The following is a 72,089-nucleotide window of genomic DNA, read 5'->3' on the forward strand; positions in this document are numbered from 1 at the left end:
GAGGGGATTCCCTAAGAACACAAGAGTGAAAACAAGAGGAAACACTCAAATTGAGTTGATCCAATCACACATGTGCTAGATCCAAACACACAAAGAGATATACAAAGGTCCAAATCCAACAAAGGGGGGATACAAGAGGTAAATAGTTCATCTCCGTGAGGAGGCCTTGAATCCACGAAGGATCTTCCCGCGAGGGGCCTTGAATCCACTTGGGGGATCTTCTCCGGAGAGGCCTCGGTCTCTCGTGGAGAGGGTAACAAGTGAATGAGCACAACTATATCTCTCAAATGAGCTAAACAAGTGCTAACCCTAGAAAAGGGGAGGAGGAGGTGTATTTATAGTGCTAGGGGCGAAGGGGTAAGAGAGGAGAGCATACATGGGCTCTTGGCCCACAGCTGCGTAGGGGCGCCGGATGTCCGGTCGCTGTAGCTTCGCGGTGACTCCACTTGAGGCACTTCACGCTCTGCTTCTGTGTGGACTTGCCCATGCTTCGAGCATCTCCATGGTTGTCTCGTTAGTTCCTAAGCACATGTAGTGTCTTTGCATTAGGTAGTGACCATATCTCGCATGAATGGAAAGGGGAAGCATCTAGGAGCGGGTTCACCTTGTGCCCAATGGCGTATGCTTGAGGTCTCCTCGTATGTCCACTTGGGACTTGGGGAGTAGTCATAGTGTACATGGGGATGACGGTAGGATGCTTCGCATCAATTAGGTTCAACTTTAATTTGTTCGGAGGGTCTAGGTGATCTAATATTACTCTTGTTAACCACGGTTGAAACCTTAGCATGTTCCTTCATCCTAACAAGGGAAAGGTGGTTTTTCAATATAAGAAGTAGGAACAACTGGATCAACATTCTAAATGATAGTTTCATCTTTAACTATAATAGGCTCCTCAATCTTTTCTTTAACATGGGGATGATATTTAAACCACTTCTACTTAGGGAGATCAACATGAGTAGCAAATGGTTCACAAAAAGAGGCTACTATCTTAGAGTCAAGTCCATATTTAGTGTTGAACTTAAGAAAAGCTTCGGTACCCATAAAAGATTTTACACAACCGAACTCAAGTATTATACCTGACTCATTAGCTTTGTCGAGTTCCAAATCTTCAGAGTTGCGTTTAATTCTTTCCACGAGATCCCATCTGAATTCAATAGTTTTCTTCATAAAAGAGCCAGTCGAAGAAGAATCGAGCATGGTTTGATCATCATGAGAAAGGCGAGCATAAAAATGTTGTAAGATGATTTATTTTGAGAGCTCATGATTGGGGCATGTATAGATCATGTACTTAAGCTTCCCCCAAGCTTGAGTGATGCTTTCTCCTTCACAAGGCCAAAAATTATATATATAATTCCGATCATGATGGACTAGATGGATAGGATAAAACTTTTGATGAAATTCCAATTTCAACCGATTCCAATCCCATGTTACAATATCATCACATAGCCTATACCATGTCAATGCCTTTCCCTTCAAAGATAAAGGGAAGACCTTCACCTTAACTTCATCTCTAGGTAAACCGGCAAGCATAAATAATCCACAAACTTCATCCACGTAGATTAGGTGCATATCAGGATGTAATATTCCATCTCCTGCATAAGGCTTAGCTATAGTTTCTCTATCATACCTGAAGGAATCTTGTAATAAATATTTCCATTAGGTGTAGTAGGTTGAGGATCAAGTCTTTGTGCTTTTGGTCGAGGTGAAGATACCCCGAACAAACCCCTCAAAGGATGGTTTTCTATAGTAACAAGTAACAGTAAATTTCAAAACGTAATATAAATGTTTCCTTACCAAATTCCACTCACCAAAAGTGCTTCACTCCCCTGCAATGGCGCCGGGAAAGAGACTTGATGTCCCACAAGTATAGGGGATCAATCATAGTACTTTCGATAAGTAAGAGTGTTGAACCCAACGAGGCGCAAAAGGAAATGACAAGCGGTTTTTAGTAAGGTATTTTCCGCAAGAACTGGAATTATCGGTAATGAGTAGTTTGATAGCAAGATAATTTGTAACATTTAGCAATAGTAAACTAAGGTGCACCAAGGTATCCCAATCCTTTTTGTTGCAAATGACATGCCGGAACAATCTCTTATAATAAGTAAAACTTTCTTGAGGACACATGAGAATTTCATCTAGTCACTTTCATCATGTTTGTTTAATTCACGTTCGCAACTTTGATAATTTGATATGTGGGTGGACCAGTGCTTGGGTGTTGTTCTTACTTGAAAAAGCCTCCCACTTATGATTGACCCCTCTCGCAAGCATCCGGAACTACGAAAGAAGAACTAAGATAAAATCTAACCATAGCATTAAATATATGGATCCAAATCAGCCCCTTACGGAATAGCGCACAAACTAGGGTTTAAGCTTCTGTCACACTAGCAACCCATCATCTAATTACTACTCCACAATGCATTCCCTTAGGCCCAAAGATGGTGAAGTTTCATGTAGTTGACGTTCACATAACACCACTAAGGGAATCACAACATAAACATCATCGAAATATCGAACGAATACCAAATTCACATGATTACTTATGACAAGACTTCTCCCATGTCCTCAACAACAAAAGGAACTACTCACAAATAATATTCATATTCAAGATCAGAGGTGTATTGAATAGCATAATGGATCTAAACATATAATCTTCCACCAAATAAACCAACTAGCAGCAACTTCGAGATGTAATCAACACTACTAGCAACCCACATGTACCAATCTGACGTTTTGATACAAAGATTGAACACAGGAGATGAACTAGGGTTTGAGATGAGATGGTGTTGGTGAAGATATTGATGAAGATTGGTCCTCCCACGATGAGAGGGTTGTGGTGATGACGATGGCTTCGATTTACCCCTCCTGGAGGGAAGTGACCCCGGCAGAATCGCTCCACCGGAGAGTAAAAGTGCTCCTACCCAAGTTCCGCCTCGAGACGGCGGCGCTCTGCCCGAAAGTCCTCTCTAGAAGGATTGATATGGTTGACTAGAGGGGGGTGAATAGGCAACTACCAATTTTTAGCTTTCCTTAACAAATTAGATTTAGCACCAAGAAGGTTATCCAGATGTGCAACTAGGTGAGCAACCTATATGATGCTAACAACAACAACAAAGGCAAGCAAGATATTCAACACAAGTAAAGCTTGCACACAATAAAAGTAAGAAATAACCACAAGTGGAGCTGGTGGAGACGAGGATGTGTTATCGAAGTTTCTTCCCTTTGAAGGGAAGTACGTACCCGTTGGAGCGGTGTGGAGGCACAATGTTCCCAAGAAGCCACTAGGGCCACCGTATTCTCCTCATGCTCTGACACAATGCAAGATGCCATGATTCCACTAGTGGTGCCCTTGAAGGTCGCGACTGAACCTTTACAAAAAAGGTTGGGGCAATCTCCACAACTTAATTGGAGGCTCCCAACAACACCATGAAGCTTCACCACAATGGAATGTGGCTCCGAGGTGACCTCAACCGTCTAGGGTGCTCAAACTCCCAAGAGTAACAAGATCCGCAAGGGATTGGTGGGGCAATCAAATTTCTCTTGGTGGAAGTGTAGATCGAGGTCTTCTCAACCAATCCCTAGAAAAGCAACAAGTTTGATTGGCTAGGGAGAGAGATCGGGCGAAAATGAGCTTTGGAGCAACAATGGAGTTTGGGGGAGGAAGAGGTGAGTCTTCTTGAGGAAGAAGACCTGCTTTTATAGTGGGGGACACATCCAACCGTTATCCACCTCTCAGCATGCAACCAAGCAGTACTACCACTCCAGGAGCGGTACTATCATTCTAGGGGTGGTACTACCGCTCCCTACAGGATGCATGGGAGATAAGAAGAACAGAGGAAAATAGAGGAAAGGGCGATGGTAGCCGCGTTAGTAGGGGTGGTACTACTGCCTATACTACCACTGCTACAACTTCCTATTTTCTAGGGGCAAACAGGTAGCATGGTAGAGGCCCTGAGGCACTACCGTAAAACCCGACATGAAAAATCGAGGCCCCCAACCACGAGCGGCACTAGCAGCGGTACTACCGCCTACAAGTGGTACTACCACTGCCCCCCACGATACTACTGCTTGCAGCTCTCCACCACTTCTTCGGCACAAACGATGGACAACTCCAAGGACGCGAAAGGTGGCAATGGGTGCAATATGAGTGTGTACATGTTGATTCCACCCGAACCTTTCCGAAGCAGACCCCTCTTGATAGTATGGTTTTCCGTACGACTCAAGTCCACCAGAAAATAAACATAGGAAAGAAAACCGTCTTCACTTGAAACTCCATGTTGGGGATGTGTATCTGCATATGCCAGGAGGTGGCTTATCATGGAGCGCTGCCGACCGTGGGGCTTGATGGCCTCTGACTGCAAGCTGACGGCTGCTGCAGTAGAGCCTCATGGGCGGGAGTCGAAGTCACCGCCGCGGGCAACGTGTCCTTGACCCACGGTTGGCAGGTGTTCGCTTGTGCGCGGGGCCTAAGCGGGAGGTGCACCGTCCACTTCATGTACGAAGGCCTCACGACCCTCTACGTGAGGGTGTTTGGGGAATACGGCCGCCGCACGGGGTGCTGCCCCGAGGATGGCAGCAGCGGTGATTAGCTTGGCCTTGGCGACAGCCGTGATGACGACGAGGGTGAGCTTGCCCTTGGCGACGGCCGTGCCACCTCCAGCAGCGGCGACTCCCCTTCCGGTGAGAGCACCAGCAGCGGCGGCTACGACGAACCACCACGCCGTCGGGCTCGGATTGGGGAAGGCGACGGACCATCTCGCCACCGTGCTCCGGTGAAGCGGGAGGAAGGCTCAGACCGAGCTTCGGGCGTTGCTGGAGCCTGGCCTCGGGAGCTGATGTGGTTGTGTGGCCTGCTTTTGTTTTTCCTATCCTTTCTCCTACATTTGAAAAAAGTAGAGGGCCCCGCTGGGGTGTGTAATGAACTGCGGCGCTTGTGCCACTATGTTATGTTTGCTACTTTGATGTTGTGTCGTGATACTTGTGTTTCTACTAGGTGCGGTCAGGGTAACTTAGCTCGATGTGCTTGTGGTAGTCTCCCATGTCGTGAGGACGCACCTTGCCTGCTGTATCCTTCGAGGGCTTCCTTCCCGACGACTCAGGAGCCGCCGATTGAGGGAGTCCTGGATTAGGGGGTCTCCGGACAGTCGGACTATATCCTTTGGCCGGACTGTTGGACTATGAAGATACAAGATTGAAGACTTCGTCTCGTGTCCGGATGGGACTCTACTTGGCGTGGAAGGCAAGCTAGGCAATACGGATATGTATATCTCCTCCTTTGTAACCGACCTTGTGTAACCCTAGCCCCCTCCGGTGTCTATATAAACCGGAGGGTTTTAGTCCATAGGACAACATACAATCATACCATAGGCTAGCTTCTAGGGTTTAGCCTCTTCGATCTCGTGGTAGATCAACTCTTGTACTACTCATATTATCAAGAACAATCAAGCGGGACGTAGGGTATTACCTCCATCAAGAGGGCCCGAACCTGGGTAAACATCGTGTCCCCTGCCACCTGTTACCATCTGCCTTAGACGCACAGTTCGGGACCCCCTACCCGAGATCCACCGGTTTTGACACCGACATTGGTGCTTTCATTGAGAGTTCCACTGTGTCGTCATCATAAGGAAGATGGTTCGCCTCGTTGTCAAGGACAACATCACCTCTGGGGGAGCCCTGGCTGTAGGCCAAACTCTCCGACTAGGCGGCTTCGTCATGACCGCCCGCTCGGCCGCTGCGCCGACGATGACCTCTTGGGTCATCGAAAATAGCCTCCACATCGGCTCAAAATTTGCCGAGCAGATGGATCCAATGGAGCTCTCCTCTTTGAACGAGCTGTTGGATCGCATTGCCGCTCTGGGAGTCACTACGGACTACGATCGGATCGGGCTTAAACCCGACCAAAGGGAGATTAACTCTCCGCCGGTCACCCATCAGATAGCGGTGGTGCAGGAGCAATGCGGCAATTCTCCCTCTATCCTAAGGACGAACTATGTCCGGATTCCCAAGCTCTCCGAACAGGATACTCACTCACGGGAGGACATCGCCCTAACCCTAAATCCAGAATCAGGCCGCATACCAAACCCACAGGGCAACATCCCGGAGCCCGAACTTCCAAGATCGGAAACTCCCATGCCCCGGGATCACAAATTGGGTCAAGGTCTGGACTTAAATCCACCCACCCACCCAGATACAAATGATCTTTCCCACATTAGGCAAGCGCCCCAAGAGATAGTACATCACTACTGGGCCAGATTCCTCCTTGTAATGAACAAGGTCAAGGACTATCATGAGGAATATGCAATTTCGTTCTTTTGCAACAATTGCACAGACAAGGGAGTCCCCAACGCCATAAGTCGCCATGACGTAGCACACTTTGCTGAATTGGCGGCCATAGTACGGAAATACTGTGCGATGGAAAGTGCCTGGAAAACCCAAACGCAATTTTGAGATAATCCGGCTCTGACAAAACCCCCAGTCTGAACTAAAAGGGTGCACTCTCATAAGTCGCTCGACTCAATTACAAAGAAGCAAAAGCCCACTACATGGCGTGGGACCGTATTGGAGGGATGGCTCAACGGGCCCTGCAAAATCCATAGTACTGCGGATACCATATCAACACACAGCCTTAGAGCATGTTGGGTGCTAGGGAACGTAGCAATTTCAAAAAAAATTCCTACGCACACGCAAGATCATGGTGATGCATAGCAACGAGAGGGGAGAGTGATGTCTACGTACCCTCGTAGACCGAAAGCGGAAGCGTTATAACAACGCGGTTGATGTAGTCGTACGTCTTCATGGCCCGACCGATCAAGCACCGAAACTACGACACCTCCGAGTTCTAGCACACGTTCAGCTCGATGACGATCCCCGGACTCCGATCCAGCAGAATGTCGGGGAAGAGTTCCGTCAGCACGACGGTGTGGTGACGATCTTGATGTTCTACCGTCGCAGGGCTTCGCTTAAGCACCGCTACAATATTATTGAGGATTATGGTGGAGGGGGGCACCGCACACGGCTAAGAGATCAATGATCAATTGTTGTGTCTATGGGGTGCCCCCTGCCCCCGTATATAAAGGAGCAAGGGAGGGAGGCAGCCGACCTAGGAGGAGGGCACGCCAAGGGGGGAGTCCTACTCCCACTGGGAGTAGGACTCCTCCTTCCCTTGTTGGAGTAGGAGAGAAGGAAAGAGGGGGAGAGGAACAAGGAAAAGTGGGCTGCACCCCTTGTCCAATTTGGACCAGAGGGGGGGGGGGCGCCTCCTTCCTTTTGGCCTCTCCTCTATTCCCGTATGGCCCAATAAGGCCCATATACTCCCCGGCGAATTCCCGTAACTCTCCGGTACTCCGAAAAATACCCGAATCACTCGGAACCTTTCCGATGTCCGAATATAGTCGTCCAATATATCGATCTTTACGTCTCGACCATTTCGAGACTCCTCGTCATGTCCCCGATCTCATCCGGGACTCCGAACTCCTTCGGTACATCAAAACTCATAAACTCATAATATAACTGTCATCGAAACCTTAACGTGCGGACCCTACGGGTTCGAGAACAATGTAGACATGACCGAGACATGTCTCCGGTCAATAACCAATAGCGGAACCTGGATGCTCAGATTGGCTCCCACATATTCTACGAAGATCTTTATCGGTCAGACCGCATAACAACATACGTTGTTCCCTTTGTCATCGGTATGTTACTTGCCCGAGATTCGATCGTCGGTATCTCAATACCTAGTTCAATCTCGTTACCGGCAAGTCTCTTTACTCGTTCTGTAATACATCATCCCGCAACTAACTCATTAGTTGCAATGCTTGCAAGGCTTAAGTGATGTGCATTACCGAGAGGGCCCAGAGATACCTCTCCGACAATCGGAGTGACAAATCCTAATCTCGAAATACGCCAACCCAACAAGTACCTTCGGAGACACCTGTAGAGCACCTTTATAATCACCCAGTTACGTTGTGACGTTTGGTAGCACACAAAGTGTTCCTCCGGTAAACGGGAGTTGCACAATCTCATAGTCATAGGAACATGTATAAGTCATGAAGAAAGCAATAGCAACAAACTAAATGATCAAGTGCTATGCTAACGGAATGGGTCAAGTCAATCACATCATTCTCTAATGATGTGACCCCGTTAATCAAATGACAACTCATGTCTATGGCTAGGAAACTTAACCATCTTTGATTCAACGAGCTAGTCAAGTAGAGGCATACTAGTGACATACTGTTTGTCTATGTATTCACACATGTATTATGTTTCCGGTTAATACAATTCTAGCATGAATAATAAACATCTATCATGATATAAGGAAATAAATAATAACTTTATTATTGCCTCTAGGGCATATTTCCTTCATTGGGTACTCCGGCAGGTGGCCAAAAGTGGTGAGGATCTTCTCACCCAAAATACCTCAGAGCACATTCCCACGGATAACAACACAGTATTAACGGTTTTCGAGACCTTCACCTCAAATAATAGGCATAAGCGAGCACTCCGCAGCCTTGCTAAAGTCTGCCATGTGGCAGCAATAAATCCATGGAGCGAAACGTCTATCACCTACAATGCCAGTGATGAACCTAAATTCCGAACAGCCCGAGCACCAGCCGCTTTGGTCCTTAGTCCAATTGTGGACGGCTTTCGTCTCACTAAGGTGCTCATGGACGACGGCAGCGGATTAAACCTCATTTATGAGGAAACTCTCCACAAAATGGAAATAGACAGCAACCGTATTGAGAAAAGCAGTACGACCTTCCGAGGAATAATCCCTAGTCGGGAGGTCCGTTGCGCTAGGAAAATCACACTTGATGTGGTATTTGGCACTCCGGAGAATTACAGGTCCGAAGAAATTACATTCTAAGTGGCCCCGTTTAGTAGCGGATACCATGCCCTTCTAGGGCGGGAGGCATTCATGATTTTTCAAGCCATACCCCATTACGGGTACATGAAGCTCAAAATGCCCGGACCCAAGGGAATTATCACTCTAGCTAGTAATCCGGACATAGCACTCCGCGCCGAGAACAAAACAGCCGCACTAGCCCTCGAGGCATTATCCAAAGCCCTTGTGGTGGAGGAGTTAACCGCGCTGCACTCCACGGTGGACAGGGACGATGTGATACTAGACACAAGATCCAAGTCCACCTCCTTTCAACCAGCGGACGAAATAGTTAAATTCCAAGTCCATCCAACGGACCCTACAAAAACAACATCCATTGGGGCACAGTTAGACCCCGCTGTAGATGCCGCACTACGGGAGTTTCTGCGCGAGAATTGGGATATATTCGCCTGGCATCCTTCAGACATGCCAGGAATCCCACGCAGATTGGCCGAGCATAGCCTTAATATTTTAAAAGGATTCAAGCCAGTCAAGCAGACTCTTCGGCGTTTCTCTGAACCTAAGCGACAAGCCATGGGAGAGGAGCTGGCCAAGCTACTGGAAGCCGGATTCATTAAAGAAATAAAACATCCGGATTGGCTAGCAAACCTGGTGATGGTACCAAAGAAGGACAAATCCTGACGCCTATGTGTCGACTTCAAAGACCTTAATAAGGCTTGCCCAAAGGATCCCTTCTCACTCCCTCGCATCGATCAAATCTTCAATGCTATCGCAGGACACGAATCATTGTGCTTCCTCGACGCATACTCCGGTTACCACCAGATTAAGATGGCGTAGTCTGATCAAGCCGCAATGGCATTTATAACGCCATACGGACCTTTCTGCTTTAACACAATGCCCTTCGGGCTCAAATACGCCGGCGCAACATATCAGCGCATAATCCAGACATGTCTGGAAAAGCAGATCAGTAAGACTGTGCAGGCATATGTAGACGATGTGGTCATTAAAACCAGACACGTCGACTCTTTAGTAGACGACTTGAGGCTCACGTTCACCAATCTCCGAACATACGACATTAAGCTCAATCCGGAAAAATGCGTTTTCGGCGTTCCCGCCGGAAAGCTCCTAGGCTTCATCGTCTCCAGTAGAGGAATTAAAGAAAATCTGGCTAAAATCCGAGCTCTGTCACAGTTGGCTATCCCAACTGACCTCAAGCAAATCCAGAAATTGACTGGATGCGTGGCGGCTTTAAGCCGCTTTATCTCCCGATTAGGAGAAAAGGCACTTCCCCTCTATCGCCTTCTTTAGTGCACCGAACACTTCGAGTGGACGGACGCAACCACGGCTGGACTGGAAGAAATAAAAGCCATCCTGGCCACCAACCCAATCTTGGCCACGCCAACTGTCGGCGAACCATGGCTATTATATATAGCGGCAACTCACCAAGTTGTAAGCGTAGTGCTCGTCGTCGAACGAGAGATGGACGGACATAAATTCCCACTTCAAAAGCCGGTATATTATGTATCCACCGTCCTCACTCCATGCAAATCATGGTACCCACATTACCAAAAGATAGCATACGCGGTATTTATGGCATCCCGAAAATTACGACACTACTTTCAAGAGTGTTCGATTACGGTGGCCTCCAAAGTACCACTCAATGACATAATAAACAACCGCGATGCCACGGGCCGGATTGCCAAATGGGCCATCGAGCTCCTCCCGTTCGACATAACATACAAGCCACGATGAGCCATTAAGTTGCAAGTACTGGCCGATGTCGTAGCCGAATGGACAGAAGCCGAACTCCCTAAAGAGTATGGCACATACTCCAATTGGATCATGCACTTTGACGGCTCTAAAATGCTGGCTGGTCTGGGGGCTGGCGTCGTCTTGACATCCCCCACCGGAGATATGGTACAATACGTGCTCCAAATACTATATACAGACTCCAACAACGCAGCCGAAGATGAGGCCCTACTACACGGCTTCTGGATGGCAGTCTCCATGGGCATCCAATGCCTAGAGGTGCGTGGGGACTCGAACCTCGCAATATCCCAAATAAATGGAGACTTTGATGCCAAGGATCCAAAAATGGCGGCATATCGCAACGCCGTCCTCAAAATGTCAGCTCGGTTCGAGGGGCTTGAATTCCATCATGTGGCTCGGGAAAACAACCAGGCGGCGGACACCCTAGCCCGTATCGGCGCTAAACGCGACCCTGTCCCACCGAACATCTTCCTGGAAAGACTGTTTAAACCATCCGTGGTATGGGAAGGGGACACCGGCAAAAATAGTCCGGACCCGGTCACAATCCCAGATGCCGAACACTCTGACACAATCGGAGGCTCTGCCACCGAAATAACACCTTCAGCCCATGTGATAATGGCTGCCATCGTCCCGTGGACAGAACCATTCCTGGCCTACCTAACCAGACATGAACTACCCGAGGACCAAAACGAGGCCCGCTGCATAGTGCGACGATCTAAAGCCTACAAGGTCCATGAGTGAGAGCTTTATAAGAAAAGCACAACCGGAGTCCTTCAAAGGTGCATCTCCGAAGAGGAAGGGCGGAAGCTTTTGGCAGAAATTCATGCCGGACTCGGCAGCCACCATGCCGCAGCCCGGGCCCTTGTAAGAAAGGCCTTCCGTACAGGTTTTTATTGGCCGACGGCCCGGGCATATGCACAACATCTGGTATAGCATTGTGTCGGTTGCCAGATTTTTGCAAACCAAAGCCACATGCCACCTACCGCCCTCCAAACAATCCCCATTACTTGGCCCTTTGTGGTCTGGGGGCTCGATATGGTCGGACCCCTCAAAGGGGGAACCCATAAGAGAAAATACTTACTGGTCATGGTGGATAAATTCACCAAATGGATAGAAGCCAAACCTGTCAAAACGGCTGAATCCGGACCGGTGATAGACTTCATATCCGGGGTTGTACACCGTTATGGCATCCCCCACAACATCATCACTGACAACGACACGAACTTTACAGCCGACGAGGTGAAACTTTGGTGCAGCAACATGGGCATCAAGCTCGATTATGCTTATGTCTATCATCCGCAAACTAACGGCCAAGTCGAACGAGCGAATGGTCTTATCATGAGCGGCATTAAACCCAGATTAGTCAGGTCTTTAAAGGAATCAGGCACTCGTTGGGTAGAGGAGCTCGACTCCGTACTATGGGGGCTGCGGACCACTCCGAATCGCACTACCGGATACACACCGTTTTTTATGGTGTACGGCGCTGAGGCGGTGCTGCCTTGCGACATAATCCATGAGTCACGTCGAGTGCGCATGTACGAAGAAAGAGAGGCCGAGCTCGATCAGCAGGACACTTTGGATGCCCTGGAGGAGGAGCGCGACGTGGCAAAAGCTCGTTCCGCATTCTATCAACAACAGGATCAAAGGTATCAAAGCAGAGAAGTGCGGGCCAAAACATATAACATTGGCGAACTAGTTCTACGCCTGCCGGAGAAGAAAAAGAACAAGCTCAAGCCCAAATGGGGAGGTCCCTTCATTATCGACCAGGTTCTGACCGGTGGAGCGTACCGTCTGTGGGATGCATCGAATAATCGACTCGAGCCAAACCCATGGAATGCAGCCAGACTCCGAAGATTCTACGCCTAGTGCCGGACTCTATGTTCGACTCCTTACCTCCGTGAATTTTTTGCACACCTGTTTTCTCTCTCTTTCTTTCCCTCTTTTCTCTTCAAGGCCCTAAGGGGATACATTTGTGTCTTGGTTACACAATCTTGACGCGCTAACCGCGCTCAATATACCTGGGGTCTTCCTATACAGAAGCTTAATCTAATTACCTTTCCGGGCTTTATGCCCCGCACATGTGTTATTCTTCCGCATGTACCTTTTTTCGCCATTATATGCATCGATATGACTTAAGTTTTGGACAAGCTGGGTTGCCTGGCTCTTGTATTTATGCCCTACGTTCCCGTTAATTCGGCTAGGGCATAAGGGGAGGACATCTGCGATTGTTACTGCCGGGTCAGCCGGATGTGCACCTCAGACTGGGTGAAGCCGAAAGCTAGCGTTCTTAAGGGAATATTCGGTCGGTGAATAAAAGATGACTTTCATTTAAATTACTACACGCCCCCAGATGTTTTTAACCCGCGTCTCGCAGTTCGGACATGCACATTAGGGCATGCGTACCCAGGGAAAGGAACCCTTAACGGAACTATTCTCCCTGGAAGATGTTTCTTACTATCCATGTAATATAACATAGCTAGTTGGGTACTTGTCTGTTCAAGCACTTATGACCCCTACACCTGGTTTCCATGCATACCCCGGTTTTTATCTAACCGAGCGGGTATTCGGATACACTCCAGACTATCGGGTCCAGAGGTTGAAGCGAAAAGGTCCACCATAACAAATGATTTAAAATCCGGCTAGGGACATTACATATGTCACTCGAAGTACATAGTCACTAAGACTGATTAAATTCTTCTTCTATACCCTCCAATAGGCTGTCTAGCCTACAATCCTGTTGGGAATACTTTGCGGCTAATTCTACTTTATCATACACTAAACTGACGGGGATCTCTATCCCATCGGGCCCCACAGGTCCGACCTCGACCATGTGGTTTGGGTCAGCCTTGGTATATCGTGTCTTCACCATAGCCCAGGCTTCCCTCGCACCTTGTCGGCAGGCTGATATTTTACATAATCGGAAGTGCCGCTGCGCTCCCTTTAGCTTCTTGCTACCTCTTGAGCACTGCGTTGGATTTCCCCGAAGAGGAGAGGATGATGCAGCAAAGTAGCGTAAGTATTTCCCTCAAATTTTGAGAACCAAGGTATCAATCCAGTAGGAGGCCACGCACGAGTCCCTCGTACCTACACAAAAACAATAGCTCAACGCAACCAACGCGCTTAGGGGTTGTCAATCCCTTCACGATCACTTACGAAAGTGAAATCTGATAGAGATGATAAATAATATTTTTTTTGGTATTTTTGGTATAGAGATGCAAAGTAAAAAGTAAAAGCAAAGTAAAAGCAAAGCAATAATAAAGTGATGGAGATTAATATGATGAGAAAGAGACCCGGGGGCCATAGGTTTCACTATTGGCTTCTCTCAAGAGCATAAGTATTCTACGGTGGGTGAACAACTTATCGTTGAGCAATTGACAGAATTGAGCATAGTTATGAGAATATCTAGGTATGATCATGTATATAGGCATCATGTCCGAGACAAGTAGACCGAAACGATTCTGCATCTACTACTATTACTCCACTCATCGACCGCTATCCAGCATGCATCTAGAGTATTAAGTTAAAAACAGAGTAACGCCTTAAGCAAGATGACATGATGTAGAGGGATAGTTTCATGCAATATGATAAAAACCCCATCTTGTTATCCTCGATGGCAACGATACAATACGTGCCTTGCTGCCCCTTCTGTCACTGGGAAAGGACACCGCAAGATCGAACCCAAAGCTAAGCACTTCTCCCATGGCAAGAACAACCAATCTAGTAGGCCAAACCAAAATGATAATTCGAAGAGACTTGCAAAGATAACAAATCATACATAAAAGAATTCAGAGAAGATTCAAATATTATTCATAGATAGACTTGATCATAAACCCACAATTCATCGGTCTCAACAAACGCACCGCAAAAGGAAGATTACATCGAATAGATCTCCACGAGAGTGGGGGAGAACATTGTATTGAGATCGAAAAAGAGAGAAGAAGCCATCTAGCTACTAACTATGGACCCGTAGGTCTGAAGTAAACTACTCACACTTCATCAGAGAGGCTTGGATGATGATGTAGAATCCCTCCGTGATCGATGCCCCCTCCGGCGGAGCTCCGGAACAGGCCCCAAGATGGGATCTCGTGGATACAGAAAGTTGCGGTGGTGGAATTAGGTTTTTGGCTCTGTATCTGATCATTTGGGGGTACGTGGATATATATAGGAGGAAGAAGTACGTCGGTGGAACTTCGAGGGGCCCACGAGGCAGGGGGCACACCCTAGGGGGGGCGCCCTCCACCCTCGTGACCGCCTCTTGGCTTTCTTGACGGAGGGTCCAAGTTTCCTGGATCTTATCTGATGAGAAAATCATGTTTCCGAAGGTTTCATTCCGTTTGGACTCCGTTTGATATTCCTTTTCTTCGAAACCCTAAAACAGGCAAAAACAGCAATTCTGGGCTGGGCCTCCGGTTAATAGGTTAGTCCCAAAAATAATATAAAAGTGGATAATAAAGCCCAATAATGTCCAAAACAGTAGATAATATAGCATGGAGCAATAAAATATTATAGATACGTTGGAGACGTATCAAGCATCCCCAAGCTTAATTCCTACTCGTCCTCGAGTAGGTAAATGATAAAAATAGAATTTTTGGATGCGGAGTGCTACTTGGCATAATTTCAAAGTAAATCTTCTTAATTGTGGTATGAATATTCAGATTCAAAAGATTCAAGACAAAAGTTCATGTTGACATAAAAATAATAATACTTCAAGCATACTAACAAAGCAACTATGTCTTCTCAAAATAACATGGCCAAAGAAAGCTATCCCTACAAAATCATATAGTCTGGCTGTGCTCTATCTTCACCACACAAAGTATTTAAATCATGCACAACCCCGATGACAAGCCAAGCAATTGTTTCATACTTTTGACATTTTCAAAACTTTTTCAATCTTCACGCAATACATGAGCGTGAGCCATGGATATATCACTATATGTGGAATAGAGTGGTGGCTGTGGAGAAGACAAAAAGGGAGAATATAGTCTCACATCAACTAGGCGTATCAACAGGCTATGGAGATGCCCATCAATAGATATCAATGTGAGTGAGTAGGGATTGCCATGCAAGGGATGCACTAGAGCTATAGGTATATGAAAGCTCAACAAAAGAAACTAAGTGGGTGTGCATCCAACTCGCTTGCTCACGAAGACCTAGGGCATTTTGAGGAAGCCCATCATTGGAATGTACAAGCCAAGTTCTATAATGAAAAATTCCCACTAGTATATGAAAGTGACAGAATGAGAGACTCTCTATCATGAAGATCATGGTGCTACTTTGAAGCACAAGTGTGGTAAAAGGATAGTAACATTGTCCCTTCTCTCTTTTTCTCTCTTTTTTTATTTGGGCCTTCTCTTTTTTTATGGCCTCCCTTTTTTTCGTCCGGAGTCTCATCCCGAATTGTGGGGGAATCATAATCTCCATCATCCTTTCCTCACTTGGGACAATGCTCTAAGAATGATGATCATCACACTTTTTATTTTTCTTACAACTCAACAATTACAACTCGATACTTAGAACAAGATATGACTCTATATGAATGCCTCCGGCAGTGTACCGGGATATGCAATGAATCAAGAGTGACATTTATGAAAGAATTATGAACAGTGGCTTTGCCACAAATACGATGTCAACTACATGATCATGCTAGCAATATGACAATGATGGAGTGTGTCATATTGAACGGAACGGTGGAAAGTTGCATGGCAATATATCTCGGAATGGCTATGGAAATGCCATGATAGGTAGGTATGGTGGCTGTTTTGAGGAAGGTATTTGGTGGGTGTATGATACCGGCGAAAAGTGCGCGGTATTAGAGAGGCTAGCAAAGGTGGAAGGGTGAGAGTGCATATAATCCATGGACTCAACATTAGTCATAAAGAACTCATATACTTATTGCAAAAATCTAGAAGTTATCAAAGCAAAGTATTACGCGCATGCTCCTAGGGGGATAGATTGGTAGGAAAAGACCATCGCTCGTCCCCGATAGCCACTCATAAGGAAGACAATCAATAAATAAATCATGCTCCGACTTCATCACATAACGGTTCACCATACGTGCATGCTACGGGAATCACAAACTTTAACAAAAGCATTTCTCAAATTCACAACTACTCAACTAGCAGGACTCTAATATCACCATCCTCATATCTCAAAACAATCATCAAACATCAATTTCTTCTTAGTATTCAACGCACTCAAAAGAAAGTTTTAAAAATCTTGAATACCAAGCATATTATTATTAAGCAAATTACCATGCTATTAAGACACTCAAAATAATCTAAGTGAAGCATGAGAGATCAATAGTTTCTATAAAACAAATCCACCACCATGCTCTAAAAGATATAAGTGAAGCACTAGAGCAAAATTATATAACTCAAAAGATATAAGTGAAGCACATAGAGTATTCTATCAAATTCCAAAATATGTATGGCTCTCTCAAAAGGTGTGTACAGCAAGGATGATTGTGGTAGAATAAAAAGCAAAGACTCAAATCTTAAAAGACGCTCCAAGCAAAACACATATCGTGTGGTGAATAAAAATATAGCTCCAAGTAAAGTTACCGATAGAAGTAGACGAAAGAGGGGATGCCTTCCGGGGCATCCCCAAGCTTTGGCTTTTAGGTGTCCTTAGATTATCTTGGGGATGCCATGGGCATCCCCAAGCTTAGGCTCTTGCCACTCCTTGTTCCATAGTCCATCAAATCTTTACCCAAAACTTGAAAACTTCACAACACAAAACTTAAAGTAGAAAACTCGTGAGCTCTGTTAGCGAAAGAAAACAAAAGACCACTTCAAGGTACTGTAATGAACTCATTATTTATTTATATGGGTGTTATACCTACTGTATTCCAACTTCTCTATGGATTATAAACTATTTTACTAGCCATAGATTCATCAAAATAAGCAAACAACATACGAAAAACAGAATCTGTCAAAAAACAGAACAGTCTGTAGTAATCTGTAGCTAGCGCAAGATCTGGAGCACCAAAAATTCTAAAATAAATTTCTGGACGTGAGGAATTTATCCATTAATCATCTTCAAAAAGAATTAACTAAATATAACTCTTCAAATAAAAATGACAGCAGTTCTCGTGAGCGCTAAAGTTTCTGTTTTTTACAGCAAGTTCAACAAAACTTTCCCCAAGTCTTCCCAACGGTTCTACTTGGCACAAACACTAATTAAACACAAAAAACACAACAAAAACAGAGGCTAAATAATTTATTTATTAAATAACATCAACAATAAATATTGGGTTGACTCCCAACAAGCGCTTTTCTTTAAAGCCTTATAGCTAGGCATAATATTTCAATGATGCTCACATGAAAGACAAGAATTGAAGCACAAAGAGAGCATCATAAAACACGTGACAAACACATTTATGTCTAACATACTTCCTATTCATAGGCATTTAATAGGCAAACAAATTATCAAGGCAAGCAAAAACTAGCATATTCAAGGAAGCGGAAAGAAACAATAACAATCTCAACATAACGAGAGGTAATTTAGTAACATGAAAATTTCTACCACCATATTTTCCTCTATCATAATAATTATATGTAGGATCATAAGAAAATTCAACAAAATAGCTATCACATAAAATATTTTCAACACGATCCACATGCATGCAAAGTTGACACTCTTCCAAAATAGTGGGATTAACATTAACTAAAGTCATGACCTTTCCAAACCCACTTTTATCAAAAACTTCATAAGATTGAACACTCTCCAAATATGTGGGATCTAAAGTTGACATTCTTACAAACCCACTTTCAATATTATTGCAAACATTATAATCAATCTCATATTAATCATGGGGTTTAAATAAATTTTCAAGATCAAAAGAAGAATCACCCCAATCATGATCATTGCAACAAGTAGAGGACATAGCAAAACTAGCATCCCCAAGCTTAGGGTTTTGCATATCATTAGCACAATTGACATTAATAGAATTTATAATAGAATCATTGCAATCATGCTTTCTATTCAAAGACCTATCGTGAATCGCTTCATGAGGTAATTCATCACACTTTTCAGATTCACGAATTTCAAGCAAAACTTCATAAAGATAATCTAGTGCACAAAACTCACTAGCAATTGGTTTATCATAATTGGACCTCTTAAAAAGATTAGCAAGTGGATGAGGATCCATAGATCTTAGGTTCTGTGTTTAGTAATAAATAAACAACTATTCTAACCATACGAGCAAACAAGAAGCAAGCGGGCAAAAGGAGGCAAATAGAGAAAGGGAGGGAGTATAGAGAGAGAGGGCGAATAAAACAGCAAGGGTGAATTGGGGGAGAGGAAAACGAGAGGAAAATGGCAAATAATGTAATGCGGGAGATAGGGATTGTTATGGGTACTTGGTATGTTGACTTTTGCGCAGACTCCCCGGCAACGGCGCCAGAAATTCTTCTTGCTACCTCTTGAGCACTGCGTTGGATTTCCCCGAAGAGGAGAGGATGATGCAGCAAAGTAGCGTAAGTATTTCCCTTAGTTTTTGAGAACCAAGGTATCAATCCAGTAGGAGGCCACACACGAGTCCCTCGTACCTACACAAAAACAATAGCTCAACGCAACCAACGCGCTTAGGGGTTGTCAATCTCTTCACGGTCAGTTACGAAAGTAAAATCTGATAAAGATGATAAATAATAGTTTTTTTTGGTATTTTTGGTATAGAGATGCAAAGTAAAAAGTAAAATCAAAGTAAAAGCAAAGCAATAATAAAGTGATGGGGATTAATATGATGAGAAAGAGACCTGGGGGCCATAGGTTTCACCAGTGGCTTCTCTCAAGAGCATAAGTATTCTACGGTGGGTGAACAAATTACTGTTGAGCAATTGACAGAATTGAGCATAGTTATGAGAATATCTAGGTATGATCATGTATATAGGCATCATGTCCGAGACAAGTAGACCGAAAAGATTATGCATCTACTACTATTACTCCACTCATCGACTGCTATCCAGCATGCATCTAGAGTATTAAGTTAAAAACAGAGTAACGCCATAAGCAAGATGACATGATGTAGAGGGATAGTTTCATGCAATATCATAAAAACCCCATCTTGTTATCCTCGATGGCAACGATACAATATGTGCCTTGCTGCCCCTTCTGTCATTGGGAAAGGACACCACAAGATCGAACCCAAAGCTAAGCACTTCTCCCATGGGAAGAACAACCAATCTAGTAGGCCAAACCAAACTGATAATTCGAAGAGACTTGCAAAGATAACCAATCATACATAAAAGAATTCAGAGAAGATTCAAATATTATTCATAGATAGACTTGATCATAAACCCACAATTCATCGGTCTCAACAAACACACCGCAAAAAGAAGATTACATTGAATATATCTCCACGAGAGAGGGGGAGAACATTGTATTGAGATCCAAAAAGAGAGAAGAAGCCATCTAGCTACTAACTATGGACCCGTAGGTCTGAAGTAAACTACTCACACTTCATCGGAGAGGCTTGGATGATGATGTAGAAGCCCTCCGTGATCGATGCCCCCTCCGGCGGAGCTCGGAAACAGGCCCCAAGATGGGATCTCATGGATACAGAAAGTTGCGGCAGTGGAATTAGGTTTTTGGCTCCGTATCTGATCGTTTGGGGGTACAGTGATATATATAGGAGGAAGAAGTACGTCGGTGGATCTTCGAGGGGCCCACGAGGCAGGGGGCATGCCCTAGGGGGGCGCCCTCCACCCTCGTGACCGCCTCGTGGCTTTCTTGACGGAGGGTCCAAGTCTCCTGGATCTTATCTGATGAGAAAATCACATTTCCGAAGGTTTCATTCCGTTTGGACTCCGTTTGATATTCCTTTTCTTCGAAACCCTAAAATAGGCAAAAAACATCAATTCTGGGCTGGGCCTCCGGTTAATAGGTTAGTCCCAAAAATAATATAAAAATGGATAATAAAGCCCAATAATGTCCAAAACAGTAGATAATATAGCATGGAGCAATCAAAAATTATAGATACGTTGGAGACGTATCACTCCTCTATAAGCTCCCCCATGCCTCCTGGCGGGGACTCGGATGGCCACAAGGCTTGAGCAATACTCTGCATCACCTGCCGAACTTGTTCGTGCAGTTGTGAGAGCTCTGGTAGAAGATCACCCGAAGACCCGGGCATCTCCTCCGCGGGACGACCCATCAGGATACCTGCAGACATAACGCTGTTAGCAGGCTTCTCCACCGAACTCCTTTAAAAAGTTCATTCAAGCACTTACTAAAAATGCCACGCTGAAGCCGTTTATTCTCCTTCACGGAGTTCGCAAGCTGGGATCGGACATCCTTCAGTTCCACGCCCAGCCGGATATTGGCATCTTGGAGATCATTTTTCTCCTGCCTGACTCGCGTCAGCACGCGCTCGCCAGCATTTTGCTGTCGATCATCACGTGCCGTATCCGCCTCCACGGCCTCCGAATTCACTCCGGGGCCACCTGCAACATCTATTGTTTGGTGTGCATACATGCCGCATACTACTTGGTACCGATATTCTTTGCAATAGACAAAAAAAGTTACCAGGGGGACCCTTTTTGGATTCCTTCAATGCGGCAACAGCGGCTTCCAGCTGGGCCTCGCATTCGTCCAGCTCTTGAGACAGTTGGGAATTCTTCTCCGTAAGAACCTGCACAAATAATGATCCTTAAATCAGTTGCGTCAACTGTTTCAAGTCTCAGGGGCTACTGATACATATAATCGTCACATTTGCTTACCCGTATATCCCTTACATACTGGTCCGTGGCTCTGGCTAGACCATTTTGAGCAGCACGGAGGTACGATTGAAGGCATCAAATGCCTCTGGTGAGAAGCATGCGTCACGGAGTACGGCTCGGCGACGCCTATGATTCATGGCGCTCTCCACTTCTGAATTTGTAGCGGATAGTCTATCCATATCCTCTGTAGGAGGAGCATCCGGCGCCCGCCACATGTTGGCATTCGCCTCTGTGTCCGGCCCTGGAGCCCGACTGGTGGAAGCGTGATCGGCAGCCTCTCTGGATATACTCCAGCGAGCATTTTTTCTATTAAAGAAGCATGGACGTCATTGCATTTTGAGAAAGACGACAACCACGGAGCGAGGTTTTGTGTCATACCTCTGCGCCGGCGTCTCCGTCCTGACTGCCTTCCTTTTTGGCCTACCCGGCTTTGGTGCCTCTTGTTCGCGAGTTGCTGCGGGTTCGGCACGGCTTCCTGAATGCCTTCCCTATAAAACACCGTTTTGTACGATAGGTGAAGTGTCTAAAAGGGGATCTTATTTTTGCGAGTTGGGATTTTGGTTTTTCTTACGTGCGACGCAGGGAGCAGTCCGGGATAGTCGGCCATTATGGCCACCATGGCGTCATCGCAGCTCAATTGATAGAATTGCCTGTCTATCAGCTCCACGAATATGTCCAGATCCTCTTCGAGTCCGGGACCGAGGGCCCGGCCAGGGTCCTCTGGTTGTGGAGATAGGCTGTTGACCTCCCTTACAGCTTTTCGCAGTTCCTGCCATAAAATGGCAAGGTGAGTACCTACAACGAAGAATGCGGGAAGAACGGGAGTAAAGAGGTATAACTCACCCAGCTTGGAGGTTGTACATGGAGAATCCATCCCGTGGCTTGATACGGATGAACTCCTCTTCCTCTCCCTTGAACAACTTGGATAGAATTTTCCTAAAGCAGTAGCGGAGTCCGGTCCCCTACGCCCACAACGGGTGGCATCATCTTCCCTATTAAAACGCCACAGGGGGTGCCCTCGATATTGAAGTGGATGCACTCCCCGCGTTGTGCATATTGACATAACCTCGATTGTTGTCAATCCTGATTGAGCCAGCGCTTTAATCTGGTTCATCAGGTAAAGGACTTCTCCGTTGTCTTGCTCTGTGGGGCTCCGTGGGCGCCAGCTTCGGCGTTTCTTCAGAGGAGCATCGTTGAACTCAGGAAGACCCTGCCGAACAGGGTCTGGAAGGGGGACGTCCTCCATATAAAACCACTCCGAAGTCCAGTCTTCAGACGTCTTCTTCGGAGTACCGGATAGGTATCTGGTTTCGGTGATGCACCATATTTCGGCTCCACCCACTTGATAAAGTGACCCCTTCTGTGTGTAGGGCACAAGGCAAAATAACCTTTTCCACAGCTCGAAATGAGCCTCGCAACCCAGAAATAGCTCGCAAAGGGCCACATAGCCGGCGATGTGTAATATGGAAGCAGGGGTGAAATTGTGCAGTTTGAGACCGTAAAACTCTAGGAGCCCGCGGAGGAATGGATGAATTGAAAATCTGAGTCCCCTTAGTAAGTAAGGAACAAGGCACACCCGCTCCCCCTTAGAGGGGCTGGGGAAGCTCTCCGCTTGCTCCCCGCCATTATAGGTGGCGAGCCCGGCTCGGACGGGGACCATATACGCTGGAGGGAGAAATCCCTGAGTCTGCAACTCTACTAATCGACTGTGTGGGACTGAACACCTCTCCCAATCACCGAGCTTAGGGCTACGGGGGCGGGAGGAGGAGCTGCGGTGGTCGGCCATGTTGGAGTGGATTTTTTCCGAAGCGCGCTCCGATGGATTCTCGCCGTGGGAGGATGGTATGGATTGGATCTAAGAATCCCCATCCCTTTAATAGACAATTTATTTACTTGGCTAGGGGGGCGAATGTAAAAACGCCCTGGCTCCTCGTATTCGTTCGATGCGTGGAAGATAGCCCTTATTGAGCACAGAAGCCAAGAAGTCCAACATTTATGGGGCCGGACACTACTTAACAGACATTCAAGATTTGGAGAAGAACCCGCCTTGCAATGCCGAAGACAATATTGCGCGCCGGACTCAACGTCATTGAAGCCTGGTTCGGGGGCTACTGAGGGAGTCCTGGATTAGGGGGTCTCCGGACAGTCGGACTATATCCTTTAGCCGGACTGTTGGACTATGAAGATACAAGATTGAAGATTTTGTCTCATGTCTGGATGGGACTTTACTTGGTGTGGAAGGCAAGCTAGGCAATACTGATATGTATATCTCCTCCTTTGTAACCGACCTTGTGTAACCCTAGCCCCCTCCGGTGTCTATATAAACCGAAGGGTTTTAGTCCATAGGACAACGTACAATCATACCATAGGCTAGCTTCTAGGGTTTAGCCTCTTCGATCTTGTGGTAGATCAACTCTTGTACTACTCATATTATCAAGAACAATCAAGCGGGATGCAGGGTATTACCTCCATCAAGAGGGCCCGAACCTGGGTAAACATCGTGTCCCATGCCTCCTATTACCATCTGCCTTAGACGCACAGTTCGGGACCCCCTACCAGAGATCCGCCGGTTTTGACACCGACACCGATCCTTAGGAGACGTTGTATAGCTGCAGATTTTCTCTTTTTTCAGAAGGCCTCACGAGGCGCCTCGTCCTACCTCTCGTGAGCCCCCGAGCGTAGGTTGGTTGTGATTGGTACACCACATCGCGTTACCCGGAGGCACGGACTTAAGAGGGTGCGCATGCCCATGAGATCGTTCGAGAGCGTCTCATGAGGATCAAGGATGCCGGAGCTCTAGGGCAACAAGGCTTCGGTGAGGTGTGGTTGCGGGCAAGCCCAGGCTGCACACCTGCCGAGCCCCCGCGCGCGTAACGTGCAAGGAGGAGCGACGAGCAACTGCCACTCTTCCTGGGGCAAGAGGAAAGGCGAACGGACAAGAGAGAAAATTCCAACTCTAGCGAACAAAAGACGCGAGAACTCCAAATTCATTCAAGAAGTCGAAAACCAGCTACAGAAAGCAAGCAAAGAACAGCCGCGTCTGGCACCTAGACTAGTCTTCATGTCTTCCCACTAGCGCGGAGCATGGGGCCTCCACTAGGATGTGGGTGGGAGCCCCTCCCCCCCCCCCGTGAGGCCCAGGGTGACCTCAGGTGACTCCGGGGCATGTACGGCCCCAACTCATTATTACGTGAGAGTGTCACGAGAAGAGATCGACCTTCACAGACGTGGGGCCTTGCTTCATGGGTAGAACTTCCGGAGGTGCTGGATGTTCTAGGCATTCTGGATGGGGATCCCGTCCTGCGTCTCCAAGCGTGCGGCGCCAGGCCTGGAGACACGGGTGATCCTGAACGGGCCCTCCCACATGGGCGAGAGCTTATGCAGCCCTTCCCTGGAGAGCACCCGCCTCAGGACGAGATCACCCACCTCGAGCGTCCTAGAGCAGACACTGCGGCAGTGGTACCACCGCAGCGCCTGCTGGTACCTCGTAGCTTGGAGCGAGGCCTGGCGGCGGCGTTCCACCCCCAGCACGAGGTCCATCCCCCATGTGGCATCCTGGCGTGCCTCATCAAACGCCAAGACACGCGTGGAGCGATGCCTGACCTCGCGAGGGAGAACCACCTCGGCTCCTTAGATGAGGAAGAACGGAGTCTCGCCCGTCGTCTTGGTCGCAGTGGTGCGGATGGACCACGACATGGAATGGAGCTCGTCGAGCCAGCCCCTGCCGCATGCCTCAAGCTTCTTCTTGAATGTTCTTGCCTTGAGGCCCCTCAGGACTACTGCATTAGCGAGCTCGGCCTGGCCATTGTTCCTTGGGGGGTGCCATCGAGGCGTAGCATATCTGCGTTCCAAGGTTAACACAATATGTTTTGAAAAGGTTGCTGGTGAACTGCGAGCCATTGTCGGTGATGATGCGATTGGGAACCCCGAATCGGCTCACGAGGCCCTTGATGAACTTGATGGCCGAGCCGGACGGGATGGTGCGGACGGCCTCCACCTCCGCCCACTTGGTGAATTTGTCGATGGCGATGTAGAGGTAGAAGTAGCCCCCGGGCACTCGAGGAAACGGGCCTAGGATGTCCAGCCGCTAGACCACGAATGGCCATGAGAGCGGGATGGTTTGGAGGCTCTGGGCGGGCTGGTGGATCTGGTTGGCATGAAACTGACAGGCCTCGCAGGATCTTACCAGTTCGGTGGCATCATTGAGCGCCGTGGGCTAGTAGAATCCGCTGCAGAATGCCTTGCCCATGAGGGTACGCGATGAAGAGTGATGCCCATAGTCCCTGCCATCTATGTCAGCTAACAGCTCGCATCCCTGCTCCCTGGAGATGCATCATAGAGAGACATTGTTTGGCCATCTCCGATAGAGCTCACTATCCTGGATGCAATACACGGTGGCCTGGTGGGCCACATGCTCTACGTCTTCCTCTTTCTCCGGCAGGGTGCCTTGGAGCAGGTACGCCTTGAACTCCTTGGTTCAGCACCCCTCCCGAGGTTCAAGCGCGAGGAGCAGGCGGGCTCCGAGGTCGGGCCGCAAGCTGAGGCGCTTGAGAGGGGCGCTGGGGGGAGCTCTTCCTGTGGCGATGCTGGTTCTGCAGCAGGGGGAGCTGCCGATGGCTTGAAGAGCCTCTCCTCGAAGACGCCAGGCTCCCGAGGCAGGCACCGAGACACCCTCTTGGTGATGTCATCCGCCTCCTTGTTTGTGCCGTGTGGAACGTGCTGCAATTCTAGGCCCAAGAATTGTTTCTCAATTTTGCGTACCTCCTCGAGGTATGCCCCCATGTGCTCGTCCTTCGGCTTGTACGCTTTGTTGGAGAAGTTGACGAGGAGCTGGGAGTCACCCCTGATGGTGAGGCGCCTCACTCCCAATGCTGCCGCAGCCTTGAGGCCGGCGATCAGGCCTTCGTATTCCGCGATGTTGTTGGAGACCTTCTCTCCCTGCTGCAAGCAGAGCTGCACGACGTAGTAGAGCTTGTCCTGGGTGGGCGAGATGAGCACGGCTCCAGCCCCTGCGCCCTGTCGTGTGAATGCACCGTCGAAGTACATGATCCAACCATCTGGTGCCTCGCTTCCTGGTGAGAGGGAGCGGTCCTCACCCACTTCCGGGTCGGGAACGCCGGTCCATTCTGCCACAAAGTCGGCGAGGACCGCACCCTTGATGACTCTGGTGGTGCTGAACTCCAACTGGAATGCCTCTAGTTCGATGTTCCATTCGGCGACCCTCCCTACGGCGTTAGGGCTCCGGAGCACTCTCTCCAAAGGGTAAGCTGAGACGACCTTGATGGGGTGGCCTTGGAAGTAGTGGCACAGCTTTCGCGAGGCGATGAGGAGCGCGAGCAGGAGCTTTTGGGGCATGGGGTAGCGGGCCCATGCATCATGTAGCACCGTGCTGACACAGTATACTGGGTGCTCGATGAGGGTGGGGCGTTGGCGGAGTCTTACGCTTCCTGAGGCTGAGCGTCCCCAGGGGCCTTGTCATCTATCGAGGCAGACGTAGCCTCAGGAACCCCGTCCTCAGGGGTCTCGTTGTCTGGAGGTTTGACCGGGGCCTCAGGAGCGTCGTTGACCGGTAGGGCGGCCGAGGCCTCATGAGCACCGTCCTGAGACCGCGGCGCCACAACCGGGTGCGAGGTGCTTCCCCGCGAGCCCTTGATCGGGTGCTCCTCCCGAACCGCCACCAGCGCCGCGCTGGCAGAGTGAGGTGTGGCAGCCAGGTATAGCACCAAAGGTTCAAGGGGGTGCGATGCTACCATCACCGGTGGGCTGGTGAGGTACCTCTTGAGGTCTTGGAAGGCAGCGTCGGCCTCCAGAGTCCACTCGAATGGGCCTTTCTTCTTCATCAGCTTGAAGAATGGGAGGGCGTCCTCCCCCAGTTTGGAGATAAAGCGCCCGAGCGAGGTTACGCAGCCCGCCAGCTTCTGCATCTCCTTGAGGGTCTGTGGCAGGCTCATCCTTTCTATGGCCCTGACCTTCTCCGGTTTGGCCTCGATCCCTCTGTGTGACACCAGGAAGCCCAACAATTTGCCAGATGGGATGCCAAACACACATTTTTCCGGGTTGAGCCGCAGTTTCACTTGGTGCAGGCTGGCGAATGTCTCCTCTAGGTCCTCAATGAGGGTTCTAACTTCTTGAGATTTCACCACTATGTCGTCGACGTACGCCTCGGCTTTCCTATATGCATCTTATTTTGCTTAGTACGGCGGTAGCATTATAAGGCACAAGATGATGATGGCCATATCATATCACTTATATTGATTGCATGTGATGTTTATCCTTTATGCATCTTATTTTGCTTAGAACGGCGGTAGCATTATAAGATGATCTCTCACTAAAATTTCAAGGTACAAGTGTTCTCCCTGAGTATGCATCACTACGACAGTTCTTCGTGCTGAGACACCACGTGATGATCGGGTGTGATAAGCTCTACGTTCATATACAACAGGTGCAAGCCAGTTTTGCACACGCAGAATACTCGGGTTAAACTTGACGAGCCTAGCATATGCAGATATGGCCTCGGAACACTGAGACCGAAAGGTCGAGCGTGAATCATATAGTAGATATGATCAACACAGTGATGTTCACCATTGAAAACTTCTCCATCTCACATGATGATCGGATATGGTTTAGTTGATATGGATCACGTGATCATTTAGATGACTAGAGGGATGTCTATCTAGGTGGGAGTTTTTAAGTAATATGATTAATTGAACTTTAATTTATCATGAACTTAGTCTTGATAGTATTTGCATAACTATGTAGTAGATCAATAGCTCGCGATGTAGCTCCCCATGTATAAGAACAAAGTATGGACTTTGGTCTACTTGCCTGATGATCAGCAAACCATAGAGAATAAATTGGATCTTCAAGAGGAAGACGGACGCTAATAGTAGTGTTACCATCTACAAAGCTTGAATTGTCGCAAAAAATGTTTTCGACAAGTTCAAGGTGTTGACTACAATGAGATTTTTTCACTTGTATAGATGCTTAAAAGTCTGTCCGAATCATGTTAACAATTGCCGCATTTTATGAAATTCGTCAAATGGATGTCAAACATGCATTCCTTAATGGATTTATTAAAGAAGAGTTGTATATGATGCAGCTAGAACGTTTTGTCGATCCTAAAGGTGCTAACAAAGTATGCAAAGCTCCAGCGATCCATCTATGGACTGTTGCAAGCATCTCGGAGTTCGAATATATGCTTCGATGAGTTGATCAAAGCATATAGTTTTATACAGACTTGTGGTGAAGCCTGTATTTACAAGAAAGTGAGTGGGAGCACTAAACCCTTCTGATAAGTATATGTGGATGACATATTGTTGATCGGAAATGATGTAGAATTTTCTGGAAAGCATAAAGGAGTGTTTGAAAGGAGTTTTTTCAAATAAAGACCTCGGTGAAGCTGCTTACATATTGAGCATCAAGATCTATAGAGATAGATCAAGACGCTTGATAAGTTTTTTCAATAAGTACATACCTTGACAAGTTTTTGAAGTAGTTCAAAATGGAATAGTTAAAGAAGGAGTTCTTGCCTGTGTTGCAAGGTGTGAAGTTGAGTAAGACTCAAAGCCCGACCATGACAGAAGATAGAGAGAGAATGAAAGTCATTCCCTATGCCTCAACCATAGGTTCTATAAAGTATTCCATGCTATGTACCAGACCTATTGTATACCCTGCCCTGAGTTTGGCAAGGGAGTACAATAGTGATCTAGGAGTAGATCACTGGACATTGGTCAAAATTATCCTTAGAGGACTAAGGAAATATTTCTCGATTATGGAGGTGATAAAGAGTTCGCCGTAAAGAGTTATGTCGATGCAAGCTTTCACACTGATCTGGATGACTCTGAGTTTCGATCTAGATACATATTGAAAGCGGATGCAAATAGCTAGGGTAGTTCCGTGCAGAGCATTGTGGACACAGATATTTGCAAAATGCATACGGATATGAATGTGGCAAACCCGTAGACTACACTACTAGGAAAAGGGCTATAGATAAGATTGATACTAATGGCGCACCATGGAAGGAGTGCGCCACTACTATATACTAATGGCGCACCGGTTGGTGATGCGCCATTAGTGTGGAAGACACTAATGGCGCACCAGAAACAGGGTGCGCCACTAGTATTAATTTTTTTTCCATTTTTCCATACAAACTAATGGCGCATCAGGTCGAAGTGCGCCATTACTAGTTCTAACTAGTAATGGCGCACCAGGCAGACAGTGCGCCATTACTGTAAAAAAATTATTCTTTTTTTTTGCAAAACTACTAATGGCGCACTGTTTCATAGTGCGCCATTACTAGTTTAAACTAGTAATGGCGCACTATTACCCGGTGCGCCATTAGTATATATATATATTTTACTTTTTTGCAAAAATACTAATGGCGCACCACCTGCAGGTGCGCCATTAGTAACCAGGGTTACTAATGGCGCATTTGCTGGTGGTGCGCCATTAGTAACTTGGGACCCCAACAAGATATTTTGGACAGCCCCACACCTACCCAGTCACTTTCCCCACTTCATTCCCTCCACCTCCTTCTCCAAGCTTTCGGCTGCCTCCTCCTCCTCACCTCATTTCCACCATAGATTCATCAAAATTAAGTGGTGAAATTACCTTTTTTTGATAGGTAAGTAAGGGGAAAGCTATCTTCATGATGTAGATCTACTTTTTTTCTCCCTAGCTCGCTCCAACAACGTGCACATGCACTTTTTGTGGCCTAGCTAGATCTATGTATGTTTGTGGTGTTGCATGTGTTTGTGGTGTTGCATATATGTTTGTGTTTGAAGGTACCGGTATTTGAAATGCGATAGTTGCCAATATTTTGCCGGAATGTTTTGATTCATTTCCGTTTCGGCGAGAATTTTGGCACTATGCATTCTTTTTGGTCCTATTTTTAGGGAAGGTCATGCCAATTTTTTTCTTGGTTCTAAAATATCGTTTTGCTCTACCCCGCAGGCGACCATGGTCCGCACGATGACTGAAGGCATCGTGAATAGGTTTTTGAGCTCCGCGAAGGCCGAGATGCTTCAAAAGAACGAGACGGAGATAAGATGTCCATGTCGAAGATGCAAGCTGAAGAGCCTTATTGCGGACCCGGATTCCGGGCAGGTGTGGGACCACCTGCTCTTGCGTGGTTTCATGGATGGCTATCGGTGGCAAGGTGATGAAGATGAGTAGGAAGTCGTCCATGGGGGCCGGGCAAGAAATGAGGAAGGGCAACAAGACAAGTACCACCGCGGCGAGGGCGGACGAGAAGACGAAGAATCTCCAAGACATGATCACGACGGTGATGCTGTACACAGTCATCATGTAGAAGATGTCGTACATGATGATGAGGAAGATCAAGACGAAGGGCATGATCATGAAGATGAAGATGCCGGAGCAAACGACGATGGAGGCTGGGTGCAGGACCCTCATATTCAAGAGCTGCTTCTCAAGCAGACGGATAACGCAAGAGCTGCCGCCCGAGAGAAAGCCAAGCTGGATCAACTGGAGATAGACGCGGTTACTCCATTGTATGAAGGATGCAGGCCCGAGGATACCCGCCTGAAAGTAACGCTCATGGCTCTGGAGATGAAGGTAAAACACAAAATGACCGACGCATGCTTCGACGAGAACATGTCATTCTGGCACGAACGTCTTCCCAAGGGGAACAAGTGCCCGACCAGTTTCAAGGAGGCGAAGAAAATCGTGTGTCCTCTGGATTTACCGCACGTGAAATACCATGTGTGCATGAACAATTGTATCATTTATTGGGACGAGCACGCGGAGTCTACCATATGTCTGGTGTGCGGCGTCACTCGATACAAGAAGAGGAAGAAAGCTCCTCGAAAATCGGTGTGGTACTTTCCGATCACTCCTCATCTGCAGCGATATTTCACGGACCCTAAGTAGCAAAGCTCCTGCGTTGGCACGCGGATAGGGAGGAGAAGAAGCGGGAAGATGACGGAAATGATCCGGAGATAAATAAAAAAGACAAGATGCTGAGTCACCCTAAGGATGCGAGCCAGTGGCAAGCGTTGAACTTCGAATACCCAGAATTTGGGAAGGATCCAAGGAACATCGTGCTGGGCGCGAGCACCGATGGAGTCAATCCGTTTGGCAGCCAGAGAAGCACACATAGCACCTGGCCTGTTTTTGTGTGGATGTACAACCTTCCCCCCTGGTTGTGCATGAAGAGGAAGTACATTCACATGAGTATGCTAATTGAAGGGCCGAAACAACCAGGGAACGACATCAATCTGTATCTGGGGCTACTGAAGGAGGAGCTAGAAACACTGTGGAAAATGCCAGCCAATACATGGGACGCCGCAGAGAAAGAATATTTCCCTATGAGAGCCGCACTGCTCACGACGGTGCACGACTATCTCGGTTATAGATATCTCGCGGGGAGGTAGTCCACGGATTTTCTGGATGCGTAAGGTGCATGGATGACACAACGTATCGCCAGCTAGATAGAGATCCCGGGTCTCTGAAAACCGTGTTCATGGAACATCGAAGGTGGCTTCGCGACGATGACCCGTGGAGGAAACGCAAGGATCTGTTCGATGGTGAAACCGAACCCCGAAAACGCCCATGTACGAGGAGCAGCGAGGAAATAGACGAGTTGTTGAAAAATTGGAAAGACTGCCCACTGCCGGGAAAGAAGCAAAAGGCGCCAGAGCCGGGAAAGAAGTGAAAGGTGCCTGTGGGGACCCCGACTCATAAGTCGTGGTCACCGAATGCATGTGTACAGTGATCCCAGAGATCAATGCTCACTGAACACACAGAAGCTGAATAACAAGAGTCTTACATCCATACATACCGTATTACACAAGTAGGACCATTATGGTCAAGTCTTGAGTATAACATCGCAGCGGAAATCCGTCGATAACTTGGACCCATGCCATCTGCCTTAACCCTACAGGCATTCTGACTGGGAAGTGTCCTAGCTCGCATGTTCGTCACCGAGGTACTCTTCTTCATATCATGTTCTTTCATGCCTGGCCAATAAAATAACCAGTGGCAAGCCAATGAGTACTTTGAATGTACTCGCAAGCAACCCAAGGGTGATAACAGAATAATTATGCAAGGCACTACTGCTAATTTGGCATTTTTGCGGAAAGCTAGTTTTTCTCATGCAAGTATGATCAACATTTATCAAGGATATGAATGCGTCTGCAACAAGTATCAGGAGGTTACAGACATCAACATCGGGATAGAGTTGTGAACAACTCATACTCAAGCTCATCGTGACTTCCTCCGAATCACGTCAACAGATTTACCAAACCGTGTTGTTTGTCAGAAACATATGGACGTAGTCTAAGCAGCACCACCCAACTGTCCTTGACCATGGACACGGCTATTCGAATAGTTTTACACTCTGCAGAGGTTGCACACTTTACCCACAAGATCCGGGGAACTTTCGTGTCATCCACGACCCGCGGTACCTCAAGTACCCGGGGTAAGCACCCGATCACTATCTTTCCCTAGACGACACTAACAAGGAGTCCACTCGTTGTTCCGTATCCTCTCGATATACATCATACGAGACTCACTCGAGATCGTAACATCCGAGAGGGGACACAACGGTGTATCCGGTGCCCTGTGAAAACAGTCATGGCCGCCCTACCTGGCACGACCCCGTCCCGAGAGAGCGCACCAACAACTCTCTCGTCACTAGTAATGTGGGCTCCAAGCTAGTATCGGCCTAGGTAATCAATAATGCCCTTTCCCATATAAGGGTAGAGTGGTTGCGCATGTAAGGTTGGGACAGTCGACAAATCTTAAATCTAATCCGTCTTTATAAACAACACTTTTATCGAGCCTCGGTACACTACTTCTCCACCAAGTAGTGACCTAGTTCATCATCATCTCCCAGGGGCATTAGTGGCACCCACTAGGCTATTTCCAAGTATGTCAAACCACACTTGTTTCTTTCCATGCATAACCCTGACCCACTTTGTGTAGCCATTAACTATAGCATATTTCTACAACCCACCAACACAACTCTAAGCAAGGGTAGAGCCATGAAAAATGCAAGTATCAATGGAGTATGCAATGGAGACAAGCCTAAAAAGGTTGCCATTCAAGGTATATCATGCACTCGGTGAAGCAACGAAAATGCCATCATGATGTAAAATGGTTCATCATGGTTAAAGGGCTGCTTGCCTGTTTTAACAAAGTCTTCGAGGTCTTCAAATATCTCTGGTCCAACTCTGAGCATTTCGTCTACTTCGTCAACTATCGTTGAAAGCAACCATAATAAGCAACACAACAAGGCAGAAATAAAAGTGCTCCAAAAATATTGATTTGACTTTTCTAGGACATCTCTGGTTATATGAAAATTAACCAGAGTGGTTTCATTGGAATTGGGTCAGTGGATATTTCTAAACATTTGGATATGATGGAATCAAGGGGTTTATGGATTTGCAAGAGGGGTATAGAAATATTATTTTGAAAAATGAGCAAGGATACCCATTTAACAAGGCATGATTTTAGAAGCATCTAGGAGTTGGTTTCACTGGATTTGGAGTTCAAATGATTTCTCTATGAATTGCAAAGTTGGCTATATATGAAGGAATAGACCACTATTTGAGGTGATACAGAAAGTATTAGTAAAAATGTTCAAAAACTAAGTTTTGAACTTATAGACATCTAGGATTTTGAATCATGGAATTTGGATCAAAAATGGGCTCTCTGTGATTTTCTAAAGTTTATCACAGAAATGGAAAAAGTGAAGGGAAATGTGCTAGAAAAATGTGCAAAAAGCACCATGTGATAGGGCATGATTTTAGGAACTACTAGAAATTTGAATCATCCAATTTGGAGTTAATTTGAACTATGTATGGATTTTACAAATTGTTCAGAAAAGAAAAGGGAAAAGGGCTCTCTGCTTGCTGGGCCAGAACAGCCGCAGGGCAGCGGCCCAGCCAGCGACGCGGCCCAGCGCACTGGTGCACGCACGCGCGCCAGGTTTAAACCTGACGGGCGGGGCCTAGGCGTCAGCGAGAGAGAGGGGGGCGATGGAGGGGAGAGGCTGACAGGCGGGGCCCGCCTGTCAGCCCTAACCCCGAGTCCAGGCGGCTGGCGAGCTCACCGGTGACGATGCAGGGCACGGCGAGGTCGGGCGAGGGCACGGCTAGGCTCAGCGTCGTGTCGCCATTCGGGTGGAGGTGGTGGACGTCACCGGAGTTGTCTGGCTTGCCGGCGACGAGGTCTCGCGGGAGAGGCTTCGGGTGGTGGTCGTTCCGGTCGACTCCGGCTGCAAACGAGGCGGGGGAGAGAGGGGAAATGATCATTGGGAGGAGGCGGTTTCAGATCGGGGCAGAGGAGGAGTGGGGAAGGCCTGTACCTCGCGGACTCCGACGAGCCGAAGTTGCGGAGCTCGAGCTCGATCTCGAGCTCGGGCGGCTCTGGAGAGGAACTGGGGGTGCAGGGGGAGGGTTTGGTGGTGTAGAGAGCTAGTGGTGAGGAGAGAAGGGCTCGGGGAGGCCTTTAAATAGGCGGGCGGCGAGGTCCCGTAGACCCGTGCGCCGGCGAGCTCACGCTCGTCGCTGCAGGGCTCGGGAGGAGCTGGCGCCGTGTCTGGGGTGTTCCTGGGCGTGGACTACACCGAGGGGAGCTAAGGGAGAGAGCGGGGAGAGGTCAGAGACGCGCGCGTGTGAGCCGCTCCATTGGCGCGCTCGGGCGGCCTCTGTTCGCTAGCGCGGAGGCGCAGGGAGGAGGAGAGAGGAGGGGGCCGACCGTGTAGCGTGCTGCGGACGCCGAGGCGCATCGGCAGGCGCGCGGGGGAGGCCCGAGGTGGCCGGAGGTGGTTGGACGGGGGCGGCTACAGTGCGGGAGTGCACTGTAGTGCGCTCCAGAGCGCCCAAATGGCCGGCATGGCCATTCTTTATGCATGGTGAGCGCGTCTTTTGGTCTCTAGCAGGTCTAGGAGTGAGTAAAGAAATGGAGTGGTGCATTGGATGCCATGGATGGCCACTGGAGTGAGGAGGGAGGAAGAAGAAGTGTGCAAATGGGCTGTCCAGAGGGAGAAAGTAGGGTTTTACCCATCCAATAATGGAGTTGTGGACTTGCCATTGTTACTTGAGGTGAAAGGGGACTAGGAGGGGCTGTGGTAAAAAGTTGAGCTTAAGGAGAATAGTTTTAGTGGTCAAAATGGGGATTTTTGGAAAGGGGCAGAAGGTGTTTGATAAGGGTTTTGGCAAGCAAATGATTTCCAATTGCCATGATACTCCACAGGGTGAAATTACACATATAATTAGGGCCTTCCACCAATTTGGAGCTTATTTGGGCAAAGTTGCCAATGCAACTTTTGTAAACCCTAGAAATGAGCAAAAATGGACTTGTGTAGATCCAGTTGAGCATAACACTTCTCCTTGATGCACTACTTGGTGTATTGGCCTCATTTGATCATATGAACATGTCCACAAAAGTTGAGATCAAAAGGAGAAAGTTGCCAATGTAGAGTTGTTCAAATTTGGTTCTGAACAGGAAGGGTTTTGGGGCACTTTGAGCAATGTAACATTCTATCCAACTTGTGCCATTTGGTCTAGATGAATAATTAGACCATTTGAGCATGTTCACAAGGTTTGAGAACATTTGGACATGTTTGGCAATGTAAAGTTGCTCAAACTTCAAAATGGACAGAAATGGTTTTGGGGAGATTTCATGGGGTTATACTATTCTCCATGACATGATACTTGGCAAGATCATCAAACATGTCATATGTGACATGCTAGAATTTTCTTGGAATTGTTGGGGAATATTTCCTGTAGAAATATTTCAAATCCTTGAAATGAGAAGAAATGGTTTTGGGAGGTTTTGTCCAATATTTTGAACATGACCATGTGTTGAAACTCTTATATATGGACAATATATGTCCATTGAGTTTCCCTGATTTTTGTCAAATATTTTTGAAACAATAAAATAAAATTTCCCTATTAAAGACCATTTCTGGACTTAAGAAAAAGCTTTTAAATAAAATAGGAAAATAACTTTTAAAATTATATTTTTGTGGTTTATGGGAGTCCTATATCTAATAGGGTTCAAATATACCTTTTGAAAGATTTTTCACACCCCAAATCAAGTACTTGCAGTGCAAACCTCAATTCAGGGGTTTTGGAAAACTAATTTTTGAAAATACTTTTTTGGCCAAATTATTTTTGTAAGAAAATACTATATTGCTCTATACACATGGCATGATCATTGGTTCAAGAGTTTGGAGCAAGGAGATGTAGTATAGGAGTTGGAGGATTTATTTGATTTTTAGAGCACTTGCAAACAACAGACAAGGTCCAAACAAGGCACGGTACAAAAAACTCAAAAGTTTTTGTCAAACCACATTTTATCATGATTGTTAGCTTAAGTGTTGTGGCATGAAAATCAGGGTGTGACAGCGCCAGAGCCGCTGCTGAAGGTATGGAAAACGAGGTCTGTTTTCTGGGACTTGCCGTACTGGTAGATCCACCGTGTGCCTCACAGCCTTGATGTCATGCATATCACGAAGAACGTGTGCGAGAGTCTGCTTGGTACCCTGCTCAACATGCCAGAGAGGACCAAAGATGGGCCGAAAGCAAGGGCAGACTTGAAATCAATGGGCATCAGGCAGGAGCTTCACGCTAATGATGATGATGATGATGATGATGAGGCGAAGCAGGACACAGAAAGTCGTCGCAAAGGCAAAAAGGCCAAGAAGACCGGAAATGACTACCTTCCGCGTGCTTCACTCTAAGTCAGGAGGAGATCGAGTAGTTTTTCACCTGCCTCCTAGGAGTAAAACTTCCTTACGGTTACGCGGGGAAGATAAGCAGATACCTAGACCCAGCGAAGCAGAAGTTCAGCGGGTTGAAGTCTCACGACTGTCACGTGCTGATGACGCAGATACTTCCAGTTGCAATCCTTGGGATCATGGACACGCACGTCCGTGAAACGCTATTTGGCCTATGCAACTTTTTCGACGTCATCTCTCGGAAGTCGATTGGCGTGAGGCAACTCAGAAGGCTACAGGAAGAGATCATGGTGATACTATGCGAGCTTGAGATGTACTTCCCGCCCGCATTCTTCGACGTTATGGTGCATCTGCTGGTCCATATCGTGGAGGATATCATCCAACTCGGGCCGACGTTCCTGCACAGCATGATGCCGTTCGAAAGGATGAATGGTGTCATCAAAGGATACGTTCGCAACATGTCACGTCCAGAGGGAAGTATAGCCAGGGGCTTTCTGACCGAAGAGTGCATCTCCTACTGCACGAATTATCTAGGCATCGAGAAACCTGTTGGTCTGCCCGTCAACAGGCACCTCGGCAGGCTCGCTGGATGGGGTCACCGTGAGGGTCGCCGTGAAATGCATGTCGACTTCGAGGGTCGACTCGCCGACTTTGAAAGAGCAAACCTAGTCGCGCTACAACACATAGACGTGGTCGATCCTTGGGTGGTAGAGCACTAAACCTTTATTGAGAAGATGTACAATGACCGAGGCCAATAGAGGACGGACGGATATATACTCAAAGAGCACAACTCATGTTTCACGCGTTGGGTCAAGCAGAAGCTTCTGTCGTACCCTTTACATGAGGATTCTTCCGTGGAAGAACAACTCATATTCGCCTTGTCACAGGGCGCCGAGCACAACCTGATGACCTATGAGGTGTACGATATCAACGGCTACACATTCTACACCGAGGACAAGGACATGAAGAGCGATGGTTATTAGAACTCCGAGGTAACGATGGAATCCTACACCGGTAATGACAAGGACAGATACTACGGAAGGATCAAGGAGATCTGGGAGCTGAGCTACGCTGGAGAGAAGGTCCCGATGTTCCGTGTCAGATGGGCCAAGAGCGTCCGAAAAGAAGACCGGTATTTCACCACCATGGTTATACCTGAAGCCAAATCCAAGACCGCAGGCGCAAACTTCACCGCGAAAAATGAGCCATGGGTACTGGCTTCCCAAGTGGACCAATGCTTCTTCATTACCGACCCGTCAAAGCCCAGTCGTGTTGTCATGAGGAGAGGCAAAAGGAAGATCATCGGAATGGATGGAGTAGCCAATGAGCAAGACTTCGACAAGTACGGCGACCCGAAGATCGAACATGACGACGACGATGAAGTAGCAGCACACACCACAAGAAGAAGCAGGACCACCCTACCTAAAGGACGTCCGTTTCATAGAAGAACTCCATTTGCGAAAAAGAAGGGCAAGAAGATTGTGAACAGATAGCTAGCTAAGATCGATTGTATTTAAACCGTAGTCTTCATTTCTTGATTGTATTTCGTGGGCACTTTTTGATATCATGAATATTTTTAAATTTCACGGGCACTTTTTGAATTCATGAGGACACTCGATCTCGATCCCCCTCCACCGCCGCCAACGAGTAACAAATTTGAACATATTTTTTAAAAAATTATTACTGTTTTTATAAAAAAATATTACTGTTATGATTTAAACAAGTTTCAACATATTTAAACACAAATAAATATCAAACAGCATTTAAAATGCAAAAAAAATATTGCAGAGCCTGAGAATCAAACCCAGGACCTCCTGGTGTGTGTGTTGCGTGTTGACCAGTCGGGCTAGTGGGCGGGTTCTGGTGTGGATAGGGTTAGGATGTAGATAGGGCTAGTGGGCCATTAGAATAGTCGTACTTATGGCGCACCGAGGGGAGGTGCGCCATTAGAACCCTCCCCCACTCCACCTACTACCCTCGCCAGACACTTCGTCCTTCCTATCCCTCCACCGCGCCGCTCCCTCCCTCGTCCCTCCCTCCACCGCGCCGCCGCCGCTTCCCCGACCCATGGTGCCGCAGCCGCCCACGCGCCCCCACCGTATCCCTCTCCCCTTCCTCCCCCTCGAGCGCCGCCTCCCCCTACCTGCGCTGCCTCCCGACCCACGACGCCGACGCTGCGCCTCCTCATCGCGCACGGGGCGCTCTTCCTCGCGCTCTCCTCACCAACCACGACGCTGGCCACCTGCTCCGTCGTCTCCGGCAGAGGTTACTCCACCTAGCTGCAACACTCGTGCGCTTGGCGGCTAGGGTTTGCCTCCAGCCCCTCCCCTCCCCCATCAACGAGAGGAGCATCCGGTGCCCCCGCCCTCGAGTTCGTCGACGATGCCGTCCTCCAGCCGCTGCCGCGGCAGCCGCCGTCCTCCCGCCCAGGTACCTCTCCTCCTTCCTCCTTCCTTCCTCTCCTGTGTTCCTAGGTTCCTAGGTTCAGATTTGTGCACTGTAGATGATGTTCCACTGTGAACTTACTGATGATGACAGATTTGTGAACTTACTAATGATGACAGGAGATTTGTGCACAAACTACAGTGCACAAATCTCCATGATGGATTAGGTAATGTTCCACTGTGTAGTAAGTTCCATAGATTGTATAATACTAACACTAGTTTTAATATTACTGTAGCAGAGGTGATTGGGGGTTGTTGGGATAATGTCAAAATTAGGAGGAGGTTGGGTGATTTGGCTGAGCAGCAGTTGCAATATCTCTGTGAGGACGTGGTTCAAAGTTAGGAGAGAGATAAGTGCGTGTGGACTTTAACTACATGTGGTGAATTTACCATTAGATCAATGTACCTGATGAAAAAGCTTTGCAAGTTAGATGTCATTTTAGAAAATTATGGTTTATTAAAGAACCTCTTAAGATTACAGTTATCTTGTGGTTGATGTTTAAGAATAGTATATTATTGACTAAGTTATTACTCAAGTCTCTCACTGGTTGGAACACAGGGCTGGTTTGCAGAAGCGTGGGGGGCCTAATCAGATTTGTGAACTATAGTTTGTGAACTACACAGTGGAACATTACCTAATCAGATTTGTGAACTTACTGATGATGACAGGAGATTTGTGCACTGTAGTTTGTTAATCTGGACAGCTTAGTAGCTAATGCATTCAGTTAACCAAAGTTTAGTTCTTGTGTAGTGTAGTTCCCTCCTCAAATTACTTGCAAGCATATTGTAACTATTTTCACTCTGTCCTGAAGGTTTTTTACTACACAATCTATGGTGACCCACACTCTATTGGTTCACACTCATTGAGTTCGCTCGTGAAGGTATTATATGTTCACATGGTACATTTATGTTTTTCAGCATCTAATTAATGGTTTGATACATGATACATTTCATGCACAGGTGCTAGAGCTGCGCTTAACTTGCTAAAATTATCCCCTTGTTCTTACTGGTTATATAAATTCATGGATTGTCTTATGTTTTCTGTCAGGGTATTGTTCAGGAAGCTTGCTTGAGTTTGTGTCCTTTAATTTGTAAATCTGCAGTTCCAGCCACGTTTAGGATAAATTGTTGTATATACTGTCATAAAGTTCAGCAAGAACAGGGCATCAACAGTGCTACTCTAGTATCTAGTTGGGGAGGGACAAATGGACAGGGACAACAAACTATTAGTCTTAGGATTGACACTCCTCATATGAGATGAGAGGATTTTTTTAAATTGCTTCTTGCAGTTTTGAAATTTCAGTTTATTCGGTTACTAAAAATTCAGTTAATTCAGTTAGGCACACAAATTTCAGAACTTTTGTTTGCTGTAACATATTGATGTGCTTTGTAAAACTTGTTCATGTACTGAACTACTAATGTCTTGTGATGCTCTGAATTACTTGTGATGCCTCTGAATTACTTGTGATCACATTGAGAAAGAGATGCAAAGATGATGATCAAAGATGGGCTGCTGTAGAACTGTTCTTCATCTTTACAGTGCTATTGTATAGAAATATGCTGAATTTTCTGCTCTGGTTGTTGCTCAAAGAAATTTAGCAAAAAAATGGGGTCCTGGGAGGCGCCGCTGCTGCTTGAGGCCCTTGAGAGGCCCTTCGTGTCGTGATGATTTTGCAGGTACCCCGAGAGGCCCTTGAGTTTGCCGGAATGTCGATTAACTTCCGTTCCGGCAAATTCGGGTACTCCATATGTCCTATTTTCAGCAAAGGTCATGCTAAAAATTTTCGTGAATTTTAGCTTGACTTTGCTAAAAATTGGACATATGAGGTACTTGCTACTAATGCATGGGCCGGGGTATCTTAGTACTTAATTAAGTAGGATCAACTGCCCCTTTATTCTTGCTGCATTAAACCATAGGTGGCAATAGAGCCAGGTGATTAGGCCCAACTTAGAAATTCTCCTCAGCATCGATAAACCCTAGATGATAAACCCAACATAGGCAGCAATAGAGCCAACTGATTAGTGCCAAGTGACTAGGCCCAACCTAGGGTGCCTCGGCATCGATAAACCCTAAATGATGAAAACTTAGCATTTAGGGTGCCTCGGCGTCAACAAACCCTAAATGATGAGACCATGATCTTGTTCCTTGACAATAACCAACTTTTTGACCAAACTTTTTTCCTATTTAGAGCGAAACATGGCCCACAACGATGAGGCCGGTGGTTCGGGCGGCAAGCAATTCTGGGAGCTGTCCCAGGAGATGGAGGAACAACCTCACCGCTATGAGGACACCGCGGAAGACACCGATCCTGATTACACAACCCCTAGTGGCGTCGGGAATGACACCACTGATGGTGCCGCCGAGGATGCCACCACTGATGATGGCGGCGCACACACAAATGGCAGCCAACCGAAGAAGCAAAGGAAGGACTGGCAACCGAATGCGCTCCGCACCCTCAAGGAGGAATTCACTCAAGCGGACTCCGACGGGAATCCAACGGAGCCCAAACATATAGGCAAGGGGTACTCGGTTCAGCTCGGGAGCATTCTCCGGAGCACCGTCTCGATCAACACCGAGAACCTTAGGCATAAGGATCGAGGGAATTTGCACAACCTCCTCTTCACGAAGCTGCACGAACGATACAAGTTCCCCGCCGAATTTGAAAACACACGCCTCTCAGGGAATAAAGTGAATAGTGCGGCCCTCATGAAGATGAGCACGACCCTGTCTACTTGGAAAAGCGCGGTGAAGAGAATGATTGATAAAGGTGATAGTTATGAGAAGATCAAGGCGAAATATCCTTTGATGAGCGAAGATGAGTACAAGGAGTTCAAGATCAAGTGCGAGAGCAGTGCAACCTCCGAATCAAATCAGTGGGGGAAAGAAATGCAGGAGTTGAACTTAGGGGAACACAAACTCGGTCCCGGCGGTTACAGAGTGGCGGAGCCTATATGGGACAAGGAGGACGCGGAGCGTGCCGAGCAAGGCCTACCGCCCCGCTTCGAGAAATACAGCGGTGACAAGCAGACCAGGAACTATGCCAGGGCCCGGTACAAGGAGGACCCGATAACAAAGGAGCTTACCACAGATCCGAAGACCAGGGCGCTTGAGCTTCTTCTGGTAAGGAATACACCCCCGCATAATTAGCTCCATATGGTTGCACTCTAATTAATCCCCAATATTTCTAAATGGTTCACGTTCCTTTCGCAGGACACTGAAAGCAGTAGCGCGGGGTCATCTAAGAGCTCCCCTTTTGAAACCCCTTTAAATAGGGCGTTGAACATAATGAAAAACAAGGATAAGCTCACTAAGCCGACGTCAGCTGGTCGTGTGGTCGGCAAAGGCTTGTCCACAAATGGGGGCCATACTATATCGCTGGTTTGCGGAAGGAGAAAAAGACCAGCTCGGAAAGCCAGACGCGCGAGGTTGAAGAACTCAAGGCACAAGTGGCGCGGATTCCGGACCTTGTCCAAGAGCAAGTGCAACAACAACTTGGAACAACGCTCAACGCCATGGTGCCTACGTTGATTCATGGGCTGACGACGTGGATTGCGGGCGGCCAACAGGGGCCTCCCCTGGTTCCCAGCTTCACGGCCAGCAACTCGCACAACGCGCAGGCGGCGCCATTGGTGTCTCCGGCGGCGGCGCCATTGGTGTCTCCGGCGGAGGCGGTATTCGTGTCTCCGGCGCCGGCACGGGCATTGGAGCTTAATGCACCCGGGTGTACGCCGACCGGCACCTCGCCAACAAGCGCCCCCTCCGTCAGTTGCACGCCCGCCGTCGGCGGTGCCTCGACATTAGCCGAGCTCGACGGCATCACGGTAACTAAGCCTCTCGGCCGATGACTTCATCTCCTTGCCTTTGACTGGGCATCCCTGACGCCCTGTACATGTTTTTGCAGGGCACCGCCGACGTTCCTTGCACTCTTCTGCACTTCGTGGGCGCCGAGTTGGTCGATGTCGCCAAGGGCAGAATCGTTCAACCGGGCAACCCCATGTTCCACGGTAATCCGATGCCACCCACAATGTATAGGGTTGAAGTGGTTCGGGTGCTGCCAGGCTGCGACGAGCTGTTACCTCCGATTCGACCCGCTGGGGCCGACGAAGAAGATGAGATGACCCTCAGCGCTTGCGTAAACTGGCCCCTGCTTTGGCCGAAGAGCCAGATTCGTTTGGGGGCGGGGGACACCACCCCACAGACAAGACCGCCAGTCGTGCCGGCGCCAAGCCATGGCAAGAACGCCGCAACGCTACTGGACCTGCCGGACATCCCTATGGCACAGGATCCAGACAGCCCTATGGCATAGGATCCGGGCGGCGACGACAACGACGATGGTACATTTACCAACGTTGATAAGTAATTTGCCGAACATGGGTACGCTGACGAGTTCTGCGGGCCTCTTTCTCAAGAACCCAACCAAGACCACCGCGATCTAGCTAGTACGGCGGAGAATTCCAATTGCAACAGGTGTCGTCTGGCGTTCAGTTCTCAGGACACGCCTCCAGCTCCCGCCTTCACCGAGCCTCAGATAGCTGAGGTGCGAAATATTATCAGCCCCAACACGCTCAAGAAGGCGGTCTGTTAGCAGAACTCGGTCCCATTACAGGAGATCAAGAAGAAGGGACGGAAACGAAAGACTAACAGGGGCGCCGGTGCGAGCCAGCCGGCATCGAGTTCGATCCGTGCTCAGGACGGGCCACCTTCACCTAAGGATATCTCGAGGAGGGTGCATGTGGCGGGTAGGGCGATGCTACTGCCAAATATGCTGAATGCTGCAACCGGTGCTATGCGGAGTCTGCACGATAGTGTTCTTTCTTTGGAGAAGCAACGTCTCAGAGAGAAGGATGTGGCATACCCGGTTTTCGTGGCCAAGGTGCCAGAGGGCAAGGGCTTTGTGGATGGCGACATCGGGGGTATGATCGTCCTGTGGTTCGATAACATCTTTGCTATGTTTAACCTTCATCCGTTGCACTACACCTTCGTTCGACTGTTTTCGCTGAGTATGGAGATGCGGATCATTAGAGACAAGACCCCGGACATCGTGATAGTCGACCCCTTCTACATGCGCTGGGGACCGCCAAGTTGCGAGTTCACACCTCGAAGGCGTCATTCTGGCAAACCCAGATAAGGATAACTTCCTTGTGGCTTACTTTCCCGAGTAAGTCATCCCTTAACCGCCCCGTAACATATGATTTCTTAGATTTCGATCGTTCTTTTTTTTTCTAACATTCCGTGTTCTGTGCAGTGACACACATTGCACACTCATCCTCTTAAGCCCGAAATATTCCATGGCCACGTATTTCGACCCGAACCGTAACTACAACATAGACTACACAAATGTCAAGAAAGTTCTTGATGATGTTCTCCCCGGCTACACCAAATCTGGAGGCACCTTCACCAGGGCAGTTCATAAGTACGACAAGCACATGTTCTCACACAATACGAAGTTCTGCTGCGTCAAGCAGCCGCCTGGCGGTCAGAAGGATGCCTACTACGCCCTCCATCACATGCGGGCGATCGTAAGGGACCATCATCAACTTCTGCTACCAGATAATCTCAAAGATTGGGCCGCGAGCTTGTTGGCAGTCCAGGACGCGGACCTCAGACAAGAATTCTTTCGCATCCAGTCGGAGTTTGCGGACATCATCCATCAAGATGTCCTTCATACCTCCGGGCAGTTCTTCCTCAGATATCAACCGTCCAACAGTGAGATAGATGAAACGCTACAAATGCAGGGTGACAACGACCGCGATTTCATGACCATCATGACAGACGGCGGCTTCATCCACGTTCCTGTCCGATGAGTCGAGTCAAAAGTAGTGATGTGTAGTTCTGAAACATTGATTGGCTCATGTTGTAATTATACTTTAATGAATTTGTATGTCTCTTTGGTTTGGACAGTCGTTCAACTTAGATGTAATCGGTGCTATTTATTAGTAGGACCATGAATCGTGCTATTAATGTCTTGCTTTTCTCTTCCGATCCTTTTGTTGCATACTTACATATTGCTTATGTATTGTCTGTTGTTTGGCTTGTGCATAGAGATGCCGTCGTATGTCATGTACAAGGGTAAGGTTCCCGGAGTCTACGACGACTGGGAGGAGTGTCGGAGACAGGTTCACCGTTTCATCAGTAACAGTTACAAAGGGTACACCACTAGGGCGGAGGCCGAATGTAGATACACCCGCTATCTAGCGGGAGAGAGGAGGGAGCGTTGGAGGAACCGGATGAAGACCAGTTTGATCGCGATGATGCTCATCGTGATGACCACAGCTCTCTTCTATGTGATGGTAGTTTAGATGATCGATGTCGACTTGTAATGTGAAGGCAAACTCGATACTCGCGGTCTTGAGACTTGTAATGTTTTATCTTTGTTCGGTCTTTTAAATTCGGAGACTAATATGATGAATTGTATTCGGAGACTAATCTTCTATTGTATTCGATGAATCTGATGTTGTTGTGTGCTGCTGTCTATATTCTGTCCAATAATATATTTTGTAACCTGTGCAAAAATCAGAAAAGCAAAAAAAATAAAACCTAATATTCATACTAATGGCGCACCACACAAGACACTAATGGCGCACTGTGATCATCACTCTAATGGCGCATTAACTGTTGGTGCGCCATTAGAATGCCAAAGCACATGGGTACATATGGCCCCCTGGGAGGCATTCTAATGGCGCACTGCAGGCTATACTAATGGCGCACTACGTGGTGCGCCATTAGAACACCAAATACTAATGGCGCACCAGTGGTGCGCCATTAGAATTTAATTCTAATGGCGAGAATTTAATTCTAATGGCAAGATGCCAGTGGCGCACCGGTAGTGCGCCATTAGAAGGCAAATTCGGTGCGCCACTAGCATGCCTTTTCCAAGTAGTGCTAAAACTTATCTCACAAGAAAAACATGATCCTAGATTGTTGACTCTAGTAAACCCTTTGAGTGTTGGTCACATGGCAATGTAAACTATAGAGTGTTGAATCACATGACGATGTGAACTATTGGAGCTAAATCACAAGGCGATGTGAGCTAGATTATTGACTCTAGAGCAAGTGGGAGACTGAAGGAAATATGCCCTAGAGGCAATAATAAAGTCGTTATTTATATTTCCTTATATCATAATAAATGTTTATTATTCATGCTAGAATTGTATTAACCGGAAACTTGATACATGTGTGAATGATATGTCTCCAATGTACCTATAATTTTTTATTGTCCCATGCTATTATATTATCAACCTTGGATGTTTTATATGCATTTATATGCTATTTTATATCATTTTTGGGACTAACCTATTAACCTAGAGCCCAGTGCTAGTTTCTGTTTTTCAATGTTTTTGAGTATCGCAGAAAAGGAAAACCAAATGGAGTCCAATTGACCTGAAATTTCACGGAGATCATTTTTGGACCAGAAGAAGTCCACGGAGTACCAGAGATGGGCCAGAAGAATCCTGATGCCACCACGAGGGTGGGGGCGCGCCCTACCCCCTTGGGCGCGCCCCCCTACCTCGTGGCTGCCTCGGGGACCCCCCTAACTTGTTCCTGACTCCAACACCTCTTATATAACCCCAAACTTCCAGAAAGAAACCTAGATCGGGAGTTCCACCGCCGCAAGCCTCTATAGCCACCGAAAACCAATCTAGACCCATTCCGGCACCCTGTCGAAGGGGGGAATCCCTATCCGGTGGCCATCTTCATCATCCCGGCGCTCTCCATGACGAGGAGGGAGTAGTTCTCCCTCGGGGCTGAGGGTATGTACCAGTAGCTATGTGTTTGATCTTTCTCTCTCGTGTTCTTGATTCGGCACGATCTTGATGTATCGCGAGCTTTGCTATTATAGTTGGATCTTATGATGTTTCTCCCCCTCTACTCTCTTGTAATGGATTGAGTTTTCCCTTTGAAGTTATCTTATCGGATTGAGTCTTTAAGGATTTGAGAACACTTGATGTATGTCTTGCATGTGCTTATCTGTGGTGATAATGGGATATTCACGTGACCCACTTGATGTATGTTTTGGTGATCAACTTGCGAGTTCCGTGACCTCGTGAACTTATGCATAGGGGTTGCCACACGTTTTCGTCTTGACTCTCCGGTAGAAACTATGGGGCACTCTTTGAAGTTCTTTGTGTTGGTTGAATAGATGAATCTGAGATTGTGTGATGCATATCGTATAATCATACCCACGGATACTTGAGGTGACATTGGAGTATCTAGGTGACATTAGGGTTTTGGTTGATTTGTGTCTTAAGGTGTTATTCTAGTACGAACTCTAGGATAGATCGAACGGAAAGAATAGCTTCGTGTTATTTTACTACGGACTCTTGAATAGATCGATTAGAAAGAATAACTTTGAGGTGGTTTCGTACCCTACAATAATCTCTTCATTTTTTCTCCGCTATTAGTGACTTTGGAGTGACTCTTTATTGCATGTTGAGGGATTGTTATATGATCCAATTATGTTATTATTGTTGAGAGAACTTCCACTAGTGAAAGTATGAACCCTAGGCTTTGTTTCAATGCATTGCAATACCGTTCACGCTCACTTTTACCACTTGCTACCTTACTGTTTTTATATTTTCAGATTACAAAAACCTTTATCTACCATCCATATTGCACTTGTATCACCATCTCTTCGCCGAACTAGTGCACCTATACAAGTTACCATTGTATCGGGTGTGTTGGGGACACAAGAGACTATTTGTTATTTGGTTGCAGGGTTGTTTGAGAGAGACCATCTTCATCCTACATCTTGCACAGATTGATAAACCTTAGGTCATCCACTTGAGGGAAATTTGCTACTGTCCTACAAACCTCTGCACTTGGAGGCCCAACAACGTCTACAAGAAGAAGGTTGTGTCATAGACATCAAGCTCTTTTCTGGTGCCGTTGCTGGGGAGGTTAGCGCTTGAAGGTATATCTTTAGATCGTGCAATCGAATCTTTTAGTTTCTTGTTTTATCACTAGTTTAGTTTATAAAAGAAAACTACAAAAAATGGATTTGAGGGTGCCTCATATGCTTCATCTTTTTAATATCTTTCATGAAAATAAGGATTCCGATAATTGTGCTCAATTGCTAGAGGAAGAATGCATTAAAATGTTTGGCACTAAATCTTTGAATGATAAGCCTGATTGCAATGTTGTTAGTACGAACTCCTTGAATATCCATAGTACTAATGATGATTGGACTAGTCATGATGAAAATATCTCATATAAGCATGTCAATTTTTGTGGAGTGCATAGAGTTCGCAAGTACACACCAAATAGGGAAGATAGATTTTGCAATAGGCATAAGTATTTAGAAACTAAATGGTTGCAAGAGAGGCTAGATGCTTGTGCTGAAGATTTAAAATTTCTTTGCCATCCTTGTGAACTTTGCAATGAACATGATCATTTGAATATCCAATGCAAATTGTTTCATGATCGAATCGTGTCCAAAAATTGTGATGACTTGATTTCCCTTGCACATCATAATGAACTTAGTTTGCTTTTGGGTTATGAAGAAATGAAACGTATAACTAAGGATATTCCAGAATTTGCCCTTGATAAAGTTCTTGATTTTGATCTAGAGGAAATTTATATGTATTTTGCAGTGAATTGCATCGAAAATCCTTATATTGCCAATTACATAAAGTCAAGAAAATAATTAGAAGATGAATAGAATACTGATGAAAGGGAAGAGATTCCCCAATATCCTCCTATTTTTTCTTATTATGAATCAGGTAACGAGGAAGAGCCTTCTATCCAACCAATCTCATTAATAAGGAGCTCCAAAAAGAGTTTTAAACCCACACATGATGCGAAGAAGCAAAAGAAAATACGTAGAAGCAAAGGTAAAAAGGTGTCCCTCCCAAATGATGCTGCTCCTATCACTCATTGTGATGATGATAATGGCTATACTATTGGTGCTATCCATACTTGTGACGCCCCGAGACCGATGTGCCAGGTGTCTTCCAGTTATTCGCTGTTGTTGCCTTGTCTTTTCTTGCGTGTTGCATCTTGCCATGTCATCATCCGCATTGCATCTGCATGTTCTCAAAACTTGCATTCATCCGGGTCTCCTAGTTCTTTCCATTGTCTGTTCTGAGCCCAGACACACTTGCACGCGCCCGCGGCATGTCCGAAATATTATTTTATAAGTGGCCAGAAAATGTTCTCGGAATGGGTTGAAAGTTGGCATGCGGTGTTGTTATGTTGTTAGTAGGCCGTCTGCCAAGTTTCATCGCATTCGGAGTCCGTTTGATGCCCCAACGGATATATATAGCGACATTATAGTCGGTTAAATCGTTGGATGATTTCGGTCTCCGAAAATTATCGTCGGGTTTTCCCTCTCTTTCCTCCCTAGATCGTCTACACAGTCCACTACCTACCGCCAGGCCCAACCTAACCTCTCTCGTCAGCCCGCGGCTCTCCTTGCGCGCGCGTCTGAAAGCTGTCCCGGACCCGACCCGGGCAGTCGTAACCGTTGGATTTGGATCATCCCCTAACATCCCTAAAACATCTCTGTTTTCTTATTTGGACTCCCTAGCCTATTTATTCCCGATCGTTCGGTTTAAATCGGATGATCCAAACCCTTCCCTTTATCTATATATAGATCAACCTCATACCTCATACCTAATCTAGCCTAATCCTAAAACCTAGGAGGTTTGTCCCTCCCCGCCGCCACTCTCCCCATCGGGATCCAAAACCAGCCAACTAGCGCATCCTCCAGGTCTCCTTCTTCATCGGGATCATTCCCGATCCAACCCACCTATCACCAACCAGATCTCACTCAATCCCTTTACCCTGCCACGCCGGAGCGCTCTGCCTCGCGCGCACGATCCAAGGAGAGGAGATCCTCCTCGCTCTCTCAAAGCCCATGTCTCCTCTCGATCCAGAGAAGAGGAGCTTCTTCTGGAGCCCTCCCGTACGCTTCCTCTGCTCGGCCCCGCCGTTGTCCCGTGCGTCACTTGACAGCTCGCCGGAGACGAGCACCACCACTAGGCCGTTGCCCTGTCCCTGCTTCCCGTGCTCCCTCCTTTCTCTTCTCTCCCGTCCTCACTCCTCACTGTCAACTCCCTCTCAACTCTCTCCACAGGGACCCGCCATGGAGGACCCCGTCGCCCCGCCAAGTACCTTGCCAGAGCACCGCGACGACCCTCGCGCCTTGTCGCCATGGATCCGCCTGCTCCAAGACCTCGCCTCCGCCCAGAACCAACCTGGCGCCGCCGCCTTCCCTTGCCTCGCCATCGCCAATTCCCTATCGCCACCCCTCCTTCCCCTGCTTCGAGCGGGACAGGACGACGCGCCCCTGCTCCTCGTCTGGACGCTCCAGCGACCTACAAGCCAGCCACGCGCCACCGCCCGAGGACCCCGCGCCATGGCCTCGAACTCTGCCGCCTTGCGTCGCCCTGTGCCATCAAGTGTCACCCCTGTCTGGATCCATCAGGCCCCGCCATCCCCGGCCTCCCCGCGGTCCACCTCGCCTCGCCGTCCCCGTCGTCAAGTCTGCCGCTGCATCCTCTGCTTCCCCTGCTCACGGCGACCTCGCGTACCTGCATCGATGGGGGTCAACACTCCCGAGCGCGTTGACCGCGCCCTTGCCCAGCCGCCTCTGTGACACCACTCCATGCGTGGGCCAGCTAGCCATGCCAGGCCCAGCTCGCGCCGGCCCAATGGCCACACTGGGTGAGGCCACAACCAAGCGCCCCTCCTCTTGTTTTTTTCCTCTGTTGGGCTTCCTGTCCAGTTTCGGCCCAGAGTCTATTTTTTAGGCTCTGCGATTTAGTATTTATTCCAGAGAATGCAGTTTTACAGAAAAGACCCTAGCCTTCATGCATATAATTACTCATGAATCGTGCATCGAAATTAAACAAACTTTATATGAAACATGCTTAGGATTTTGTGTAGATTAATAATATCCAACTTTCATCCATGTTTAAAATGTTTAAATTGTTGTTTGCATTAATTTGCTTAAATGCCATGCCAAAATGATTTATTTCATAACTAATTAACCGTGGCTCCATTTTAAATAAACTTTATGTGTAAATGGGGTGGAAAATGCATAGATTAACATAGTGGCAGTACGTTGCATGTTTAACAACTCTAAAATTGTGTATAGGGCAAAAAAAATACCAAAACCATAAATTGCTTATGGGGATTTTCCGGAATTGTTGTTTGATGTTTCCGGCCCCATTTAAATTGCTTAGATAGTGTAGTTTACTTGTGCTTCACCTCTTGCCATGTTAAGAACATTTAAACTTGTTGGGTGCTTAAACAAGAGCGAACTAAATAATTGATGTGGTGTTTCATCAATATGCAACTCGTTGCATATTGAGCCCCACTTAACTTGTAGTATTGTTTGTGCACTTTGCCATGCCATGAATCATTAAAATGGACATGCATCATACTTGATTGTGCATCATGCCATGTTTATGCTTGTGTGTTTACCATGTTGTTTGCTCCTTGTCCGGTGTTACTTCTTCTCGGTAATTCCGGTAACATTGCGTTTGTGAGGACCCGTTCGACTACGTCCATTTGTCTTCTTCTTGGACTCGTTCTTATTCCTTGTAGGATCTCAGGCAAGATGACCATACCCTCGAAATCACTTCTATCTTTGCTTGCTAGTTGTTCGTTCTATCACTATGTCACGCTACCTACCACTTGTTATATCATGCCTCCCATATTGCCATGTCAAGCCTCTAACCCACTTTTCCTAGCAAACCGTTGTTTGGCTAAGTTACCATTTTTGCTCAGCCCTTCTTATAACGTTGCTAGTTGCAGGTGAAGCTGAAGTTTGTTCCATGTTGGAACATGGTTATGTTGGGATATCACCATACCTCTTATTTTAATTAATGCATCTATATACTTGGTAAAGGGTGGAAGGCTCGGCCTTATGCCTGGTGTTTTGTTCCACTCTTGCCACCCTAGTTTCCGTCATACTGGTGTTATGTTCCTTGATTTTGCGTTCCTTACGCGGTTGGGTGTTATGGAAACCCCTTGACAGTTCGCTTTGAATAAAACCCCTCCAGCAAGGCCCAACCTTGGTTTTACATTTGCCGAACAACCTAAGCCGTTTTCCCTTGGGTTTCTAGAGCCCGAGGGTGATCTTTATTTTAACCCCCCCCCCCCGGGCCAGTGCTCCTCTGAGTGTTGGTCCAAAACAGAGCCACTTGCAGCGCCACCTCGGGGAAACTTGAGGGCTGGTTTTAGTTGTACGTAGTGTTCATCTGGTGTGCCCTGAGAACGAGATATGTGCAGCTCCTATCGGGATTTGTCGGCACATCCGAGTGGTCTTGCGGGTCTTGTTTTACCATTGTCGAAATGTCTTGTAACCGGGATTTCGAGACTGATCGGGTCTTCCCGGGAGAAGGAATATCCTTCGTTGACCATGAGAGCTTGTGATGGGCTAAGTAGGGACACCCCTGCAGGGTATAAACTTTCGAGAGTCGTGCCCGCGGTTATGTGGAAGATGGGAATTTCTTAATGTCTGGTTGTAGATAACTTGAAACTTGACTTAATTAAAATGCATCAACCATGTGCGTAGCCGTGATGGTCTCTTTTCGGCGGAGTCCGGGAAGTGAACATGGTCTTGTGTTATGTATGAACATAAGTAGTTTCAGGATCACTTCTTGATCACTTCTAGCTTCTCGATCGTTGCGTTGCTTCTCTTCTCGCTCTTATTTGTGTATGTTAGCCACCATATATGCTTAGTGCTTGCTGCAGCTCCACCTCATTACCCTATCCAACCCATAAGCTTAAATAGTCTTGATCTCACGGGTGTGAGATTGCTGAGTCCTCGTGACTCACATATACTTCCAAACAGTTGCAGGTGCCGATGATACCAGTGCAGGTGACGCAACCGAGCTCAAGTGGGAGCTCGATGAAGATCTTGATCGTTGTTATGTGTCTTTTCCGGTTGATCAGTAGTGGTGCCCAGTTGGGACGATCGGGGATCTAGCATTTGGGGTTGTCTTCCTTTATTTTGGTTCCGCAGTCGGACCTTGATTGTATTCTGATTTATGTTTATTTAACTTGTTATTTGTGTGAAGTGGTGATTGTAAGCCAACTCTTTATCCCATTCTTATTCAATACATGGGATTGTGTGAAGATTACCCCACTTGCAACTAAACCACCATGCGGTTATGCCTCTAAGTCGTGCCTCGACACGTGGGAGATATAGCCGCATCGTGGGTGTTACAAGTTGGTAATCAGAGCCATCCCCGACTTAGGAGCCCCCTGCTTGATCGAATCGCTAACATTGTTGAGTCTAGAACAAAATGTTTTGAGTCTTAGGATTATATATATCGGAGAGGAGGATTCTTTTTACTCCTCAGTCCCTTCGTCGCTCTGGTGAGGCCTCCTGACGTAGAAGTTTGACTCTCCTCTCCTCAAATTTCATGAAAAAAACTTAGGATCACGCGAGTATCTTGGAATCATTTCGATATTCTTGTGACGAGAACATTGTTCTTGGTGCCTTGCTACCTCTTGAGCACTGCGTTGGTTTTCCCCGAAGAGGAAGGGATGATGCAGCAAAGTAGCGTAAGTATTTCCATTAGTTTTTGAGAACCAAGGTATCAATCCAGTAGGAGGCTACGCGCGAGTCCCTTGTACCTGCACAGAACAAATAAATCCTCACAACCAACGCGGTAAGGGGTTGTCAATCCCTACATGGCCACTTACGAGAGTGAGATCTGATAGATGATAAGATAATATTTTTGGTATTTTTATGATAAAGATGCAAAGTAAAATAAAAGCAAAGGAAATAACTAAGTATTGGAAGATTAATATGATGAAGATAGACCCCGGGGCCATAGGTTTCACTAGTGGCTTCTCTCAAGAGCATAAGTATTCTATGGTGGGTGAATGAATTACTGTTGAGCAATTGACATAATTGAGCATAGTTATGAGAATATCTAGGTATGATCATGTATATAGGCATCACGTCCGAGACAAGTAGACCGACTCCTGCCTGCATCTACTACTATTACTCCACTCGTCGACCGCTATCCAACATGCATCTAGAGTATTAAGTTAATGAAAACATAGTAACGCCTTAAGAAATATGACATGATGTAGAGGGATAAACTCATGCAATATGATAAAAACCCCATATTGTTATCCTCGATGGCAACAATACAATACGTGCCTTGCTGCCCCTACTGTCACTTGGAAAGGACACCGCAAGCTTGAACGCAAAGCTAAGCACTTCTCCCATTGCAAGAAAGATCAATCTAGTAGGCCAAACCAAACTCATAATTCGAAGAGACTTGCAAAGATAACCAATCATACACAAAAGAATTCAGAGAAGATTCAAATATTATTCACAGATAGACTAGATCATAAACCCACAATTCATTGGTCTCAACAAACACACCGCAAAAAGAAGATTACATCGAATAGATATCCACAAGAGAGGGGGAGAACATTGTATTGAGATCCAAAAAGAGAGAAGAAGCCATCTAGCTAATAACTATGGCCCCTTGGTCTGAGGTAAACTACTCACACTTCATCGGAGGGGCTATGGTGATGATGTAGAAGCCCTCCGTGATCAATGCCCCCTCCGGCGGAGCTCCGGAACAGGCCCCAAGATGGGATCTCGTCAATATAGAAAGTTGCGGCGGTCACTACAAAAAAAGACACATCTGTGACATTTTGGGCCGAACGAAATTTTTTTTTGTCATACATATGACACTTCTATGATGATAATTGTGACAAAACCCGGTATCATCATAGATGTGGTGGGCTCCTACTTCTATGACAAAAAATCATGACAGAAAATGGGCTTTTCGTCCTGGGTGGGCCGGAGACGCAGCTGCATGACATTCTTTGGGCCGTCCATGACAGAAAAAACCATGGTAGAAGCGAGGGGAGGAAAATTTCGGGGATTTCCTGGTTACGGTGGTAGGTCGGGGGCCGAGCGATGCGCGTTTCTCTCGTACACTTACGCGCGTGTGTGCGAGGCATTGGCTCTAACTGAACCCGAGCGAGGCGTTGGGCTCTAACTGAACCCGAGTGATTGCACTACAGGCTACGCATTACTGAACCTGAGCGATCGATCGATGGCTGTTAATTGAACCCGATCGAGAAATTCCTTCGCTACTGCTGCTAACCGAAGCCGATCGATTGGATGAACAGTGAGCGTTGCGGGGAAGGGGGGTGGATCAACAGTGAGCGGTGGCATTGCCTCTGGATGAACAGGACCCCGTGGTGTGGAGGGCTGGATGAAGAGTAGACGGTTGGGGGTGCCCGTGGAGGGGTGGTTGAACAGTAGCCGGTGTAGTAGTGCGCGGTGGAGGCTAGATGAACAGGAGCCCGTGGAGGCTGGAGGAGGTCGACGGTAGCTCGTGGAGGCTGGAGGAGGTCGACGGTGGAGATGAACAGTATCCCGTGGAGCCCCGTTTTGCGGTACGCACACCCCTCCCGATGAACAGGACCCCTGTTTTGACCGTAGGAGGTCCGTTTCGTCCGTTTTGCGGTACGCCACACCCCTCCCGATCAACAGGACCCTCGTTTCGACCGTAGGAGGTCCGTTTCGTCCGTTTTGCGGTACGCCACACCCCTCCCGATCAACAGGAACCCTGTTTTGACCATAGGAGGTCTGTTTCCTCCGTTTTGCGATACGCCACACCCCTCCTGATCAACAGGACCCCGTTCCAAACGTAGGAGGTCCGTTTCCTCCGTTTTGCGGTACGCCATGCCTCGTTTCCATCGCCTGTTCCATCCAAGCCCTCCCGATGAACACGACCACGCATTCTGTTCCGATCCAGCCGGTTGGCTCCCGCGCGTTCTGTTGCCTCCCGATGAATATGACGCATTCCGTTGCCTCCCCATGAACATGACGCATTCCATTGCCTCCCCATGAACATGACGCATTCCATTGCCTCACCATGAACACGACGACGATGCTATTTCTCCGTTCTGACACAGCCATGTACACGAGCCCTGGCCGTACGTATGCGCGAGTAGGCATCCGAGACCCCGCCCATATGTACACATACATGGCCGTATTTTCTTTCTTGCACCCTGGCCGTTGTACGTATGTGTACATGCTACGTGCGCGCCTCTACTACGACATGTGCACGCCTCTACTATGACACGTGCGCGCCTCTACATCAACCAGTATGTACGTACACGTTCGCGACCAGAATGACAACGCTACGTACGCTTCGACCAGGTGGGTCCCGACTGTCAGGCACTTCCTTGCGTGCGAAGATGTAGCAGGTGGGTCCCAGCAGTCAAGGGGGCGAATAGTTTTTTTTGCCAGGACGCACTTCCTTGCGTGCGAAGGTGTAGCTGGTGGGTCCCAGCAGTCAGGGGGGCGAATCATTTTTTTGCCTGGACGCACTTTGTTGCGTGCGAAGATGAAGCTGGTGGGTCCCAGCAATCAGGGGGAAACGTTTTTTCTGCAAAATACAGTGTCCCTTCCGATGGGTCCCAACTGTCAGGTGGAGGAATCATTATTTTCCATGTAACAAGGAGGCACTTCCTTGCTGCGGCCGTGGACCCAGCTGTCAACCTCTCCACGTACAGCCTAGGAAGGGGATGACGCGGAGCTGGGGAAGACGCGGCAGTGGAAGCCCGCGCGGAGAGGAGTACGAGGGTTCATTGGTTCGGCTGCGGTGTGAGGCCGCCGTCACCGCACGGCCTGGCCAGCAGTGGGAATAGTAGGGGGCGGTGAGGCCTCCGCAGCAACACAGCCGGCCACGGGAGGCAGCAGCATGCGACACGACTGGCGCTGCTTTGGGCGGCTGGAGCAAGAAGACCAGAGGTTGAAGAAGCACTACGGCCGTTGGATGGACATCGTACGGTCACTGGAGCTAGAATCGTTCATATTGACTAAGTTGACAAAGCCCTCCATCCCCGTCAACTTAGTTGGCCCACAAGTCATCCTCCCACTATTGTGGGTCCCAGCTAGCAGGGGGTATTCATTTTTTTGTGCGTAATAAGGAGGCACTTCCTTGCATGCGAAGATATAGCTGGTGGGTCCGACATGTCAGCGGGGGGAACATTTTTTTCACGAAATACAGAGGCCCTTCCGGTGGGTCCCAGCTGTCAGGTGGAGGAATCATTATTTTGCACGTACAGTCCACGTCCGATGGATGTCGTTCATTAACCACGTTGACCAGGCAGCGCTGAGAGCACCATGGCGGTGGACGACGGCGAGGCCTAGGAAGGGAACGACACGGAGCCGGGGAAGACTCGGCAATGGTTGCCCATGCGGTGGGGAGTACGAGGGTTTACTGGTCCGGCTGCCATTGTCGGAAAATAACAGGAGGTGTGGGTGAGTAGAGGAATGGCCTGGCCAGCAATGAAGTAGGGTGGGGCGGCCTGTGCGGCAGCACAGCCGGCCACGGGAGGCGGGAGCAGGCAGTCCCACTGGAGCTGATTTGGGCGGCTGGAGCAAGAAGATCAGATATTGAAGAAGCAGCACGGCAGTTGGATTAACATCCAACGGTCACTGCTCCTAGAATCGTTTGTGGACTAAGTTGACAAAGCCAAAGTACACGTCAACCTAGTAGACCCACAAGTTAGCCTCCAAATCTGTCCCAAACAGCATACAGCCCGAAATTTCTAGCCAGATTCAATTTAATTTTAAATCTAAATATACCTTAATTTAAATTCAATGAAATTTTAGCCGCACAAAAACAATGGAATTTAAAATATCAAAATCCGAAAGAAACAGTATTTTGGAACTAATTGCATGTTTGCTGTATTTTTTCATTTTACAGCCCATTTATTATTACTTATAGCCCATTTCTTATTACTTATAGCCCATTTTCTAGGCAAAATGCATCCCTCCTCGTCTTGAAAGATTTCCAGCCCAGCAGGGCGTAGAAAAGCAAGTAGGCCTACGTTGGTTATTCTGCAAAAAACAAAATAGCTGGCTAGCCATTTTTAGAAAGGAAAAAAACAAACTGGGCTGGTCATGTGCTAAACATATGAAATAAAAGCCTGGGCTAGACAGGCCACGGGTCCCGCACAACCCATTTGATACCCTTCTCCGTCCCGAAAAAACAAAATTACTACGCGCGCTGCTGGGTCCCTACTGTCATCCTCACCATGTACAGTCATCTCCTTATTCCTCTCGGTTGTTGACCATGTTGACAACACCGGAGGGCGGCACCACGGCGAGCGAACCAAGGCGGGGGATGATGGTGAGGCCTCAGACGGGAATGAACAGGAGCCAGGGAAGATCACAGCCAGCCGTGGGAGGCGGGAGCAGGCGGTCATGCCGGTGTTGGTTTGGCTTTGGTAGCTCGAGGAAGAAGAGAGTGAAGAAACATGACAGACGTTGAATGTCAATCCAACGGTCAAGGTTGGCACAATCGTTTGTTGACTAAGAGGACACCAAGTAGCATACTTTTGTATATATAGGAAGAAAACTGTGAGGAAAATGCGCTCATCTGCCGTCCTCCTCACATGGAACGTTTGCCACATAAGTGACTAGCACCCTTGGTTTTCAACCGAGAGGTCTTGCGTTCGAGTCCCAAGAACTCTCAATTTTGTCCTCCTTCCTTCCTCGCAAAAAAAGGGAAAGAAAATAAAAGACTTGGGAAGGCGTACAGAACAAGCTAGTGTACCAGTAAAGAGACATTTCCGAGTTTTAGAAAAAAGAAAGACATGCTCCTGTAGCTGGTTCGAATCCAAACCTAGACTATGACTATATATGGTGCTATGCTACTCCGCAAGTAATGAAACTGACATATCCAACGTTCGCTTCTCCTCTTCTCTACTTACTCTGCCTAGCATCAGAAGCTCTGGCCGCAGCAACCATGTCCGCTGGCTGCTCGTCCACCTGCTCTTTAGCAGGCAACAACCAGATATGCGCCAAGTCGCCACCCGTACCATCGCCTGTGGGTCTCATCACACCCCCGCCGACACGCGCACCGCAGCCAATTGCTCATCGCAACCCGCTACCGTTGGTGTGGTGCCACTGCTGCAAATCACGCAGAGTCATCCGTCGCGTCTGAACCACAATCCACAACCATGGTCGAGTCTTCTACAAATGCCCGAATCCTGGGGTAATAATATGTTTAAGTGTTGTTCTACTGCTTTTTTTAATAGTTTGGTTGATGATATTCCAATTTGATTCATGCAGAAAAGGGAAGATTCGTGTGATTTGTATTTCTGGGAAGTTGCTAATGTGGGGGAATGAAACTACGCTGATTATTTGGTTAGCCGAGGAATCCCAATACCAGCAGGTTGGGGTGTTGGACAAGTAACTGAAGGAACGACAGAAGAGGAAGGTGCAGAGCAGAAGGTTAAAGAGGCAGTTCCTCTGATCATGGCCAAGCAACAGCCGCTGAACGGCCTTGACAACAATGAGGAGATGAAAGAACTTGTGAAGATAATGGGCAAAATTGACGTGCTCTGTAGGATGATTGTCTCTTTATTTGCAGTGTATGTAGCACTCGTGATGTATTCAGTGGCTACGACATGAGCACTTTGCTGAAACTAGTAATGAATGAAACCTGTGTAGCAGGATGGGCGTAGTGTTGTGAACATCTAATGATTTCTATTAATGGAAATCAGGGGATATCCCCTTTTGCTCATATAAATAAATAAATAGCAGAGGCCCTGTCGGGTCAGCTTTGTTCTCATTTGAAGACATCGAGCAAATTGCATTCCAACAACAAACTATGTCATCAAATTCAAGTTTCACAACCAAATATGAGTACAACTAAACAACAATGTCATCATGTCTTAGTTGTCATACAGTCACCAAACACAAATCAGCATACATAACAAGTGATGTTCTCACAGCAAAATACTAAACAACATGTTCATCAGGTTTCAGTTGTAATAGCAAACACAATTTCACATAGTAGATAAAAACGTCTTCTGACAGGCAAATATGACAAAAGCAATGTAATCATCATCCGCAACAGCAGCGTCAACATCTTCGCCATGTCTATCAGTCTGAATCGTAATTCCCCATGGTGTCATCTTCTTCTTCGTCCTCAACGTCCTCGAACGTTGGCTTCTTCTTGATCAACTCTTGTATGTCCATAGCACGACAGGAAATCTTTTCGCCGGCGTCATTGACGTGATGGTTCTCAAAGATATTAGGAACATATGTGTTATCTTGTACATCAGGAGCAGTGTAAGCATCATCTTGTTGTGCAACTTCATTAAACGAATTCCTCTACTCAAACCTTTGCAATACTCTCCAGTCATCGCTACGTGCAAATGTGTCTTCCAAGAAAAATATGTGTGTTGCTTGATTTGCCAAAATAAAAGGCTCGTTGGTCTGGTACGCTGCCTTGACATTGATGGATTTGAAATAATCATCACCTCTGGGTTTTGCGATCCTGGAAAATAGGTTATACCAACGACATCACAACAGAACCACACACCGATGATCCTCGAAACTAGAGATATACTACAACTGAACAATGTTTGTTATGTTAGCATACATTTCAGTTGTCTCTTTGTCATACGTATCCGTGCTCATGATGGCACTATTTTGTGTCTTCCTGCCTTCATCTCGTGCAAGGGTGTTGTAGCGCACATCTCCAACAACGCAAGATTCATAATGTCTTACCCAAGTATCAGGACCCATTGCTAGTGAGTAAAGGGCATCATCAACTGCCTGCCCATCCTCCCACATCTTCTTAACCTATGGTTAGAAAATAGACAAGCTGATCATCTTATGTACTCAGTATATTAAAAAAACTGATAGTGCACTTCAAAAGCTTACATGGTTCTTGAACCATTTCGCAAATCCTGCCATAACCAGTTTGTCAATGTTTCTTGGATTTTGCGGCAGTAACTCCTCTTTGTAGATGCTGCACAACATAGTGATCGTGTTAAACATCTAAATATATAAGAATGTGATGCAAGTTTAGTAGATTACGGTGTATAAGCTGCAGTACTGCACTTACTTGATATAAGGTAGTATCTCAGGGCAGTTATTCAACACATACCAAACCATTTTGTCCAAATCTTTAAGTTTGTCCTCTTGTCGACTCTTCCCTGTAACTCGAATAGAATAATCGAAAACATTGAGCCCAGGATTGTCTTCACCCACCTCTTTGCTAAGCTGATCAGCTGTTTCAATGTATTTTGAGTAGAATGTCAACGCTTCTGTAGCAATGTAGGCCTCTGCAATGGAACCCTCGGGTCTAGCTCTGTTCCTAACATAGCCCTTGAAAGTGCCTAGCCGCCTTTCAATAGGGTACATCCAGCCATAATGTAGTGGACCTCTAAGTAGTGCCTCGTCAGGTAGATGAACAGCCAAATGCACCATCACATCAAAGAAGGTTGGAGGATATATCTTCTCAAGGTCGCATAGGATAGTTGGTATCTTGTCTCTAAGACGCTCCAAAGCATCTATCCTGATATTCCTACTGCAGAGTTCCCTGAAGAATTGTCCCAACTCTGCAACTGCTCTGTATAAGTCAGGGCGGCCCAATCCTCTAAGGATAACAAGTAAAACCCTTTGAAGTAGGACATGGCAGTCATGAGTTTTCAACCCTTGTACCTTGTTTCCATCTGCACTGACTCTCCTTTCAGGGTTGGAAGCAAATCCATGTGGGAATCTCACACATCACAGGACCTTGCAGAATTCTTTTCTTTTTACCTTATCCAAGACGTACACAGCTGGTGCCATATCCCGTGGTTTACCTTCATCTTGCACCTGCAAATCCTTTCTGATACCCAGGTGTGTCAAATCAATCCTAGATTTTAAGGTATCTTTCGTCTTGCCTTCAATATTAAGAAGTGTGCTGATAATGCTGTCACATATATTTTTCTCAATGTGCATCACATCAAGATTATGCCGCAGATCCAAATCTTTCCAATACTCCAAGTCCCACAAAGTGGACCTGCTGGTAAACAATAATCTCTCTTCTACCCTGCCATGCTTCCTTTTCCTGCTACCATTACCAGGATGGTTTCCTGGTGTAATATGCCTGACCTTCTCTAATTCCACTTGCAAGTCATCGGCGGTGAGCCTCTTTGGCGCATCACGGTTTTCATGCTTTGCATTGAACACATGTCTTCGGTATTTTCTAGGATGCGGCTTGTCCTTGGCAAGGAAACGGTGGTGTCCAATGTAACAGATCTTGCTAAGTATTGCGTATGACAGCGGATTCCTGTCACAACGAACACATGCATTGTAACCATGTGTCGTTCGCCCTGACATAGTGCCCAAAGCCGGATAATCATGGATGCACCAAATTATAATAGCATGCAGAAAGAAATCAGCTAGTGGGCTACTATATAGGTCTCGAGTGAGAACACCCTTCCATAGCTGTTGAAGTTCCTCCACAAGAGGCTCCATGAACAAATCAAAATCCTTTCCAGGACTTTTTGGACCTGGGATGAGCAAGGCCATCATGTAGTTTGATTCTTTGGTGCAGACATTTGGAGGCATGTTGTAAGGGATAACAAGCACTGGCCACATGCTATATGTGGCGCTCTGGTGGCCAAATGGGTTAAATCCATCTGAAGCTAAGCCAAGTCTAATGTTTCTCGGGTCAGCATCAAACTCTTTGTGTTTATCATTGAAGCTTTTACACTCACTACCATGAGATGGATGGCTCATTACATTCTGATCTCTGTACTCCTGGTTCCTAGAATGTCATAGTACATCCTCTCTTGTTTCAGCATCATGAAACAACCTCTACAATCTTGGTGTAATTGGAAAATGTCTCAGAACATTATGAGGAATCCTCTTCACAGCATCGCCATCTTTCCATCTTGATGATTTGCATTTCGGGCATTCACTTAAGTTGGCATAATCCTTCCGGAACAGAACACAATTATTTTTAGAAACATGGATCATATCATATCCAATTCCAACTGCATGAAGGAAATTCTTCATTTTACTGTAGGTGTGTGGCAGCTCAGACGCATCTAGGAAAGATTTGCGGAAAGCAGCCAACATCGCATCGAATGATTTGTTGGTCATCCGCTCAGATGTCTTCACCTGAAGAAAGGTGACCATAGCTGAGAATACTGACAGCTTATTTCCTGGGGTGACAACAACGTTGCATTGTTCCAACATGCGGGCCCACCATTTTTCTTCTGCAGGTGAAAGTTCACGGAATGCACGAGCATTTCGTAGCATTGTTTCAATGTTGGTCAAACTCACTGGCTCCGCCACCACCTCCTCCTCCTCCTCTTCCACCTGAGCATCAGGCAGATCAAGATGGTGATCTGTTGCTTCCACGTAGTCAATAACATTGACGTTCACAACTTTACCATGATGAACCCACCTAGTATATGTGACCGACATCCCATACAAGTGTAGATGATTTTGCACAGTTGACTAGGGTCTTGTAATTGAATTCATACAACTGCTACATGGGCAAAGCACATCTGATTTCGGACCACCGTACTTAGCTCTGATAAAGTTCATGAAGTTTTCAACCCCCTCGACATATGCAGCGGAGAATCTTCGAGAAGAAGTTATCCAAGTCATGTCCATCTATTAGACATACAAATTAGTTCTTCTATTAGATATTACAGGAAAAACATATATGCTTTTTTATGAAGTCCAGAAAAAAATACCTAGGTCGATGTCTAAAGCTATGGCAAGATATTTGGACGAGCAGATCTAAGTAACGAAATATATGTAAAGCTAATTCAGCAAACAGATTTGAGTGCCAAATTATGGCAGGCTGTTTCAGAAGTCAATGAGGCCGAGCACACAGCCATCGAACTATCGAAGGCCATCGCAGCAACAAAGATCGAGTATAAAACAGTGTAGAGCTATTTCACCTAACAGATTGGCTACTAGACCATGGCAATCTATGTCACAATAAATATATGGCAGGATATTTTAGCAACTAATCGGCCTTGGCATGCCATCTCAGCTAAGCAGATTGAGTGCAGAACAGGGCAAGGAAGCTTCTTAAGCAGAGCATATTGACAGTAAACTACTTCGGCAAACAGTGAGATTAACAGCGTCTATCAGCTAACATTCAGCGCTACACCGACATGAACGGGGCCTTAGTCTAGAATGCGCGTACCGTGGGAGAAGCTGACTGTCGTGCGTCTCCACACGAACGTCGCCAGCAGTGGCGGCGCTGACCGCCGTGCGCCTCCACAAGAACGTAGCCAAAGGTGGCGGCGCGGCTAGAGGACGACAGTCTACGAGAGCTTATTGTGGGAGCGAGAGGATCGCCAAACCGCGGCGCCGACGTGTCGGCGTGGCGGGGAGGGCGTCTTTGGCGGAGTGAATGGAGTGGAGGGGGACAGGGGGAGGGGGTTTGGGGATTATTATTGGCTAGTTGGCCGAAGGGCGGTTGAATTGGATTTGGGGGGAATTTTTGGGTGTGGGGGGGGGAGGATTTTCGCGCGGTGGGCGGGGGGAGTTTGGCGAATGGTCGGTTTCTCCAAGTGCAGTCCCACGTGTCAGTGAAGAGGAAAGCCGAAGCGCATTCCGTTTGCGTGAGCCGTGTGCAGGACCGAACATGTGTGGGGTGCAATGCGATCGCGACAGGAGTGTTGTGAGTGTACCGCCTTTTTTCCTTTTAAACTAGGTGCTTCCCCCCCCTCAAAAAAAATTTTGTTGCTTCGCGCGAGCCATAAATACTACTACTAGTAATCTGGTAATCCCGACTAAAACGGCGCGGCCGGGTCTTTTCCCGCGCGATATGCTGGGAGGTTGGCTTAGTTGGGTTTTTTAGGACGAGTAATGCTACACCTATGTGATCCCAGTTATGTAATTAATGTAATGTGAAACGTGTGAGCTGTTGATTGTAGATTGGGGGGAGGGAGGGGCCCACCACCATGAAAATCAGGGGAGGAGAGAGAGAAGCAATTTACGTTAACCCTTTCGTAGCTTCCCGTAGATGTAGAAAGATGTGAAATGCGTGAATGTGTAGTGGACGTACTATTGGAGTGCCTGAGATAATTTGTGTATGTATAGACCCTATGTGTTTATTTTACTTCGCATGTTAGATTTGTCTCAGTTCAATAAAAAGCAGAGTTGGTGATGATGGTGTGCCTGTCATCCTGCAATATAGGCCGTCCGATCTATATCTAACGGATAGGAAGGAAACTATGACAATTTACCCGCACTCCTCTCCACATTTGCAGATAAGGCTTTTCCTCGTTTATCCTTTTCTCCCACAAGATCTTGATCTTCTGTGCAACGCACGGGCATCTTGCTAGTACTCCTACAATATGTATATTATTGTGAAAGTTCATATACACCGGCCGAGATTAATGCAAACATGGCAGATTTTCATTACAGTTTGAACTTTTATAGGACAGAAAAATAAAAGAAACCCGACCCTAAACCTATTCTATGGCGGCGACCGACGTCCTCCATCTGCGATCTCTATGTACGGGGGCGGGGTTCAAGACTCGTGAAGTGAAGGTGTGGTCTCCGGCGAGGAAGAGTAGAACACGGGATACGGACCGGCCAGTTGGCACACCATGCCCTACTCATCCTCGAAGGAGTCCCCGACCTCGGCGGTGTCGGATGTTGGACGGCGGCAAGTAGGACGCGTGGCTGACCGTGCTCCCGTCGTCGGCCGCCAGCGTGGCCACCACTTGTGCGGTCGCGTCCGCATCTGGCTACGCCGCTATTGCGTCGCGAGAAGCGACTTGAGCGAGGGCGGCGACCTCGAGCTTCATCCCCGAAGACAAGCTCTCCCACAAAGCGTTTGCACTTGCGGTCATGGCGGATGTGGTGCCAGGTAGGAGGACGATGCGCTATGGTGTGGAGGTTAGCTGGGCGTTGCCACTTTAAGTAGCGCATTCCAGTGAGGCCAAGCGTCCGGGTGCGTCATTAAGTCACCGGAGTTGGTTCCTCGGGCACCGAGCCTCTTAACGACGACATACGAACGGACGGCATGAATGCGGGCAGCTAGCGCCGGCTGGGAACGCACCGCGCGACGGTGCGAGGGACGAGGGTTTTGGTGTGCCAGGGTAGTCAGCTGCGATCGTGGCAACGTTGGAGATGCCCTTTGCTCACATGCGATCCCCGCATGTCATTGAAAAAGCAAGACGGCCTGGCATGGTCTCAGGTCCAGAGGATGCAGTTGGCCGCGCTACACCACTCCGTGGATGCGTCACGGCACCCCGTGCATCCTCGACGAGCCGGGTGTTGGGGTGTGTTTGGATTGTGGCCAAAGTGCACCTTACCAAAATTTTGGTCATGACCCAAAGATTGGTCTTTGTTTGGATGGTTGCCATTTTTTGGCATGCCAATGAACTCTAGCCAACTCTAGTTCATTTTTCTTGCCAATGTCGGCCAAATCATGCGCAACCAATACCTCAACTAAAATTTTGGTCGTGACCCAAAGATTGGTCTTTGTTTGGATGGTTGCCATTTCTTTGGCATGCCAATGAACTCTAGCCAACTCTAGTAAATTTTTATTGCCAATGTCGGCCAAATCATGGGCAACCAACACCTCAACCAAAATTTTGGCTACCCAATGCTTTGATGGGGCAACCTTGGGCACGAACCAAACATACCGTTGGTCGTGCCACAGCACTAACGCCACCCTCGACACACTAAAACCGACCGTGTCTAGCAACGATATGAGCGTGTCGCTTACCGCGGTCGCCGTGTCCAGAGGCGGTGCTGGAGCTGCGCCCCGTTGTTGGCCCCAACGACCCACATGAACGGTTGTCGGTGGCGAGGAGGTGGTGGGCCAGCTCCTCCATTGGACTAGTCTGCGCTACGTCATCCCAACGGGTGTGCCCCACATGTCGGTTTCCCTGTTTTCCCGGCCATATTCGAGCGTCAGTGCTACGCGTTGTGCATTAGGCCTTTCACTATGTAGTTCAAGGGAGACAACTTATTGTTTATTTGAGCCATTCAAGTATAATCATGTGGCGTTTGCTTATTTCTCATTCCTCTCCAACCCTCTTCTCCATCGATCATGTCGCCCTCCAGTCGAGTCCATCCTCCCGCATGCCTCATTTGAACATTCCACCGAGTATCATTCGTGTGTACCCACCCTAGTCCTCTTTCAATAGATCTCCGGACCCCGAGATGAAATCGAGAGGGAACGAGTGGGGGCACGTGATACCTAAGGCGGATTCAAAATTTTGAACCGGTGATCATAGCATCCACAAATCATATATAAAGGGTATTCAATGTTCGTTTCGTTTTTGAATGTACAATATACTCCTTCCTATCCTTTCTAGTTTACATATAAGTTTTATGTGTAGTCAAAGTATCTCTACTTTGATCAAAAAGGTATCAACATTCAACAACGCCCAATCAATATTGTTAGATTTGTACGTACTCCTAGATTTGTACTTGAGATGGTTTCCAATTTGACTATTGACAAGATTAATAGTACATGAGATGTATAATGTGAAAATTATATCATTGGAAACTCCTTTCACATACGAATTTGACCGTATGCTTTGTGTAAGTTGCATGTCATATATTATTACTCTAACATTTGGTCAAAGTTAGCCTCGAAAAACGCATTAGACCCTGTATGCTTTGTGTAAGTTGCATGTCATATATTATTACTCTAACATTTGTGTAAGTTGCATGTCATATATTATTACTCTAACATTTGGTCAAAGTAGTATAGTGGAAGTGGATCCTATGACGTAGGTATCCCTGCCTTACCCTCCCTTTCGGTCACTTACTGGCGGACCCCTTGCTTGCTAGGCCCCGCATGTCAGTTACTCAATGGGTTCGGACACGTCAGGGGATCCTCATCCGTAGTATACTCCCTCTGTTTTTATTTACTCTTCATAAAACAGAGGGAGTGGTGGTATAATAAATGACGCGGGCGGGGGAGGGGGAGGGACGTCGGTTTGCTCTCAACTGCGGTCCCACAAGTGAGCGAAAACGCAAGACGAAGCATGTTCCATTCGGTGAGCGATGTGGAGGGTCCAGCGTGCCGAGCTGCGACGCGAACGCGACAAGAGCGATGTACAATCAAAACTGATTGACCGGTCGTCATCGGAACCACTATTCACACCAGAACCTTTGCTGCTCGGCCTACGCCAGCCACTGCCCTAAAACCACACCAAATCTCCAGCCCATCCCCCCACCTTTCGATCCCCTAGCCCGCATCAAGTGTCCCCTAGTTCGCCGGAAAGCCATGGTGCGCCGCAAGATCACTTACTACAAGATGCTGATGATGGAGCGCCGCGCAGAAATCATGGCGGCGGTCGACGCCACAGACCTCCGTTCCCAAGCTCGCTTTGCGGCGGGCCAATCCCCGAGTTCTCTGGAGCCAAGCTACAAGGTATGAGACAAAGGCCCCCGATGGGTATGAGACGATGGACGTCGACTTCATGCCGACGTCCGAGTCCCCCATGGTGCAGGCGGACCAGCGGTTCAACATGGTGATACTAAAGGAGGACCGGGAGGCAGAGGCTCAACTCAACGCGAAGCACGCGCATGCCGCTGCCATCGAGGCTCTCCTGCAGGCGGAACCGGATGTCGTGGATGTGAACCAGGAGGCGGAGGCTCAACTTGAGGCGTAGCGCGCGGATGCCGCTGCCATCGAGGCCCTCCTGTAGGCGGAACCGGACGTCCTGGACTTGAACCGGGCGGCAGAGGCTCGACTCGACGCAGAGCACACGGATGCCTCTCTCATCGACGCCCTCATGCAGGCGGAACCGGACGTCCTGGACTTGAACCGGGCGGCGGAGGCTCGACTCGACGCGGAGCGCGCGGATGCCGCTGCCATCAAGGCCCTCTTGCAGGCAGAACCGGACATCCTCGACTTGAACCGGGCTATGCTCTCGCCCGTGCAGAGCGCCTGCACGCTCCGCTTGAATGGGTAGCTGGAGGCCGAGGACAATCATGGTGTGGAGACACACGTCGGTTGGTTCGTGCCAGTAGCCAAAGACGACGAGGCTATCTCTTTCCGCGAGCAGTGATAGTTTTTCTTTATGTTGTTGTTTTTATGGATCTTTTGCTGTGTAAAACATATATTTGTTATGCAAGTCGCCTGACTTGGGTCAGTCTACCATTTCAGGCGGTTGGATGAATATCCTACATCTCCTAACCCTTCTTTCCTTCTTCCTGACCTCTTCTTCTTCCCCAACAGACCACCGCACGGGCCGTACGGATACTCCCCAACATGTGGTTGGATAAACATACTCTATGAACGAAAATTATGTGTCAGCGATAGGATGGCTGACTTGGTTTGTTCACATGCGAAAGCACGTGTCAGTGAGGGTGCATTCCCTTGGTTGGGTTTGCGGCGTGCAGGAGCGACTGTGTGAGGTTGTGGTGCGACCGCGGCGTGCAGGAGCGACCGTGTGGGGGTGCGGTGCGACCGCGACAGCCGTGCGCAAGTGTAAATCCTTCTCATTTTGAAAAATTTAGGCAAGCTTGGCAAAAATGTGTGGCGAAGTTTGGCAATGCAAGGCCTAGACCCAAACAGGATAAGTACGTACGTACTAGGAGTACTAGTGTTAAAAAAGAAAGGCGAGGTTTTCCTTCGCGGGATTTAATCGATACAAATCCTTGTTTCATGTGTCAATTAATGCGTATTTTTTCTCCAAAGACCAAAGAGCTAACCATCTCACTCCTCATCACTTGATTAATGCAGCGCCATGCAAACCAACCTTCTCACTTCCGCATGCATGCAGGGGATATTAATGTCCTTGGTTGCTAACCCCATCAATTTTGCCTCGATTAGTGTTAGTGGCCCTTTGCAAATTGTAATTTTTATATACTGGTCTTGTGTACAAAAAATGGAGGTAGTAACTATATTTGACTTCCTTCCCCATTGTGGTGACGTTGATGATATCTTTTTTTGGGTGGTTTGGTGAAGTGCATTCGACGGAGAACACCATTGAGGGAGACCACGGTAAGTCATTCGCAAGTGCCGCCTGCAAGCCGAGACAACTGCCTTATTTGCATCTAGGAAGTCCTTTACTAGTACTACTAGGAGTACTAGTGCGGTGAGATGGTTTATCAAAGAAGAAGACGACGGAGAAGCGGAGTCAGCGAAGAGTGAAATGATGGTTGCTTCGTCCGTGCTTTTGTGGTTTGACGCCTCTCTGCTTTGTGATTTGTGATAGAAGGGAAAGGGGAGTAGACTCTGTGCTTTATACTGTACTACATGCGTCCAAGCATGGGAGAAAGAGGAGAGACATTGCATTTTTCTATTCCTTCAATCAATCAATCAGGGAGCTTCAGTTCCATCTTTTTGGCTTTGGCAACATCGTCCACAATGGTTCCCACGATGCCAAAAGCTATTTTCACCTTTGGCTACACATTGTGGATGCCCTTAACCGTACCACTTGGTTTTGCTCCTGTGTGCTATCTATACAAATCTCAATTATATTGATCTAAAAAATTATAGAATCAAGATTAGTAAAAAGGATGTGATTTTGCCGTACGGATGGTGGGGGAGGTTTCTTATTTGAGCAATGCTACATCCACGTAATGGTTTACGTAAAGTTATGAACTGATGTGATGTGGGACTATTTGATTGGATTAAAGGAGAGGATTAGGCCGACCCCACCTGAAAATCAGGGGGGCATATATATATTAGATGGAAAGTATACGTAGCAGCTACGTAGCCCTTTGTAAGTCTAGGATTAGGCTTCTTATTTTTGGAGGACGTTGTCCTGGCGGTTTGCTAACATGTGGTCCCACGTGTCAGTGCTTTACCAAGCCCGCGTCCTACATGAGGCAAAACAATGGTAGAAGCAACACGTGGTTAAGTTGAAGTAGATGAGGGAGAAGCGGATTCAACAACGAGTGAAATGATGGTTGCTTTGTCCCTCCAACTTAACTGCGGGAAAGGTGCAGCTTTGTGATTTGACACCTCATTGGTCATTACTACGCCGGTGCCATGACTGGGGTGCTTCACCTCGGCTGCTCTGCACTGTATTCCGATATGGCACGTTGACCCGGTAGCTTGATGTCCCACATGTCGGCGAAAGGGACTAGAAGATTTATGAAAGCGAGCGCTCCACTCTTACGACGGAGGAGTAGACGACACGACGACCCAGTGAACTATCACTTGTACTGTATAGTACTATAGTTTTGCTGTTTCACATGATCCATCGATAGAAACCCGATTAAACAGGAAAGGGCGGGATTTTTCCCGCGCGGTAGATGATACTGGCCATACATTTCAAAGGCAATTTTAATATATGCAAACTGAATAATTATAAGTAAAAATATGATATCTAGTAAAACTAAAAACACATATGATTTATTGTGTTAGAGTGTAGTAGTAGTGCTGTATTGCATAGTTGTTAGATGTAACATGCGAGAACGTGTAGAGATGTAGTTTTGGAGGGCCTACAGAGAGAAAAGTGTAATGCGGTCACCGAACTTCAGAATAAGCCGATTACGGTCACTATATACGTTTTGCGGTGATTATACGGTCACTTGCTCACACTTCAGCATCGGATTGCACTCTGTTGACCGGCCAAATAGTCTGCATGGCGCCATTTTGACTAGTTAAATTGACCACGTTCCTTGTGGGTCCCACCTATCAGTTTGCATAGGCAAAAGGTCAGATAAACACAAATTTACGCAGGCGCGACAAGGCTCCAACCCGTGCGCGGGAATCACCTAGTTGTGTATGTGTCTGTCAGGGCCTGATGTGTGCGCATGCACGTGTAGGTTGAGCACTTGAGCGTGAGAGTGTGTGTTGGTCGTGTGGTGTACTGGTGTGTGCATGCATGTGTGCGTGTGTGCGTGTGAGTATTGCGTGCATGCGTG

The sequence above is a fragment of the Triticum urartu genome, chromosome 7 (genome assembly GCF_003073215.2).
Source record: "Triticum urartu cultivar G1812 chromosome 7, Tu2.1, whole genome shotgun sequence".
Classification (NCBI taxonomy): Eukaryota; Viridiplantae; Streptophyta; class Magnoliopsida; order Poales; family Poaceae; genus Triticum; species Triticum urartu.